Below are 70,316 nucleotides of genomic sequence, written 5' to 3' on the forward strand. Positions count from 1 at the left end.
CAGCTCAACCAGCGCCTCGTTACAAGTCCTCCTAACCACGTCCTAACACTTCCACACGTTCCCCTCATCAGCCGGTCCACGGGCGAGCAGATGAGTCTCACCTGCCCCGCGTTCCTGCTAAACCTGGTGGGGGCCCAATGCCCGACTTGGTGGGCAGATTCCCACTTGCAGAGGGATCCGATCGCCGAACACGGGGGTCCCCAGGACAAGGGGGGCGGGAGGTGAGGGTCTGAAGGAGGGCCGGGCCTGCCCTGGGGAAGGATAGCCTTCGTGCTAAGACCACCGCATGAGCAGAGGTCACGGAAAGAGGGCGCGAGTCGGGATCCGGCCAGTTGGAAAAACGAGAGCACACAGGGGTTTGAGAAGCCACCAGAAAGGTCACATGAGTGACCTTTATTTTTATTACATAGAAATATGTTTATTACATAGAAAAGAGGGAAAGGAAGAAAAAGTTTCTAAAGCCGTATTTTCAGGATTTAAAAAAACACAAACTTGGAATGCCAAAGAGATGCCATGCTTTGCATATTTATAATCGGAATATATAAATATGTACATGGAGATATGTACACAGGATTTGACAGTCATGCGCACTGCTTCCCATTACACGGACAGCAACGGTGCTTGAGCTGGGACTTCCGAAGCTGGCGGGGCGCTGGGGAGGTTGGGACCCTGCCTCCAGGGGCCCTGGGGACCCGGGCAGCAGCGGGGGCGGGCGAGATTGCTGGGGGCTCGGTCCTGAAGGTGCGGGGAAGGCCAAGCCGCAGGCCGGCCTGGGCCCCAGGCGGCAAGTCTAGAAGCTTCCCTAGGTCCCCAGCTGGAGAATTTCTTCCTCTCGTGGAACCAAAGAAGGCTCCAGTCACTGGCTTGGGCTGGAGACCCCCTTGGCTGGCTAGGATCACAGGGGAAGTGGCTGGGGGTGGGGGGTGGCCCCCGAGGATCTGGGCAGAAGTAAATTGAGGAAGCCCTGAGAGGTCGGGGAGAGGGTCTCAGCAGAGAACAACAGAAACGGACAGCGATTCCTTTAAGGGGAGGAAGACAGACCCAAACAAAGTCGCTCACATATCAAAAACTACAAATCACAGCACAACACTCATCCAAATATAAATTCAGCTAATATGCACAGAACCAGTGTTGTTTTTATGTACGTTGTTTTCAAAGATTTGGCACCATTTACAATGGCATGTGTACTTTAGCCCGTGCAAAGGGCCCACCAAGTGTGTCCACGGGGTGCCCCAGCCACTTACGGCGACCACGCCACCTCCCTGGCTGGGACACCCGGCCAGGTGCTCACCCAGAAAGCAGGGTGGGCGTGACCTCTGCCCCCTTCTCTCCTCACTGCTTCTCATCCTGGGGCCGGGGGACGGGGGGGATGGTGGGGATGACTGTAGCCCCAGAAGAGCCCAGAAAGGGCTCACGGTCCCCTCCTCTCTGGGAGACCCATGTCATCCCTCCCACAGAAGGCCAGCCAGGTTTGGTGGCCGGGGGTGTGGAGCCATGGACCCCGGTAGGAAGTGCTCCTGGCCCAGGGGCCCTTCGGATCAAGGGAACTGTGTGTGTCTGGGCCCTGGGTGGGGTGACAAGGACAAGTGCCGCCTGCCAGGGCGCACGCTGGAGGGATGGCTCCCAGGCAGTGTGAGGGCCTCTCTGCAGATGTTAAGGTCTCAATCCTGAGACCTGCCCTCACCCAGCAGCTGGAGGGGCTGTGAGCATGTGGCGCGGGGGGGGGGGGGGGGCGTGTGTGCACATGCGTGTGTGAGAGAGTGTGCATGTGTCTGTGCTTCTGCCGGCCTAGGGTGCCGGTGACCTGGTCTGGGGATGGCTGGCATGTTGGCAAATCCAGGCAGGCAGGGAGAAGGACTGGGGACTAAACCTAAAGAGACAACTTGTACAGGAAACTCAGGACACCTACAAGGACAGCCCTGTCATCAGCCTCCCGTGTGACTGGATCAGGAGGGGAGAGAGCGCCCATGTCTGTCACTAGAAAGAGTCCCTGCGTGCCAAGTCCATGAGGCCCACACAGGAGCGCGGCTGCAGGGCCCTGGGCCTGTCCTCCAAGGCCTCTGCTCTGACAGAAATGGGACCGGCATCAGCTTCCCAGTCCCTCCTGCCCCGCCTACGGATGGTCCAACTGAAGCACGAGACGGGAGGAGAGACAAACAGCACTGAGGCTTGAACTCGCCCCAGTGTTTGCGGCACGGGTTTCCCCACGCATCAGCACAGGGATTAGGGCAGATTCGCGAGTCCGGCCCGGCTTGCATGCCTCCGTGATCCCACAGACATTCTGAAGCTCTCAGAGCCCAAAAGGTGAAAAACGCGGACCCCGACCAGCGCCCACCTGCTCGGGAGGCCCCCAGTCCCCCTTCCCACAGCCTGGCCTCATGGCTGCCTGGCCTCGTGGCCTCCTGGCCACACGCAGCGGCCTCCTCCGCGGGGAGAAGCGCCCCTCCTGCCTCCGCTCGCCTTGCTGTTCCACCTGTGCGGGCAGGAAGGGCAGGTGCTGTGCCGCGGCGGCCAGGGTGCTGCTCTCTGGGAGCCCCCCTCAGGTGCATCGGTGCCCGCTGAGTGCTTGCTGGATGCACAACTGTGGAACACGGAGCCCCGCTTGGGAAAACTGCCTAATGGCAGCACAGGGGGGCCACTGAGAAGGTGGCACCCTGGCTCCCTTCAGCCTCGAGCAGGTTCGTGAGGAGCAGCTCACACGGCTCCCCCACCCCCTGCGAGGTCACGGTCTCCAGGAAGGGTCAGTGCAGCTGGGGGTGCTCTAAGCCTCCAATCCCTCTGTTGAAAGCCCTCCAAACAAACCAGCAAGAGGGGTCAACAAGGGCCTGTGACCACAGACTGGGGACTAACATTTAGATTATACATCCCCAAGCCATTTCCACAATGCCGAAGTGGTCAGCATCACCAACCAGAGAAAAACATCCAGGGTCGTGAATGCCTCCGGGCCCCGGGAGCAGGATGGGGCCCCACGCTGGCTCAGGCCCTAGGCCCAGCGGCTGGGGCCAGGCCCACACCCAAGTGACCCTTGCAAACTCACCCCATCTGCGTGAGGATGGGGTTCACCCCCCAAAAAATTGTAGATCTTTTGGGGGGATTTTAAAGAGCTGGGCTGGCGCAGGAGGACCACCTCAGTGGACCCCTCGCGTCCTCCTCCAGAGTCAGGCCTTCGGAAGGCATTCTCTTGGGCCTGGGGGCTCAGTGTTTGGCTTTTCTTTCTTAGGTCTAGGTCTTTCCGGGGGAAATTCTGACCGTGTGGCTTCCTCGACCTTCTAGAGTTCATGTGCTCCTCACTGTGGCTTGGGCCTCGTGACGTCTGCATGAGGCCCAAGCCCCAGCCAAGCCTCTGGGAAGTGGGGGGTCGGGGGCCTGGAGCAGGTCCCCTGCCCACTCCGGGCTGCAGGTTGGAGGGCCGCCCAGGACAGCATGTGGTGGAGCCAGCCCCCCAAGACCCCTTCCCGTCACCTGCTACTTCTGCACAGGCAAGGAGGTCCAGAGAACCCTCCAACCCCCAAGACCCCTTCCCCTCGGCTGCAAGACTTCGCTGCAGGCCGTGTCAGCTACGCCACGGTGTTCGGGGCCTTGCTCTGCCGGCGCCTCAGTCCTGACACCTGGAAGGTCCGCAAACTCACGGCCCCCCTGCCAGGATTGTTGGTAAGGGTCACCGCGGGTCAGATGCACCACACCGAGCCTAGCAAGGACCCAACATCTGGAGGCTGTCCTTGTCGTCCACGTCATGTGGACGTGGGGTCGCGGAGGGAAGCCATCCTGCCCCAGGTCCCTTCCTCACCTCCTATCCCTCATCTAAGCCGGTGACGCTTGGGCCATAGTCTCATGGAGAAAGTCGCTGTCTCGAGCTGCTCCTCCGCACGGCCATCCTCACAGACTGGGGGTTCAGAGGACCGGGGTGCCCCCATTCCTCGCACACATCAGCTACGCGGGAAGGGCTTCCTCCAGAGGCTGACGTCCTCTCAAGTTTGGAAGCAGCTGGGGCCGAGGGGAGCCTCAGGGGCCGAGGTGGAACTGTCCTTCTGAGCCCACAAACCCCTGTATGAGCCATCCTGTGCCGGGGTTCACTCAAGAAACCCCCACCTGTGTCTGGATCACCACCAAACATGCTGCACAAATTGCTGTCTCTTCTCTCCCCCTCAGCAGCCACCCCAGCCCGAGCCAGGAAAGCAAGATCCTCGGCTCCCACTGATGGGGGCTGTGCCCGAGGCCGGGCATCCCTCTGGGCGTGTGGGGTGAAGGGCCCGGCCCAGCCCTCAGCCCGAGCTGCTCTGGCCTGGCTATAGGGGTGGCTCCCTTCTCTGATGCAGCCTCCCGGGGCGCAGCCAGGAGCCACCTGCTGCTGTCTTCTCGGCCCATAGGATGCCGTCTTCACACACCAAAAGCTTCTGGCTTTCTGGATAAAACCAAAGCTGGTCCCACACCTTAAAAACGCACAGGATTCCAAACACGAGAGAAGCAGCAGACACCAGGCTGGGATCAGGAGGGAAGGGGGGCAGGATCGGGGAGTGGGGCAGGGGATTGTTTCTCCATGGGTGCCGAGAGCTGCCCAATCCACAGGGAGCCCAAGGCCCACTTCCCTGGCAGGACAATAATCAGAAAGCCCAGCGGGTGAGGTGACTGGGCTCGGGGAGCAAGGGGGCCTGTCCAGCTGCAGGCTCCCCAAGCACACCCATCCAGCCATGGGGAAGAGGCCACATTCTGAGTCTCTGACAGACAGGAAGAGCTCCCTCGGGGAGCCCAGTGGGGTTGCAAACAGCTTTGGGCCAGTCCCACAGTTTAGCAATTCCCATGTTAGGAAGCAAATGAAAACAGACGGTAGATGTCCACCATGACTTTGGATCGCCTTTCTCTTCATTTCAGAGCAATCCCTGACCCACAGTGGCCCCAACACCTCCTGTGAGTTCCTCCCCCACCAGGATCCAACTCCCGAACAATCACGCACCGAGCAGGTGCCCTGAAGCGTCACCGGCTTAGATGAGGGATAGGAGGTGAGGAAGGGACCTGGGGCAGGATGGCTTCCCTCCGCGACCCCACGTCCACATGACGTGGACGACAAGGACAGCCTCCAGATGTTGGCAACGGGAGGAATCCCTGTGTAACAACAGCGGGATCCCCAGGGCCTCACTGGCAAGAGGGATTTTTCAGATAAAAGTCTGCCACCCCACACAATTTTTTTTCTTTTGCAATTCTCAATCCCCAAAAGCCCTTGAATGCTAAGTTTTCTTCCATAACTTATTTAGGCCAAGATCTGACCTGAACCAAGCAAGGTGAGGCTATTTATGGTTTTTATTGATCCCAATTAGTCTGACTTTTCACAGGATTCTCTGCAAAAACAGTCATGCACTCAATGGTTGGGAGGTGCTCCAGATTGCGGGCGTGTTAGGAAATGCACGGTACATGGGTCTTATTCTGTCTCAAATCCACGTTTTCCGAATTTGGAGACCCGTCCGGCCCCAAGGATTTTAGGAGGACTACTGACCAGGAGTGGCGTTCAGTATAATGTGAAAGGCTGCTGGCCTGTGCTCGCTCACACCTGCACTGAAGATTCTGTGTATGAACACCTGTCAATTCTAGCCGTTTCGCCCAGGGATGGAGTCGCTGGCTGCCTTCTAGGGAAACAAAGGTCAAAACACACCCAGGCCCAGAGATTTCAGCGGCGAGGAGGGGGGTGGGTGAAGGGTAGGCTACAGTAAGGGAGCGCGGGCCCAGGAGAGACTTTCAGGGGTCCATCCCCAGGAAGGCACGGCAGGCCTTTCCACACCGGGCTGGGGACATGTGCATCCTCATTCCTGTCCTGGCGCGGCCCCCAGGAGACAGCAGCGCAAATAGACAGGGGCTGGGGACCCAGAGGAAGGGTCCACCGCACCCTGCCCCTCGGTGAGCCCCTGCTGCCTGACCCGGCAGCTCCAGGGTGCCCTCACAGTGGGCAGGGAGATGTGCAGGGCAGGGGAGAGCTGAGCATCCCAGTCTCGCTGTCCGCAACCCTGCCCCCACGCCCCCCCAGATGCTCTGGGGGCCTGTGTCTTTCTGGAGCGTGGGGGTGGGGGTGGGGGGGCTGGCAGCCTGGCAGCCTGCCAAGAAAACATATGCGTTTTCAAAATAAATACTGTTTTTTAAATACCCCTCTTCCACTCCGACCCCAGGAGATGGCAGAAAAGCGTGCGTAAAGGTCCTGGTGCCGCCTGCGGCCTGGTACGGCCCCCATGAGACCGCCCTGGAATTCTCAGCGGCTCCTTCGGGCTCACAGCTGCTGTGGGATGCCCTGCTCCTTGTAGCCTGTGGGGAAGAAGCAAAGGAGAGAGGGTTAGATGCCCGCTTCCTTCAGGATTTCTCTAGGAGGTGCCTGCGAACCGTGACATGGTCATGAGATCTTATTCACACTAAGGTGTGAATGACAGCTATACTCAAGGTCCACCTTTCCCCGAGGGCATGGACTTTTTCACCAGGAACGGAAAGAAGCAGGAAGAACTGTGGAACTTTGGGTTTAGTGGGGTTACAGGACAGGAGGGCATCTGGGGAGGGGGGGTGGTGGCACCGTGATCGACATGCCCTTGCTCAGAAGACTAGGGCGGGCCTCCATCCCCAAGCGCCAGGTACCTGGGATGTGTGGACGGAGAGGAAGACGGAAAGGAAAACAGCAAGACAGCACACAAAAGACTGTCACCATGTGTGTGTTCAATTAGCCAGACGTCTGGGACACAGACAAACATGACCGACGACTCCGAGCCTTTAAGACACAGCAGTGTCACAAGATCCCTGGGGAAATTGAGCCACTGAAATATTTAGGCATGAAGTTACGAGTTTGAATTTGCAAAATGCCCCCCACCTCACCATTAGCTGGCAACTTAGCCCCAGAGGAGTTTCTGAGGACCTAACGGTTGTTTTCTCTCATTATTTACCAAATTATTCACCAATTTTAAGTCTGAATAATGTGCAGAAATGCAGGAAATAGATAAGACGTCACAGATGACACAGGAGTGACTATGTGTTGTTGAAGCCTGTGGGCCCTTAGGGGCTCAGTGCACTAGGCCCTCGACTTTTGTCTACGCTTCTACGTTTTCCAAACTAAAAAGCTGGAAATCCAAACAAACAAAAAGAAAATACAAATAGAAGAAACAGAAGCACAACAATAAATGAAAATAGATAAAAACCAAAAACAAGATGAAAGCCCGGTGGCCAGCTTGGTGAGTGTGTGTGCAGAGGGTGCAGGGGGGCGGTGGGGGCGTGGGGGAAGCAGCCCAGGCAGGGGCCCCACACCCAGCAGCAGACTCACCTTGGGAAACTTGGGGGCAACACAGGGTTGTGAGGCCACAGGAGGGACAGGAGGAAAAGAGAAAGAGAAAACAGGGTGAAAACAGAGGTCGGAGGGACTGGCTGAAGTCTAAAAGGTGTCAGGACGCGTGAGCGCTGTGCCTGGGGTCCAGCGACCGGGAACCACAGGTGGGTGCTGGGCTGCAGGGGCGCATGGCCGGGGCTCCCCCCTCCCCAGGCTCACAGCCTGTAGCCCCGCCAAGAAGCTCCCTCGGGGGCCACCCCTGCTCTGGGCTCACCCCCACCCGGCCTAGAGACACCAGCTGGGTGCACCTGTGGAGGGATGGCTGTGGGACACTCTCAGGATTTTGAGGTGCCCCCTCCTGGCCCCAGTCAGGCTCCGCCTGAGCTGTCTGGTCACCCCATATAGGGACAGGAACCACATACATAGACTCTAATGCCTCGGGACAGACTGAGGCCGGGACATGGCAAACAGATTTCGTCCTGCAGACATCTCGGATGGAGATGCCGGAAGCCCTGTGTGGGGAACACGTGGATGGATGAGCAGACGGTGTCGTGATGAGGGGGGCAATGCCTGCCGTGGGCATGGGGCAGAGAGAGCGCGGAGAACTACGGCGTATTTCTCCATCCTCGACCAGGACAGTCTGTAGTTGGTTTGTGATTATTATCAACAGAGCCGCTTGCTTGTGTCTCTGGTTTTAACGTCTACTTAGATCTGGAATTCCCTGCTTGTCCTCTTAGCAGTTTTTCCGGACAGTGTATGTGCTGATGACACCTTGGCCAGTGCTGTGTGGAAGGTCATCCTTGGGATGCCTGGGTGGCTTCAGTCCGTCAAGCATCTGCCTTCTGCTCAGGTCATGATCCCAGGGTCCTGGGATTGAGCCCCGCATTGGGCTCCCTGCTCAGCTTCTCCCTCTGTTCCCCTCCCTGTTCCTTCTCTCTCTCTCCCTCTCAAATAAATAAAAATAAAATCTAAAACAAAACAAAAAACTCACCCTGTACTGTTCCAGCTGAGAAGTTTCCTTCATTTTTGCGGGAAGGGGCTGGAGTGAACCCAGAAAGAACGGCCCCCACCCAACTATCAATTAGGACAGATGAGTCACTCGTGGGACCTCCCCCCAAAGTCGCCATCCCGGGACATGCATGCTTTGCTGTTGCTCAGAGTCACCCTGGCCTGCAGCCGCATCTCGAGAGTGGCAATTACGCATCCTTCCAGGGTGGGTTTACTTTCTGGAACAAGGCACCCCTGCAGAGATGGGTGGCTGAGTCCGGAGGGCAGGCGCGGTTGGTGGGCCGCGGCGAGGTGTGGCGGGTTTTCTCATGCAGCTGTCTGAAAAGTCTGACGCAAAAAAACCAGCATCCCCGGGGCCAACGTGCAGACACCCAAGAAGCTGACTGGCCACAGCGAGAGCCCGGGGCCCTGGGGTGGGATGGGAACGGGACTCCTCGTACCGGGTATCCCGCCGCCCGACCACACCTGCCGCACCAGCCATAGGGCCAGGGTTTCTGGTTAGGCCCACGGTCTGGGGTGGTGCAAAGAGAGGAAGTAACCAGGTCCCCATCTTACTCCTCGGGGTCCACGCTTCCTTGTCTAGGACCTGATCAGGGGGCCCTTTCAGTTATCTCTAAGATATAGACCCCGTGGCTTTTAAACCCCTGGGTTTTAAGGGTGACCAAGATAAAAATAACCAGAAAGCTCTAGGGACTAGGCACTAATTCACTTTTATTGAGACGGGGCCCAGTGACGTAGGCGCATTCCACTTTGGTGGAAAGTTTCCATCCTCAAGTGCCCAAGTGCCTGGCCAGACACTGGGGTGACGCGGGAAGAAGCAGTCAAAGGGGTCAGGCTTTCTGACAGTGGCTGAGGACGTGTCCCAGAGCAGGCCTCCCAGGTTCCAACTGGGAAAGGGGTCAGGAGGCTGTGGGCCATCCCACAGGCCCCCTGGGGAAGCCTCGGGCTCTGCAGCGCTCCCCGCCTGCTGGCAAGTCTCACCAATCCCTGGTCAAGGGCGCAGGGCGAGGCGCCCAAGATGGGCCTGCCTCGGTCTCTGACTCCTCTGCCTGCTCCCCTCCCAGGGTCCCCGTCCTCCCTGACGTCCTGACGGGCTGCGCCTGCCCTGAGAGCAGCCCTCCCCAGCCTGCTGACCCTCCCCAGCCTAGCCCTCCCCGGGGCCAGCCCATTCCCCAGCGGCCAGCCAGGCCTGCTCTCCCCCTCCCATTTCTCTGGCTGCCCCCGCCTCCCAGGGTCTGCCTGGGATGTCCTGGCAACAGGCTCCCCACTTCCTTCCTGACCTCTGCTGCTAGATGACCTGCTCCCAGGCAGCCAGTCTGTCCAATCCACTGGCTCCGCTGGATCTCTCCGGCTCTGGGGCCTGCACTTTCTCTGGCCGGCGGCTTGACTGGTCACTGACCGGAGGCCTCTCCTGGCCCTGGCATCTGTGTGTGCCCTGCATCCTCCGAGGATCCTGAGCTCAGATAGAGTCAGCTACAGGTCATTCTAGATCATTCTAGGGCCCCCAAAAGCCTGTCCGGCCTCGGCTGTCCCTCCCTCTGACACTGAGAGTCCCGCCTAAGCGTGGCTTTGTTGTGTCAGACACCACGGGGCGCCTGGTGCCTGAGGGAGGCGGCCCATCGGCGGCAATTCGTGGTGGCGTGGACAGAACACGGGAAAACGCAGGCCACGCACGGGGCTGCTCCAAGGCACGTGCGGTATCTGTTCTAAGAGCTTGCTAGGTTATTTCATAGATGTTAAGTCATCTCGGTGACCTTTGTAACGTTAGGCACTTTCACAAAACAGTTTTGTGTCTGAATCAAGTTTGTGCTAGGTGAGTGGCGAAGGTCCCCTCAACAGGGAACAAATCTTGGGTCAAAGGAAAACCACGCTGTCCTGGCTATAAAAACAAAACAGAACAAAACAACCCATAGTTACAGGGCTTCCTGTGGGCACAGATGCCACGTGGGTTTCCCTTCTTTCTGGAAACTATGGCCACCAGGCCCAGGGGACATCACCTCACACAGGCCCCACCCCGGCTAACCAGGGTGGTCCGGGACAGTTCCCTCGACAAAGAGGATGCCCGATGCGTCTGAGCTGAAGAGAAGCTCGGCCCTGTCTTGTTCACACACTCAGGCTCAGGTCTCTGCCTGTCTGTGCTCAGAACTCCCTGCAGGCATTGGGCTGGGCGTGCGGGGGGGCCGGGGTGGGGGCGGCGGGGAGGGTCCCCTCTGCCAGGCGGCTGCGGACTCTAGTGACTGGCAAGGCGCCAACACCCTGCAGGACCACAACCACCCAGACTATCTGGCGCCTGACCTTCCTCCAGCCCTGCCCCCACATCCCGGCCCAGCCCCCGACCCAGAAGGCGTGGCATGGGCGGCTACTCACTGGCCAGGATGACCATGTCCATGCCCCAGAAGATGCTCATGATCCAGCCCACCATGACGATGGCCGTGAGGGTCTGGATGAGGGCTGCTGCGATGTTGAGCCAGAAGACACAGCATACGTGCCTGTCCGGGAGGTCGGTGCGGGCTCCACACAGCACAGCAAAGGCCGAGACAAACGTCCCTGTGAGAGGGGACAGGCTTCTGAGCGCACTGGGGGGCACAGCCACACGCGTGCTTCCGGATGGCCTGGGGCCCCGCTGCCCGCCCCCCCAGGGAAATAGGAGAGGGGCGGCCAGAGTCCAGCACCTTCCCACTCAGACCTGGCCCGCCTCTGATCCCCGTGCTGGGGGGCCGAGGCACCAGCCTGAGGACATGTGGATGGTTGGCCCCAGGCCCAGCACAGTCTTGGGGCCATGACAAGACGTCCCTGCCACAAGGGAGCCACAGTGCAGCCCCCTGCAAGGACAGTGAACAGCCCGGGGGAACGACATCAACCTCTCGTGGCAAAGGCTGTAAAGGCCTAGCAGTTCGGAAGTAGGAACCAGCATCCCTGGGGTGACACGGAAGTCGCCCACGGAGATAAATTCAGGAAGTGACCCCCAGCACACTCGCTAATTGCGAAGGGACAGGCGCGGAGGCCCCAAGTGCCTGCAGAGCGGAGAGCGCAGGCCAGTCCTGATGTTTCAGAGACCCTTCTCTGAGGGGTTCCCCCAGACACCCCAGACCTGCTGGGGGAGGGACAGAGTGCCCAAGATTTATTGAACACTCATGACGCACAAAGCGACGTAATGTGTGTGACCAGGTCCCTTAGCTGGTAGGACTTCCCAGATCCCCACAGGTACCAGCACTATACTTACTGGCATTTTCCTGGAGCCAGGCTCTTTTCCTCCGTGGGCTCTGAGCCTCAAGGCCACCCTGCAGGGCAGCTGGCCTGCTCCCCATCCGTGTCAGTCACCCCGTGGCCACTGGCCCGCTCCCCGTCCATGTCGGTCACCCCGTGGCCGCCGGCCCGCTCCCCCTCCGTGTCGGTCACCCCGTGGCCGCCGGCCCGCTCCCCGTCCATGTCGGTCACCCCGTGGCCGCTGTAACAAGTCACCACAACCTCAGTAGCTGAAAGCAACATAAATACACCCTCTTACAATTTGGGAGATGGAAAGTCGGAAATGTCCTCGGGGTCCTCCTGGAGGCTCTTTTCCTGCTTCCCAGGGCTGCTGCATGTATTGGCTCCCGCCCCTCCTCCACCACCCCTTCATCTTCTCTCCCTGACTCTGACCACCAGCCCCCCCGGGGAAGGACCATTTGAGCACATGGGCCCTCCAGATAATCCAGGTAAATCCCCCCATCTCAAGTCACGTGTGCAGAGCCCCCTCTACTGTGTAAAGGAACACTTGCACAGCCTCTGGGGTCAGGGTGTGGACACCTTTGGGGGGAAGCATTATTCTGCCCACCACACTAACATCCCATATTACCCAGGTGTTCCTCGTGCTTCCACACCTGGGGTCTTGCTGCCCCAGAGAGACTGTCCCTAGAGCTAGTACGTGACCCCCCAGTCCAGAGCCCACCCCCCAACCACCTCCTTTATGGGCTCTCACCCTCTGGGCCCTTAGCCCTCCACCCTAATCGTTCAGGGCCAGATACTAGACAACCAGGGACAGCCCACTGAAATTATTCAAACGAGCTAGCCATTAGCCGGCTTACCCTGCCTAGAGTGTTCCTTCCCTGGAAACCGCTATAAAGGCCCGCATTGCCCCCCGTGGCCTGCCCCCTGACCATCTCTGGCACCTCCTCATGTGGGGTCCTGCAGCGTGGGGCACCCCTCCTCTGAGGAACTGTAACCAACTGTCCTTTCAGTGGCTGCCATTTCTGATCTGCTTGCCCCTCCATACCTAAACAGTAAGAAAACCTACATTCTAAAGGACGCACACACTCGAGAATCGAGTATCCTGTCCAAGGTCACAATCACAGGCAGGCACGGACCCCACGGCCATGTGATGCCAGTGTTCTGTTCCTGCTGGTTCCCACTGCCTCCCAGGTGGGGACGAGCTGTGACAGCAGGTCCAGACGAGGGAGCAGTCCATTTGGGAAACCAGCCCGCAGACCAGCGACCATCCTCACGCTCCTCTTCCTGGGTAAGCTCCTCCCTGTCTGCACTCTGGCTTCTGGCCCTTCCCTGCTCAACCCTGGTGGCTCCCGCGGCCTCCCCAGGTGGCCGAGGCACCCATAAGCCTCAGATCCAAGGCTGACGCCGGGGTGCATGTGCTGATTCCCGATCCCAACCCTGCCCATCCTCGTCCTCTTAACAACTGCCTCCAACTGTGTGTGTTTCTGCCTCCCTAGGGGCTGACAGTCCCCCTGAGACCCCAGGTGGCATCCCGACCACCCTCTGCCCGAGCCCCAGCACAGTGCGGTATACAGTAGGCAGAGGGGCCCCCGGCACGGTGCCGTATACAGTAGGTAGAATGTGGGGGTCCAAAGAAACGCAACCAGTGTGAGGTGCCTCCTCAGACCACCTGCTGTCACCTGTGGTATTTGCTAAAACCACAGATGACTGGAGGGAGTGACGTCACCACGATGGCGACACAGGTCTTTGCTGACACCCCTCCCCTTCACAACAAGAACAGCTAACAACTGTTCATGAGCAAAACACCACTGAGAGGATCCCAGAAGCACCCCCTGCCCCACAGAGACCAAGACAGGCTGCACTGGGAGGGCCAGAGCCGTGGCTCCCTGCTGACCACCCTGCCCCTCCCCTACCCGCCCACCACCACCCAGAGGCCTCCCCTGAGCCTCTGGGGAAAGGGGAGGGGACAACCAGCCCCACCCCCCGGCATCGTGGGTCACTTCTAGGGACCCCTACTCTGATCTGGCTGCACAGGGAGATCAGCGGGGCCCGAGCACCGGAATCGGCTTGTGATGGGGGTGGGGCAATCCTCAACAATGGGCACAGATCTTGGGCACGGAGTTCACAGTGGCAAGGCCCAAGTCGTCATCCCAACAGTGGCCTCGCTCACCTGCGGAAGCACGTCAGTGACGCACTCTGACCAGGGGCCTAGGTGGGCCTTAGAGTCCGGCTTGCCCCCACACAGGCAGGGAGCTGTCACCTGTGTGGGGAGGGTCTCCCAGCCACATGCGACCAGAGGGCGGGAAGGAACATGTGCAAGGAACATGTGCCGAGAGGCAGGCAGGCAAGCTAACCACCCCCAGGGCAAAGCCAGTGCCCACTGTGGAGGGTGTCCCTGCTCTGCAGAGGCTGAACTCATGGCCGAGGCTGAGGGTAGCTCCCAGCTCCTCCCAAATGGAGAGTCTGGGAAAATGAAAGTTGCCCGGAGCAGCCCCCCTACCCCCACCCAGACAAGGTATGAGACACAACCCTATCTGCCCAGAAGAGCTCCTGTGCCCTCTCTCTCTTTCCCTCTCCAATAAATAAATAATTAAAAATATATATATATACACATAGAGCTACAATAAGCAAACCAATATGGTACTGGCAAAAAAACAAACAAACCAATGGAACAGAACTGAGAGCCCGGAAATAAACCCAGGCATATACAGTCAACTAATCTTTGACAAGGACACTGAACGTGAGAGAAGACAGTCTCTTCAATCAGTGGCGCCAGGATAACTGGATATTCACATAGAAAACAATGGAGTTGGGCCCCTACCTCACACCACTCACAAAAATTAACTCGAAATGGACCAAAGACTTAAATATAAGACCTGAAACCACAAAACTCCTGGAAGGAAACAGACACAAAGCTCTCCCGATGTGGGTCCTGGTGATGGTTTCTTGCATGTGACACCTAAAGCTCAAGCAACTGAAGCAAAAATAAACAAGTGGACAACATCAAACTAAAAACCTTCTGCACAGCAAAGACAACCTGGGGAACGGGAGAAAATATCTGCAAACCATACATTTGATAAGAGGTTAATCTCCAAAAAACAGAAAGAACTCATTGACTCAGTAGCAGAAAAACCACCCAATTAAAACATTGGCAAAGGACCTGAACAGACGCTTCTCCAGAGAAGACTTTCAGACGGCCAACAGACAAATGAAAGGATGCTCAACATCACTCATCCTCAGGCAAATGCAAATCGAAACCACAGGGAGATCCCACCTCACACCTGTCAGAATGGCCATGATCAAAAAGATAAAAACACAAGAGATACCCAGTGTTAGCAAGGATGTGGAGAAAAGGAAACCCTCTTACACTGTTGGTGGGAGTGCAAACTGGTGCAGCCACTCTGGAAAACAGTATAGAGGTTCCTCAAAAAATGAAAAACAGAACGACCATATGGTCCAGCAATTCCATTTTGGGGAATATATATATAAAAAAAGAAAACAATTCAAAAAGACATCTGCACCCCATGTTCACTGAAGCATTATTTACAGTAGCCAAGACACGTCTATGGATGGATGAACAGATCGAGACATTGTGGTATAAATGTGCACAATGGAATATTATTCAGCCATAAAAAAACGAGGAAGTCCTACCACTCGTGACAACATGACGCCTTCATTAAGCTAAGTGAAATAAGCCAGACAGAGAAAGGATCTCACTGATGTGTGGGATCTAAAACAACAAACAACAAACTCAGAAAAAGAGATCAGATGTGTGGTTACCAGAGGGGGGGTGGGGGGGCTGGAGGAAGGGGTCAGAGGGTCCAAACCCCAGGTGCATGGTAAGTAAGCACGGGGGGTGTTGCGTAGCCGACATGCTGTAGGGGAAGCTAAAATCCTGAGTTCTCGGGGCGCCTGGTTCGCTCAGTCATTGAGCGTCTGCCTTCGGCTCAGGTCATGATCCCAGGGTCCTGGGATTGAGCCCCACATCGGGCTCCCTGGTCAGCGGGAAGCCTGCTTCTCCCTCTCCCACTCCCCCTGATTGTGTTCCCTCTCTCACTGTGTCTCTCTCTGTCACATAAATAAAATCTTTAAAAAAAAAAAAAAGGAAAAGAAACTCTGTCCCTGAGCTCAGAGGTTCTCAGAGTTAGAAAGCCATCTCCTGTCTCCTGTCAAAAGATGGACCCTCACCAGAATCACCAAACTGATTAGAGGCCGCTGGGCATCTGCATGCACCTGTCCACCTGCCACTGGGAGAGCATGGCCTGACGCACCTGCCGCTCGGGGACACGTGGAGCTGTGACACATGGCGACACCAGCAAAGACCCAGGCTCTTCTGCTGGGAGGAGATGGGCTGGCCCACGTTTTGTGTGAAAGAGGAGGCAAACTCGGGGCGCCTGGGTGGCTCAGTCAGTTGAGCGTCCGACTCCTGGTTTCGGCTCAGGTCGTGATCTCGCTGTCGTGGGATCGAGTCCCACATCAGGCTCTAAGCTCAGTGCGGAGTCTGCTTCAGATTCTCTCTCCCTCTACCTCCTGCTCACTCTCTCTCTCTCAAATAAATAAATAAAATCTTTAAAAGGGAGGGAGAGAGGGAAGAAGGGAGAAAGAAAGCAAGAGAGAAAGAAAGGAAGAAGGGAACAAAGGAAGGAAGGAAGAAAGAAAGAGGGGGCACACTTACAGTGTGAGGTGTGGAGGGACTTCTGGTCACCCCTGTCTTTTACCCATGTGGACATGCTCGGGATTACTCTGGGACATGCAGAGAAACACAAGCACCTTGTACACTTGCTGATTTGCACAATATGTATATGTATAGATGTTACCAGCAGTTGTGCTCATTTGGATAAATTAATCATCAATTACTAATTAGGATCAATAATTTCACTAAGTAGGAAATGATGGTAATAGGTCCCTTTTGCCATATAAGGTTACATGTGCCATAGAAAATAAGGATTGAGTGAATGGATTTATAATATAAAAACATCACTTCAATCTTTTCAGCAGAAAATTTAAAGAATGGTTTTAGCACATTTTCCTATGAAGAAGTGTTAATTGTTTTAAATGAGTCCTACTCGCTAAATAAAGAGCCCTGCCCAACAGCGTGTTAGTTCTAATTTATCCCACTGAGTGCCAACCGTGTGCCAGTGCTGGGTCTGGGGATGGGGGGGGGGCTTGGCCCACCCCCAGCTCGGGAGTTCACACTCTGGTAGGCACCCCGGGTCACGAAATGAACAGTGACAAATTCTCTTTGGTTGTTTTGGGGAAGACTTCACAGAGGAGTACTTGATGGTGGGGAGAGGTCTGGAAGTGGATGGAGATGGTCCAGGGAAGAAAGAAAGGTAGAGCATCACAGACACAACCCAGCAAGTCCATCTGGGGGCTCAGAGGGTGGCACAGGGCAGCTGGGTACATAGAGGAGAGCAAGGAAAACAAGGCTGGCTCGTACTTTGGTAAAAAAATAATAATAATAAATTGGGGCATGTGGGTGGCTCAGTCGGTTAAGCATCTGACTTGATTTTGGCTCAGTTCATGATAACAGGGTCGTGAGATTGGGCCCCACATTGGGCTCCGCACGGCGCGTAGAGCCTGCTTAGGATTCTCTCTCTCCCTCTGCCCCTCCCCGTCTCTAAAAAAAAAATAAATAAATATGATAAATAAAAATAGACCACCTTCATAAAGTAAAAGAATGGGGCTAAAGTGGGCCATGGTCAGACCAGAAGGGCCCCGAGGGCCTTGCTGTGGAGTCAGGCTTCTCTCTCCTGGCGACGGCAGCTCCTGGGAAGGGACTCAATGGGGAATTATACAGCCAGGTTTTAATTTCAGGATAAACGCTGTGACCCCAATGGGAGGACGGGGCCGAAGGGCTGAGGCAGGAGGCTGGGAGGAGAGACATGGCCAAGATCCCCGTGACAGGTCAGAGGTGGAACACGAGGAGTGGCGGCGGGGACAAGGTGGGAAGGAGCCCAAGGAGGAAGAGCAGGTAACGTCCCCGGGGCTGGGCGACCGGCTGCAGGATGCGGAAGGTGGGGGTAGGGGGCCCAGACAGCTGTGGGCTCCCGGTTTCCACACGACACCATAAGGGTGGAGCCAAGAACCAGGCGGAGAGCCTGGGGGGGAACCTGGGGATCATCGGCCAGGAGAGCATGAACGGGGACTCAGGAGGGTGGACTGCAGGCCGTGGAAATCCCCCAGGAGTGCACGGAATTCAAGGAAGGAAGGTCAAGGCCAGAGCTGGGGGGACATCAAGATCTTCGGGTGAGCAAGGACAGAGAAGGCATAAGGGACGAGGGCGCAAAGGTGGAGGAGCAGGTCAGAGGGGTGAGGCTTGAGGTCCCAGACATGAGAGGCCGACTCAGGGAAGAGAAGCCAGGATGGGCTCCTTCTGCAGAGATGGCCTGTGGCAGGTACCAGGGATGGAAGCCTAGCCGCATCAGGCCAGGAGTGGCCTCAGTGGGGGGTCTGAGAGGGTGCCGAGGTTTGGGAGAGAATGAGGTGTGTGGATTCCAGGACAAGGCTGAGGACGACCTTCAAAAAGTACATTCAAGAAGCATAAGCCAGGGTACCTGCTGGGAAATCACTGTGTGGGGAGGGAGGCTGAAGCCATAACCAGATGAGGCAGGTGGGTATGAGCCTCCCAATATGATGAGGATCTAAAGGGTGGGGGAGGGGGTCTACTGCCGTTTTCCAAGCCAATTTGTGCATCAGGATAAACTGAGGTCTCTAAAAATGCAGGTCTCGGGCCCCACCTCCAGACCACCAAAGGCACAGGGATCAACCCAAGAATTCCTTGTTTAAAGAAATAAACCCTGCCCCATTGACTTTCATGTACCATCCGATTTAAGACCCCTTCTCTGAGGGGAGGAGAGATTGGCCTCAGAGATACAGAACCAAAAATTCACAGCCCCTCGTAGGAGACCCATGCACGATCCTGGCCCTTCGCCCTGCCCAACAGTGTCACCCCACAGCACAGGGCTGAGCTGGGGAGATCATCCTGTGCCCCCCGGGCACAGTGTTCCCGGGGGGGCTGAGGCCAGGCCACCACCACCTGGCACAAGGTGGGTGACACTAGTCAATAGTGCTGTCAAATCAACGTGATCTCCAACACTGTGACCTTCAGCATAGACATGAGCCTCGTGCACACATCATACCATGATGCCAAGGAAGAAGACCTGAGGAGGACTGCCCCACACACACACAGAGGGAAGGAAGGTGTGAGGAGGAGGACCCCCCCACACACACAGAGGGAAGGAAGGTGTGAGAAGGACCCCCCACACACAGAGGGAAGGAAGGCATGAGGAGGACCCCCCCCCCCACACACACACAGGGAAGGAAGGCGTGAGGAGGAGCCCCCACACACACAGGGGGAAGGAAGACCGGAGGAGGACCCCACACACACACGTAGGGAAGGAATGCGTGAGGAGGACCCCCCACAAACACACAGAGGGAAGGAAGACCTGAGGAGGACCCCCCCCACACACACAGAGGGAAGGAAGGCGTGAGGAGGATCCCCCCCACACACACAGAGGGAAGGAAGACCTGAGGAGGACCCCCCCCACACACACACACACACACTCGGAGACTTCTAGCAAACATGCCCATGGGCTTTGCAAAGCTCAGTCCCCTCTGGCCACCACTGCTCCCCCAAGGGGGCTGGGCCAACAGCTTCCCCAAGCAGTTCGGCGCTCGGGCCCCAGGGACAGGCACTGGGGAGGGCAGGGTTCGGTCCACCTCTGTCCCCCTGGAGCTCCTGCACTAGAGGAGAAGTAGCCCAGACGTGGCAAGCACATTCTCCCAGAAGGAGGGGCTGCCCTGCTCCCTCCAGACAGAGCACAGGGTTCTGGAAACCTCCTCCACAAGCCCCCCGCCTGTTCAGCTTCTCGCAAGATTCGGAGCTGTGGAAGGTGCTGGGTTTGAAGACGGGGTCTGGAGGAGTGTGACCCCTGGGCCCCAGGCAGTCTGTCCAGTCTGATCCCAGACGCCGCCGGTAGCGGGCTCTGCAGTCACTCAGATGAGCGGCTCCACACCTGCACACTCTCCATCACCCTCCAGGGAGAGCTGACGGTGCCCTTTTCAGGCAGACCCTGAACTTGAGCTTCGGGGAACTCAGGGGAGATGTAAAGGACAGCTCGGCCCCAACTTTACGGCCGATTTCGGAGGATGCGCCACACCCTAAGACAGAGGTCCCACTGCTGACGCTGTCTAGTCCCGGCCAGAACAAGACGAACGGAAGGTCACCCTCGGGGTCACACTTGGCCCTAAGAAGCTTCAACTCTCAGACCTTGGGAGGCCCCAGCCCCCCAAGACTCTAATGCAGCACATCTGGGGGCGGAAAGAGAAGGAGGACAAGTTCACAGATGATTCTGGAAGAAAGTTTAGAGTAGCCTGAACATACACATACCGGCCTCAGTGAGCCAGCGTGGGCTGCGCAAGACGAGGCCTCGGGCCTCCGCAGGGCTCGGCGCGTCCTTCCATCATGTACACACCTGGGGGCTGTTCTCAGGAAGGGGCAGGAGGGGGAGGACCTGGGCCCCCTGTGTTCGCGTGCGCCGTGAGAAGGTGCCGCCCATCTGCAGGCGTCCACTGGGTGAGCCCAGAGCAGAGTACAAGGACGAGGCGGGCGAAGCGGAGAGGAAGGGGCGCCCAGACCACGTCGAACGGGCCAGTGCGAGTCGTAGAAGGTAAAGAGAAAGACTGGGAGCCGAAGGACGGTTGCCCAGGATTCGAGGCTGTGGAGGTCAGTGGGGGCAGCTGTGTCCTGGGGCAGGAAGGGTTCCATGGACCCAGCAGCACTGGCCTGTGCCTCATGACCTGCCCCGCGGGGAACTTGCAAAGCAGAGACGCTGTAAAAGCGAGATAGGGGAGTGCAGGGCAAAACACAGACAGTTCTGCTCTCTTGTCATCCTGACTGCACTCAAATTTCCTGAGAACGAATCCGCCTGTGCCTTCAACCCGTCTATGCTGGACCAGTGGTAAAAGGGTGTGTGGACGATCTCCCACTTCCCGACAGCACACACACTCCTCAATGAGGTCACACCGGCCCATCGCACACTGGAAGCACATCATCACCCTGCAGTGACCGGGCTGTCCCCTGCGGTCCCCAGCTCCTACTGACCCTTCTATCCACCTCTGATCACTCAGAGAATTTACTATGACTTCAGTCTTTCCAAGCACAGGTTTCAAAGAAGACAAGTCAGGGAGGGTGGACAGGTGGGCCTTGCATCCCTCCACAGGGAGGAGGTGGAGGACAGCCGGAACAAGCCTCCTGGCCCTTAGCCTCAGCTGCTACTCCAAGTCCAGGGCCTTCCCCTCCCACCCCGGAGACAGAAAGCACCAGCTCGGGGCACACTCGCCTACTCTCCCCTGGGTCACAGCGAACTCTGAGGGGCTCGGAGAACAGAGGCAGGCAGAAGCCTTCAGACGGATCAGAGGCTTATAGGTGAGACCCGGCCGATGACAGTCCTTGGTGGCTACAGCAGCCAGAGTGGGCCCTGCATTCCCAACTGCAAAGGCCCCGTGACATAAAGGCAGTAGGACAGGGAGCTCCCTTGGCTGCCCTAAATCAATCTGTCGTCCTTCTTCTGGGGGACGGAGAATACGAGCCCAGCTCCCTCTGTCCTCCAAGCCTCCACCGCGACACCAGGCTGATTATCCTGCTGGAAGCTAGATTAACAGGAGCCGATCATTAATTTTTTTTTTAAGATTTTATTTATTTACTCATGAGAGACAGAGATAGTGGGGGGGGGGGGCAGAGATTTGGAAATGCAGGCTCCCAGCAGAGCACGGAGCCCAATGTGGGACTTGGTCCCAGGACCCTGAGGATCATGACCTGAGCCGAAGGCAGGCGCTTAACCCACTGAGCCATGCAGGCGTCCCGCTGATCATTAATTTTAATAGCGCTGGGTGTTGCATCAGCCTCCCTGTGCTTGTTTGCAAAGCTCCCCTGCCCTCCACCGTGGCTGACACCCCCAGATTGATGCAGAGCAGAACTGGACACCTCAGGTCTCTCTCAGGGTGCCCCAGGATGTTGTGCCTGAGCAGAAATCTAACCGCATGGAATTCTCGGTTCCCCATCTCTGAGCCGGGCGCAAATGCCAGAGGGTGAACTCAGGGGTGTGGGGAGGGGGTGGGGAAGGGGCTACGCAGGGACAAGGGCGCTGAGGCCCTTGGGGGCTGGGCTGTGGCCTCCCCACCTTCCAGCGGGACTGGTGTTACGGTTGGTCAGTCAGGTGGAAGGTGAGCAAGGGCAGCCCGAGGACAGGCGTTGGAGGGACGACACGTTCCTGTCTGCTCAGAATCTGCAGCCTGACAAAATGAAATTCCATGCATGGGCAGACACTGAGATTGAAACCAGAGAGGGGCTCGGCCCAAGGTCAAAGCCGCCCAGAGAACCCGCCACACCAAGAACCCACAGGCGGCTCTGAGAGCAGGGACCCCTGGGTCCTACAGCCACCTGTGGCCTTCGTGGGCGTCTTATCCCAAGGACTCGGCTAAGAATTGTGGGCTCATGGCTGAGCCTCGGTCAGTCGTTCAAGCCCCCAAGTCACATCTGTCTTTTATGACGTGCCTACATGTCCTCAGCACTGAGCTTGTACAAGGAGTCACTGTGTCCTTATCCACTCAAGCCACAGAGGGGAGATGCCCTGGGCCTCCAGCATCAAGTGTGTGTTAGGCTGGGCATGCCGGGCACCGGGGAGGCTCACAGCTGGGCGTGACAACCCCCGGGAGTGCAGGGCCAGGCTGTCCCCAGGCTCCCAGAGTTGTGCCGCACACCCCGGGGAATTGGGAGGACAGGGCAGCCAGCCCCGCATCCTGCCCCTGAGCCCGCGCAACGGAGGCCTCGTGAGCCTCCCACGGGCATCGGAGGCAGCAGGGAAATATCTGCAGTCAGGCTACCTAGGCCTGGAGGCCTGCCTTCCTGGGCACAAAGCTGCCTCTTCCTTACAATCACCTCCTGTTCATTCCGTCCATTCAGGTCCCCTTGTATTCAGGGGCATTTATGAAGCACCTGCTGGCTGCCAAGAACTGGGAACAGAAAGGCAGCGTCCTGGCCCTCAAGGATCTCACAGAGCAGCGAGGGACGAGTCAGAAATGGAACACAAGGCCGTGCGGGCAGTCCCCGAGAGAGGGGTGGAGGGGGGATGCTGCCGTGCTTACAAAGGTGGGCCCCAGGGTCGAAACGCCACAGGCCTGAAGCCCAGCTGCACCACCAACAGGTCACGCGGCCTTGCCCAGTGACAGGACTTGTCCAGACCTCAGTTTCCCCATCTGTAGCCTGCCTCCCGGGGGGGCTGAGGACCGACGTCGTGCGGGTAGCACTGAGAACACAGTGTGCCCTCAGTGAAGGCTATGTGAGCACACGAGGGGGGCCGCAGCCCCGGCCGGAAAGTCTTCCCCAGGGGGCAATGCCCAAGCAAAGCCTGGAAATAAGGGATGAGTCAGGGGGAATCTGACGACGAGCTGAAGATCCCAGCGAAGCCTGTCATCATCGTGGTTTGTGGCCGGTGATGCTGCTCTTCATTCTGTCGGCCTCATGAAGCCCGAGGCCCGGTGCTCGCCCATATGCCACGGCGTTACATGGCCAGAAAAATGGTAATAATGCGGGCCACATAGGAAGACAGGCAAATGCTTTAAATTATTATAAAATTATAAATTATAAAAGTATCATGTATGCTATTCCCGGGACTGTCGAGGTCCGTTCCCATTTGCGGACAAGCACCAGGGCGCGTGAGAATTGTTTTGCCGTGTAAAGTTGCAGGTGGCAGGTTCTTTTTCTTTCAAAGCAAGCTACTCTTTTCCATTAAAAAAGCTTCAGGCACCTGTCAAGTGCCAAGTCAGCAAGGCCGCCCAGCAAACGGCATCCCAGTGGCCATGGAGAAGGCCACGTGACGGGAGAGCAAGCTAGGGGATGGAAGCCACGCGGACACGGGAGCGAGGAAACAGACGATGCCGTGTGACCGTGCCAGGGCATGACAGAGGCCCCCGAACTTCCAGGAGGGCCTCTGGGACACAGCCCCCGGTCGGAAGGTGTCATGCCCAGGTAAGCAGAAAAGGCCAGGCTCTCGCTACACAGACGGTCTAGCTCACCCTGCCAGAGGTGGCACAACCGGGAGGACGCTGAGGGCTCTTGTGTGGAAGCCAGGAAAGAACTCCAGTCCCAAGAGCCCCCGAGGAGCCACTGTGCATCATCTAGGTGGCCACGTGACTGCAGTGGCAAAGGGGGTGGCCAGGCTGCGCCAGCGCCCCAGCCTCCCAGAGGAGGCCTGTGGGGCTCATGCTCAGCTGCTCCCTGTCTGGCCGGGGACGCCCCACACGCCCGGCAGACACACCTGCTCCTTCTCAGAGGTGCGCCGTGCAGGGGGGCAGGTGCTCCCGGGCCAGGGACAGCTTCCTGCAGCGGCTCGCAGGATCGGGCTCAGGATGGCCTCTCCAAGTGGGCCTTATGTGGCTGCTCATGCCACGGGAGCATGCCATGCTTGCTCAGAGGGGAGTGAGGCGACTGGAAGTATTGGACGTTCCCGACACGGGGCTGCCAGGCCATGCAGGATATGGCCTTTCACCCACACGACCACAGGCTGAAGCCCGGGATGGGAGACTGGGCCACTGTGACTTCTGGGCCTCCTGGACACAGAACCGGACGTCTTCTTGCCCCCCCAGCCCCCTTCCCTCGAGGGATGACAGGCTGGTCGGGGTGCAGAAGACTGCGTGGACTACAAGGCTGTGGGGAAGGAGAGGGGGGCTCCCTGAAGACCCTTCTAGAGGCATGGGGACTAATGAGCCACCGAGGAGGAACTGCTTTACGCTGTCCTTTGGGGTTGGGCACGCACCTCTCTGGACCATTGTGGTTTGAAGCCACAAAGTTTGGGGGAGCAATGCCAACTGACGCACCAACGGGGCCTGTTTTCCCAAACCTGTGGCCACCGGGAAGGGGGAAGGAGAGGCTGAGGACTGGGGCTTCTGCCGGTGCACCCACACTGGGCCTGGAGAACACCTTTCCAGAAAATAAGACCCAAACAAACGTGGTCCGGCTTCCCACAGGTTGTCCCTTCAAAAAGGCCACCCCTGGGGCAGCCCTTCAAGATTCACTTGCTGATTTCCTAACGGAGCAAACAACAGAATGGGTTTGATAAACCTACTTTTTAACAGGAAAGTTACATCAGGAAAGGACCCAGAATCACGACCAGCTGTCCTGACGAAGGACTTCAGTCCCCAGATCCAGGTGGTGTGGACCTGACCGCCACCAGGGCGGGGCCCCTGGGACCACAGCTCCAAGAGGAGGCTGGAGACATCGGGGCCAATGAGGCTGTGGGGGCACTAAGCCGAGGGCCATGGGAGGGGTGCGGGCACCGATGCCCAATGGGGAAGACTCGTGAGTGGGGAGAGAGGAGGAGAGAGGAGCTGGGTGGGCTGCAGTTAGAAATGGAAAACAGGAGGATTTCAGAGAAATCCTGGCAGCTTTGGAGGGGACGCACACAATGCCACTCTGCAAATCCAGGCAATGGCTCTAGGTCACCGTGGCCTCTCAGAGCCCCGAGGGACCAGGCCAGGCCGGCGCAGGAAGGAGCTCGTGTAGTGGGGTAGCTGGGTGGCGGGCTGGCGGGCCGGCGGATGGTCAGCACCAGCTCTTCCCCGAGGGCCCCGCTTCCTACCCCAGCCACCAACTCCCAGCTGACTTTGGTTTCCTATTCTTCTCCCCGCCCACTGGCTGGCTCCCCGTATTCCCCATCCTCCCTGCCGATACTCCCTCCCACTGCACAAGCTGTCCAGCGCTCCAGCTCAGAGCTCGGAGCCCAGAGCCCCGGGTGGTTTGCAAGCAGCCCACGCTCCACCCTAGCCCCGCAGCTCAGATCACCCCTTCACGCTATTTATGTGCAGATCTGCTCTCCCCACGGCACAAGCCTTGTCTGTTCCTCTTTGAGGCCCCCCTCACCGAGCTGCCTACAAGAAGAACTGGCATATCAAAGATACTCAAGCACCTAATGAATCTGAATTTCCTAGAATCACTTCGTGTGACCAGCATGAGGACAATTCCTGGGTGGAGGGTGGTTCCAAGAAGGCATGGCTTGTCCTGTGCACCAGCTACGAGCCCCTTGGGGTGGTACAGCCGAGAACAGACTCTGATCACAGCCTGCTTGGGTTTGAGCCCCAGCCCCGCCACGTATCAGTGCCCTGTGTGACCTTGGACAGGTCACTTAACCTCTCTGTGCCTTGGTTTTCTCAGCTGAGAATGACAGCAATAATCTCCACCTCTCTGTGTTGTCCTGAGCATTACAGGACGTGCAGGTGCTCAGAAGGGTACCGCGTACCCCGCGGGCGCTGCAGAAGTGTGCATGTTATCTGCTGCTGTGGGTTTGCAGTACCCACCCCCTCCAGCCCAGGCACCAGTGGGATGCAGGCCTCTAGTGAGGCTTCTTGAAGGACCAGATCACCACAGAGGCATCGGTTGAGGCCCGAACATACGTGCGTCTATGGGACAGGACAAGCTGTCCTCTTCTTGGCATCACGTGATGGCACTGGTGGACCGTGCACGCCCTGAGCTCCCACACCACCCTCCACCAGCCTCCCCTCCTATGGGCGGCACGCACAGGAACATGGTGCCCTCGTGGCCCATCCTCGATAAGAAGCTGACGGTTACTCAGGCCGAGGAGACTGAGCTGCCTTTCCTGGTCCCTGCAGCTGAGGGATGGGCTAAGGTCCCACCAAGACCAGCAGGCTGTCTGCACGCCATCTGACCTTGGGGCCGCGTGGTAGAGGAACATGGAGCTGCAGTCCTGGCTTGCGGCCCTCATCGGGCCCTTCCCATGGCCATCTCTCCCGCTCTGGGAGTGCCCCCTCCGCCCCCCAGCTCCCCTGCCCCTCGCCCCCGGGACAGTTGTTAGTGGTGTTACTACTCCTGGCGCCCCGCAGATTTCAGGGCACGGGAGGCTTGGGCTGGGCCCTGCTCTGCCTTCTGAACTTGGAAAGGACCCCTGCTTCTCTGGGATGGCACAGTTCGGCAAGTAGCCTCCTCCCCTCCCAGAGGCCTGGCTGGGTCTGGGAAGGGGACAGGGAAGGGACAGAAGCCCTCGGGGGACAGACAGCCTGACAACAAGACACCACAGCTCTATGCAGAGGGCTACTGAATAGCATAGGGACTGTGTGACCATCACAAACAGACCTGAGCACAAATCAGGGGAGAGTTCCCCGAGGGGGCTGGGGGCCAAACCACCCCCCCACAGTGAGATGCCAGAAACAACTGAAGCTACAGGAACCCCCTTCCCACAGACGGCAGCCCCACAGGAGGGGAACCCCCTCTCGGAGCGGCTCGTCCGGGCAGAACTCGAACCCCACACAGCTGCCCCAGGACCCACGTCAGGAAGCAGACTCAGGGTGGGGTCGCAGTCCCCTACCCCTGCCGACAGAAGTCCGATTGCTCGGCTTGATCGCCACTTTATGGCCATTTCCATAAATGAATTTCACCCTCTTTGGGTGCGTTTTTGGAACAATTTAGAATTTTCATTCTTATGAGCTGCTGACCAAGACAGCAGAGCCCTGGAGGGCGCTCAGTGTGTTCTGAGCTGTAGCAGCCCTGCTGGGACCGAGAGACTCGGGACGAGAGCATCTCCATAAATGTGCATCTCGTAAATGTGAACTGATTCCACTTCTGAGTCACCTCTTCAAGGGTGATGGTGTTCAAAGGCAGTTCTGTTCTCTCTTACGCTCCTTTCCTTGTGCATCGCCAGTGGGGATGGATGCCCAGGGGGTCTGGAGGCCGGGGAGCAGCTGAAACCTCCAGCACCACCAGCCTCCTCTCTAAAGGAAAGATCGGCAAGGAGTTAGGCCCTCCCTGCATTTCAGACTTGGCACGTCACCTGCTGACGAGCCCTGGGCCACCTCCACGGGGCTCGGAAAAGCAGGTGCAAGGGGTGAGAGGCATCTGTCATTCACAAATGCAGCACACCCACCGAGGTCCCGGGGATAGCAGCGTGTATATTCAGTGTAACTGGCTGATGAACCCAACAAAAATGGTCATTTGTGCCACATTATCTGTATTTACAATGAATGGCAGACGTATGACATTACTGTGACTGGTAAATTGCCCATTTCTATGCGTTGTTTCCAAAGAGGAGCAATTGAAGGACCCAGTAAAGGAATATTGCTACTCATAGATTTCTCTTTCTTAGGATACTTTGGGCTGGAAGAGACACAAAGCCAACCCAAACTAGCTGAACTGGTATGAAGCACTTATTAACTCCAGTGATGAGAAGTCCAAAGGGAGTTCGGAGGCAGGTTTGGGAAGCAGGTCACCAGGGTCACCAAGGGCCAGGGCACTTTCTGGCTCTCTGCACAGACATTCTGAGGCTTCAACCTCAGGCTAGTGCCCAGGTGGCTTCGGCAGTCCCGGGAGTCTTAATCTTGATGGGACAGGTCAGGAGGAGGACAGCGAGCCTCTTCCCGTGGCCCTGTCCTAGGCATGAATAATCACAGGGTCACCTGTCTGCATCTGCACCAGTCCCTCACAAGAGGAGCGTGGTTACGAGATACGGGGCCGAGCCAGCTTGGCAGAGAGGATGCCGAATTTCGACCTCGCTCTTGGCCCACGGGGTGCTTACCCAGAAGCAGGTCCCCTCTCTCTCCTCCTGCCTCTGGGCACCTCCTCTGGATGTGCCGAGTCACCCTGGTGACGGACGCAGGCAACTGGATGCTCCAAGTCACCCTGGTGATGGACGCACAGCGCTGTGCTCGACATCACGGAGTTGTACACTGAAAAAACGTCCACAATGGTACGTTTTATGTTAGTGTACTTTAGCACAGTAAGAAACATCCCCTGGGGACGTCCGCTGACTCAGCAGTCACCAGGAACCTTAGGGACAGGCGGGTCTGTACCCAGGACACTCACGCGCCAGAGAGCAGCCTGTGGGAGCCTCGCTCACGCGCCATCTCCCCACGACTGAACTCCATTCTTCCGTGGCCTCTGGAGTCGGGCAGAATCCCTTTTTCCTCCCTGGCTAGCATGCCAAACTGATTGAAGAGATCCAGTGCATAGGGACAGAGGGTGTGCATGCCAAATCAGGGCTCCTGGCCGCCTGGGGACACCCTGGCTGGGGACCCCAGGACATACCGCTCCAGCCATGTCCCTCCAGCTCTGCTCTGCAGCCACCTCGGCCAGCAGCTCCAGGAGACTGTGCCTCACCCCCTTTAACGAGGTCCTTCTGAGCCATAAGGACAAGCCATCCATCCACCTGCCAAGGAGCCGCTGGGAGGGGAGTGCTCCTCCTGCTGACCCTCGGATTGCTGAACCATGGAGGGAATGACAGGGCCAGACAGAGCCACCGCTGCAGCGGACGGATTTCTCAGAACAGGGCTCATTAGGTGGAGGAAGACTTATCTGGGGTTTTGCAACCCCAGGCAGTACATTCTAGAGCTGGGGCGGGCAGGACTTGGCCCGGGGCCAGATGCCAAGGCAGGCTCTGGGGAGAAGCTCACCAGCAGACATTTCCTATTAGGGCAAGAAAACTGCAGTGTGACAGGTTGAATTTGTGTTCAGAGCATGGTTCCCTTTGATATTCTGGTAGTGAAGACTAGCCACTGTGGGCTCCAATCCATCCAACATGGGGCTGAAAAATGGGTGGCTGGTTAGGGTGCACGGTTCACGTGGAAACAACTATTTCTTCCTCTTGGAGTTGGCACCGGGAAATCTTGTCCGCTGCTGGACTCCTGGGGCACCCCACAGCTTTCCCCAGCAGCCACAGTGCTGGCCGAAGCTGGCCTAGGCATCACCCCCCACCCTGCCCCACACTTCCCCACACTCACCTGGCCATTCCCACTGAGTGTTACCACTCCCACCGAGCTCCCCAGCACTAGACACTGGCCGGGCCTAGCCACCGGGCCTAGGGACTGGCTCACCTGCGTCCTGCCTGCCTCTCGCAACACCCACCTGGACAACCAGGCCAGGCCAGTCTTTGCGGGCGCTCTCTGTCCCCAGCCGGGGGTGGTTCTAACTGTGCTCCCCTCTGCTTTGTCTCCCATCCTACATGTGCAACGGCACGGAGTGGCAAAGCTCACTGTCCCTGTGCGCCTGGCCCATGCAGGTGCTCTGCCTGCAGAGCCTCACGTAGTCCTTATAAACCCCTGGAGGTGGATGCCGCTTGCAAGGGAGCAGGAGTTGGGGCAGGGGGCGGGCAGCCAGGTGGACGGCGGCTGCCAGGCTGTTGGAGTCCACTGGCTCCGCCCCCTCCTAACCTGAGGCAGGCGCATCAGGGGCTTAGCATCTCGGGTTCTCCTTTTGCACGACGGGACTGACGTCACCAGCACCTGCCTCCCAGGTGTCTGCTCGGGCTGCCAGACATTCAGAGCTCGCGGTTCTGGAAGCTGGAGGTCCGCGATCAGGGCGCCAACCAAGGTGGTTTCTGGTGAGAGCTCCCATCGGGCTTGTAGACACCTTCTGTGTTCTCATCTGGCAGAGCAGGAGACAGCAAGCTCTCTGGGGTCTCTTCTGTTTTTTTAAAGATGTATTTATTTGTGTGAGAGAGAGAGCATGTGGCTGGGGGGGGGGAGGGGGGAGAGGCAGAGGGAGACAATCTCAAGCAGACTCCGTGCTGAGCGTGGAGCCTGACTCTGGGCTCGATCTCATTACCGTGAGATCACGAATGAGCTGAAACCAAGAGGTGGACGCCCAACCGACTGTCCACCCAGGTGCCCCTGGTGTCTCTCCTGATAACGGCACAAATCCCATGACCTCAGAGCCCCATAGTTAGGACCTCATTTAACTTAGCCTCCAAAAAGCCCTATCTCCAAGTATAGTCCTCGAGGGTTAAGTGTGAATTTGCAGGGGGACAAAATTCAGTCATGGCAACAGGCCAGACATGATGAACACGTGAGTTAATACACACAGAGCTCCTGCAACAGAGCCAGGCACTCGGGAGTCATGGCATGCGATCCACACCCGTGCCCTTCACCCTGATATCGGGACACTCTCCGCCCATCTCGTAACTGGGGATGGGATGGGGGCAACGGTCCATACCCACTCTGTGTGCTTGCCGCCCGTGAGTATGGGACAAAACTTTCCCTGGGGGCTTGTGAGGCCCTTCACCCTGGGCCCCTGATCTCCAGCCCCCAGCCCCGTTCCATTTCCCTGGTTGGCTCAATGCCAGAACCTGACTCCCACCCCCTCTGGGGTGCAGGAATCCTATCACCACTGCAGGCCAGATCCAGCCCTGGGGACGGTTAGATTGCTCGAAAAGGAATTCCACAAGGGCCCACGCCTTCACCCTCAGAAAGGCGTCCGCTGCTCATGCCGTGCAGAGACTGGGGGATGGGAACCAGACTCATGGGCCAAAGTCTATTAAGTGACGTGAGTAACTCCCCAAGGAAACCCCTCAGGGCTGCCTTGGGACTGTGTCAGGGACAATGTCTCCAACACCATGTCCCCTCCTGGAAACAGTAAGCTCCCCACCCTTGGCTCCCCGAGACGTGTGTTTCCGTGAGGTCACCATGACCTATGCCCTGTCTGGTCACCTGTTCTTTTTGCCGACTCCACTCAGTCCCCCTTACTCTGGAAATAACACCTGTAGCTTCCTTTGGGGTCTGCCTGTGCCTCACTCTCCAGCCACGAAATCTGGGAGGAAACCGACTTTGGCCCCCAACTCCTAAGGTGAGCCCATGCCACAGGCCTGGTCAATCCAAGCACTCCGGTCCCCAGGCCACAGTGACTGGCTCGGAGATGGCACATAACTCAAGCCAGGTCAGTTCCAGAAGTTTCCCTGGACCAACTAGGGGGAAAACCCTCTTTCCATAGGAATTGCTAGTTTAAAGGACAGAGTCACCACAGAGCACCCAGGAGTCACCATGTGGAAACAGGCCACCTAGAATTCAAACCATACAGGGGAGTGGAAGTAGGGTCAAGAGCTGGGAAGAGAAACTGAGTCCTGAGGACATCCCTGAGTGCCTGGATCAAGCAAGGCCTGAAATCTACCAGGTCAGTGAAGCAATATATTCCCTCTTCTGTGTAAGCCGGTTGAGCTGGCTTCCTGATCTCCTAACGGAAAGATGATCGCCCACCACCATCTGTTCTCAGAGCTCTATGTGTATTAACCCTCGTGTGACGACAAGCCTGTGAAGCGGATACTGTTAACATCAGGTTCTGAGGCACAAAGAGCTTAACCGACCTGCCCAAGGGGAGACAGGGCGGAGCCAGTGATGGCGGGCTGGTGTCCCACTATGGGAAAGCGGTGGCACGCACTAACTAACCCGCACGGGCCTCTAGACCACCAGTATCAGTCCTGCCCAGATAACAGTTGTGGTTGTCAAACTGACTCAGCGGGTTGTGCACAAGGCAAACGGCATCACCCGCCACAGGCCCAGACACGGCACGACCTCCAGCCCGCCTCCCTGGGGGGGCGGAGCAGGGAAGGTGTGGTCACCTCCCACTGCGTGCTCTCGCCCAGGCTCTGACACTGCCCTGTGACGTGGGACAGTCCCTTTTGCCTCCGAGCCTTGGGGTCCACGTCTGCAAAATAAGACACCTAGATGGCATGTTCCCCAAGAACACTTCCAGCTCTAAGGTTTTGTGACCCTGGTCCTGCAAAACAGAAGAATGCCAGTCTGGCAGAAGCCACACCGTGGGGCCCACGACTTTCCCACTCAGCAAGGGGTGGAAGCACCTGGGGGACACTAAAGCTCAGAGGCTGTCTTTGGCTCAGAGGCTATCCCAGCAGCCTGCAGGTGGCCGTGCCCCGGGCCAGGCAGCCAGAGCACGTGGTTCGCAGGAACCCTGCGCCGCAGCAGACCCAGGGACTGTGGGAACGCCAGCGTGCTTGTCCCGGCTCCCCATGCCCCGCCTGCAGGCCTGCCCTCCAGAGGCAACCCCTGCACCCCTACACCATGTGCACAGCCTCCGAGGGGGCCTCTCGCCACTGCCCCTGACCTGCACTGCCTTCCGTCTCCCCATCTCCCCTGGCACCCGGCCGCACTGGACAGGTAACCTCCCCACCTCGGGTCTCCTGGCTTCCACTGAAGCCCAGCTTTGAGAGGACAGCACAGGAGGCTGGACTGTGCTGAGAGCCCGCTGCATCCGAAGCACTTCTTAAAATCCCTGCTGTACACTATTAAGTGAACATAGCGGACATTATTAGAAAAACAGATGGAAAAAAGCCCCTACTCCTGTTTCCCGAGAAATTCGTGTTTCCAAGATCAAATGCCATTTCGGTGACCTTGACCCTGGACACCCGTGCGGCGAATGTCTCTCTGTGGAGGAAGGTGACCTCAGGGGCTTCTCTGGGGAGCGGGCTGCTGGGTCCTCCCAGCGGCCCCAGCACCGCCATGCCCTGGAGCATCTCACTGCCTCTCTGTCCTGCCTGTCTGTCTGTCCTGCCCGCATAGCAACTCTGACAACACAGGGTTTGGGGTTTTTTTGTTTGTTTTAAGTAGGCTCCATGCCCAAAGTGGGGCTTGAACTCGCGGTCAAGATCTGAGAACAAGAGTTGGGCGCTCCCCCCACTGAGCCACCCAGGCACCCCCTAACAACGCAGGCCTCAGGGACACAGAAGTGGGGACCAGGAGGATGCATGAGGGAAGAGCTTCTTGGGGTAAACCCGGGGTCCGCACACCCCGCACCCTGGGATCAGCTGGGACTGAAGAGCATTATTTCTGTATTTACACTAACCTCCAACTCAGTGTTCGCATTTCCTTTCCTTAAAGATGCAGGCAATAGCCACGATAACGTTACTAGAGCCTGGTCTTCCTCATCAACAGAAATCACGGATATTTCTGTACCACAGTGCAGCTGGGAAGATTTCTCAATATACCATCAACACGAATCACTATTTCAAAGTTACAGCACATATTTGACCCATGGCTGGATCTTCCCATTTAATGTATTAAATACAGAAACACGGTGTTTCAGTATACAAATTTGGTGGGGTTTTTAAATAATTATTGGTAATTTTGAAAATTATTTTTCAGTATCTTTGGTTTTCTTTGTATTTGGCTTCTCTGTAGGCATTTAAATGCATTTTTAAGGGTTGGAACCTCTGGATTTGGGTCTTTTTTTAAGATTTTATTTATGTATTTATTTGAGAGCGAGAGAGCGAGTGAGCTGGGGAGGAGCAGAGGGAGCGGGACAAGCAGACTCTGAGCTGAGCATGCAGCCCAATACGGGGCTCGATCCCACAACCCTGAGATCATGACCTGAGCCGCAATCAAGAGTTGAACGTTTCACCGACTGAGCCACCCAGGCGTCCCTGGATTTGGGTCTTTCCGATATCTCCTCCGGGGCTCCAACCAGCCATTCTTCCAGTTCAGACTCTAGAAGGACATTTGGAGGCTCTGGGTGCCAGGGAAGGAGGGAGGCATGACCGCGAGATGCTGGTCAGAGGAAGGGAGCCCTGCGGAGGCACGTGGCTCAGCAGGTGGGTTAGGAACCTCCCCCACCCGCCCCTGAGGCCACTCCGGTCTACACCCCGTCTCTGGGCTACACCTGTTGTCTGCAACATCGGCTCAGGGTTCTGAGCTTTGTTCTCCTGCTGGAGGCACTCCGCTTAAATCTTCTCTCCTACTCTCCAGATTTTTATTGTATTTTCTACAGTGCTTGTGGGCACCGCTGGGTGTTCTGACACTGTCGGCGTGCTTGTGCTCCGGATGAGCCCCGTTGCTAAGAAACAAATCCGAGATGTATCTTTAAACACACAGCTCCATAAAAGCACATTCCTCCGCACTCAGCTCCATTCTGCCTGTTCTCGGGCCACTTAGGTTAAACTAGCCGCTGTTCTCCAAAGGTCTCATTTGGAGCCTCGAGGCAAACCCGATGAACTGCTCTAATTACCCAGAGAATCCACTGTCAGAGCTCAGGGCGACGGCCATGGGCAGAAAGGGGGGCACCATCCTGACCACAACAGCCTGCAGACTCCGAGCAGGGAGGGTGCTTGGGAAGGGGGGCCCCCAGAAGGCCCCGCTCAGGTGGAGGGGGCAAGAAAGGCCCTGACCTGGGCGCCTGGGTGGCTCAGTTGGTTAAGCGACTGCCTTCGGCTCGGGTCATGATCCTGGAGTCCCGGGATCGAGTCCCACGTCGGGCTCCCTGCTCAGCAGGGAGTCTGCCTCTCTCTCTGACCCTCCCCCCTCTCATGCTCTCTATCTCATTCTCTCTCTCAAATAAATAAATAAAATCTTTAAAAAAAAAAAAAAAGAAGGGCCCTGACTGGTGGACACAGCTCAAGGGACCAGCAAGCCACAGCCCTGTCCTTGGTTGTCCTGTCCTTTCGGCATTTCTAGGAATCATTGGGCTCACCATTCCCTGCAGAGCGGTTCCAAGTTAAACATGCTTTAGACCAAACCTGACCACAGCTTCTGTCCCTGGAGGGCCCCAGGCTTCCCCACCCCAACACATGTTCCCAGACGAGAATAGTGTTTAACCAGAAAAAAATAAAATAAAACATGGGCAGAGGACCTCAATGGACATTTCCCCAGAGAAGACACACGAGTGGCCAACAGGTACACGTAGATATCACAAATCACCAGGAAAACACAAATAAGCCTCAATGGGCTCTCCCCTCAGACCTTCAGAATGGCCATCATCGAAAAGACCAGACATGACAGGTGCTGACAGGTGCCGGCGAGGACATGCAGGAAGGGGACCCTCGTGCGCTGTCAGTGGGGATGCGAGCTGGTGCAGCTGCTCTGGGAAACAGCGTTCAGGGTCCTCAAGAAATAGAAGCACTAAATGATCCAGCAATTCCACTTCTGGGTATTTATCCACAGAGAATGAAATCACTATCTCACAGAGACAGCTGCCCCCATGTTCCATGCAGCCTTCTAGCCAAGCTAAATGTCCGTCGATGGACGAACAAAGAAAACGTAATATATACACAGCAGAATATTATCCCGCCTCAAAATCAGAATGAAACTCTGCCATTTGCGACGTGAATGAAGCTTGAGGGTTTGAGGCTCCATGAGGTAAGCCTGACACAGAAAGACACACACTGTGTGATCTCACGTGTGGAACCGAAAAAGCCCAGCTCACAGCGACAGAGAGTAGAATGTGGGTACTGGAGGCTGCACCACGGGGGAGAGGGGAGAAAAATCAGTGCCTTTGGAGCCTGGAAAAGACATGGAATCCTCACTGTGCTCCAGGCACTATTCCAAGCAGTTTCTGTGGAACAACCCATTTAATCTTCAAGAGGCCTGTGTGGTGGGTCCTGTGATTGCCCCCCTTTTGCGGATGAAGAAACTGAGGCACAGAGGACTTAAATAACTTGCCCAAGGTCACACAGCTCTCCCCTGGTAGAGTGGGATCCAGGAGGGATTCCCCCAGCAAAATAAATTAGTTCTACCCGGCAAGGGGTCACCAGGATTCAGGGAAGCACTCACCACAAAAATTCTGGATCCTTGGCTCCCCATCATCAAATGACCTTTGTGCTCGAGCACCTGACCCTCCTATGTCCCCTCCTCTGGGCAACGTGGCAGGTGGTGGTACTTCTGCTTACTGTTTCCTCCCAAAGGATGAAATCTTCCCACTCCTGGCGAGGGGAGCGGGGACCGGTCCTGACCTGCCTGCACCCAGAACACCACAGAGCATCTTGGAAGGCCATGCCCCGAGGGCCACACGCTGACTCAATGAGGAGGGAGGTGCTCCCCCACCCTGCTGCATCAGTCCCGGGATGCTGCTTCCCTCTCCCGCTCACCGCCCACCAGCCCCAGCCGAGAGCCAAGCTACCTGCCACTGAGGCATTATTTAAAACAAAAACAAAAACAAAAACCTTTGCATTAAATGTGTGTTACAAGAAGAGGCTGGTGCAGCGCGGGTGCTGAGCCCCACTCCGCCTGGGACAGTGAGCCACTTTCCGGCCGCGTGCCATGCCAAATTCCTCTGGGCAATTTCAGGGCAAACAAAAATGCCTGCAGAGCCCTCAGAGCACGTCACCACCCCCACCCCCCCGCCTTGCCAGCCAGGCACAACCCCGCAGCGAGCCCTGCCCCCAGCCCCACGACTCCAGAGGCACAGAATGTCAGCCCACACTCCGGGTTCGTCTTCCTCCTCTTCAAGAGACACACTCAACAAACCCCAAGTCGACAGCAGCTGTGTGGCCACAGACTTCTGTAGACGGGCCGGTCCGTGGGCCTTTTCCACTTCGCGGAGTGCTCCGTGCCCGTCTAGCACACTTCCGAACACGCCCTTGTTCAGTGCACATTCCAGGCATCCATCGGCGTGCCGCTGACATGCGCAACCTCTCCTGGACACCGCGGGTCGGCTCTCCAGAGATGGAGATGGGTAACTCCGCCACTCGGGGAGTCTGGGACGTTCTCCTCTGGGTGGCCGTGTTCGAATTTCTGGTACTACCTAAATAAAAACAGTCAACACAAAGCCTTTCTAGTAATTCGTACTTGCTTATGATTCATGATTCCGTATGAATCAAACCCCTCGGCTGAGCTAGGCAGCGCCTGGCGTGGAGCGTCTGGCCCGACACTGCTCTGCCATCTCAGGCTGACACTGCCTCCTGAAACTCCTTTTTCTGGCCGTTTCTCTCCCCAGACGTTCTTTGTTATTAGAAATCTCTCTCTTATTTGTTCTGCTTCTCCCTTGATCTCTCTGTATGTTCCATTCTCCGGGAAATAAAGCTTAACAGTGAAGTCTCTCCATGAGCCAAAGCAAATGTCTAGCATCACTGATAAGCGTGGTGCCACTGGGACCATCTAACTCTTCTTCTAATCAAATCTGCTTTTTCTCAACTACTGGCATTCTAGAGGACTATAAAATGCCTTCTTATTCAATGCCTTCTTGTCTTGTTTAACAGCTAGTATTTGTTACATTTTTATTTTCCATTGCAAACGTTCAGCATTTTAGCAGTATTGTGAATTAAAATAGAATTTTTTTTTTTTTTATGAATCTGGTTCAAAGGGAAAGAGTCTCCAGGCTCTCCACTGCCCCTCGGGCAGCTCCAAGGTTGGGTCCTCCAAGGCTTTGTGAAGCCAAGGTTTGGCGAGAGAGTGCAGGTCACTCTGACGTGGGCTGGACCACTGATGGGCCACGCAGGTACCCGTGATCCCCCACCCGGGGGCTGGCCCCCTTCTCCCCTGACCAGGCTCACTCCCCAGAAGCCTAGGGTGTCAGATGTGGTGATTAGGGGTCTAGGTCTCTGCCATGACGTGGATCCCTGGAACCAGATCTGCAGCATTTGAGGGAGGAAGCAATGGGGTGGCTGCCAAATTCACCACCTACTCTCCCCCAACACTGCTATCAGCCTCAGCCTTCAATGTGCAAAAAATCCCCACAAAAAAATCATGTTTATGGAAATTATATCACTATGGCAACTGTAAAGGTCTCACAAGTATTTTTAAAATAGCAAATTAACAAAACCCACTTATAAAAATCTAAAATCTGTTCCTTTACAAGCATTAGTGAACATACAGATTCTAACAAACACAAAACGTGTTTTGTGGCATGACAGCCAGAAGTCAGTAAAAAGGGCTCTCGACCCTGGATTCACTGGGGACGGAGGGTTGAACCTGTGAAAACAAAAGTTTTATTTTTCTAGTGAGAGCTCGCGCTTTGGATTTATTCTGGAAAATGACACCAAGCTCTCCAGGTGCAGAAAAATGTGGGTAAGAGACCTGCATTCCTGAAATACTAATTTTTTACTTTCTATTTTCACATCCCTGATGTTATTATTATTACCTTCTCCACTCTGCAAGACTATTCCATTTTTAACTCATAGGTTTTTAGCCATTGCATAAGGTTCTGCCGCTGTGATTTAGCCTGGCTGAATCTGTGTTATAAAACCTGCCTCTCGGAAGTCTGCATACAAATCACAAGGAGGGGGAGAAAACCAGATTCAGAAGAACCCAACTCGAACCCCTCTGCTTCTTAAAAACGTAATTGGTATGGCTAGCAAAGGGGCTCCTTGCAAGTAGATGATGCGCTAATCTTTGTTGTCTTTTGTGAAGACTTAATGCATAACGGGTATGTTTTGATGACTCTTCTCATAACGAGGAATCACTGGGGGCCTTAGCTACTCAAACACTGGGGGTTCTTTCTGTGCCAGGAGGAAGAAAAATCAAACCACGCAATGAGGACTTCATTCTTTCCCAGGTCCCAGGCTCCAAACAGTGGGGAGCAGAAGGGAATGGGGCGGGCGGCGAAAAGCAAAACACTGGGTCTTAGGGAGCGGAAAGTACATTGGACAGAGGTGGTGACTGGCTTGTGGTGCCTTCTGGCTATCTCAGGAAGCGAAAGAGGGGTGCCAGCAGTGGCCAGATGGTGCCTCTTCCAAAGTGACCATCGTGGTGGAGACGGGTCCCTAAGTATCACCAATGGATGGGGAGTGAGTTCTTCCAAGTTGGAGGTCTACAGCCCGTGGGGAAGGGGGGAGGCGGAGTAGGTGGTGGTCTGGAGGGAAAGGCAAGAGAAGGGGGGCCCCAGGCCGAGGAGGGCCCCAGGTGGAGGCGATGAGGGCACTCCCAGGATGGCAGAGCTTCCGAAGCCTGGCCTCCCTGCAAGGCGAGGTCAGCCCGGAGCTTCGGGAACCAAGCACCCAGCCCACAACCGCCCAGAGGAGCTGGGCTGAGGCTGGTCATGAGGCAAGAGCATGAACACCATACAGGATGCAGGGAGGAGGACCCCGGCTGGGACGCCGGGGCGTTGCGCTCAGCCTGGCCCCGGCCCCCCGGGAATGCAGCGAGTCACGAGCAAGAGAGCCATTTGGAAGCTGGACACCCACGCTCCCCAGCCAGCAGGAAGCTCTGGCTCGGTGTACGGGCTGTTCCAGAGCTTCCAGGAGGAAGACTGTGCTAGAACCAACTTCTGTAGGAAAATGAGGGGTGGGGGCGGTCGTGGTGCCAAGCTGGCGGGTTGGTATCCCCCAGCCCCGTGAAGGGGGCGCTGGCAACAACCAGCTCTGCACCCAGGGGGTCCCGGCAGGAATCGGGCTTGAGCCAGGCTCTTAACGAAGGGGCTATTGCTTTGACAAAGGTCTGGGGTGGGGGACCCACGGGGAGAGTGAAGTGCTGGGGGCCTGCAGCAGCAGGAGGCCGGTCCCAGGCCGGGCCTGAAGGCCCAGGGAGAGAGAAGGGGGTGTTGTCTGAGTCCGGAGAGGGCCGGAGGGCAGAAGCCACGGTCATAGGCAGGAAGCCGGAGGAGCCAACACCCGACCTCTCACCCCTTCCCCTCCCTCCCCTGCCAGGGCCTCCCATTGTCCAACACACCTGCAGCAGGTGAGGCAGGTCAGCATGCCGGAGCCCAGGGCAGGCCGGGGAAGAGATGCGGGGCCAGGGAGACAGGCGGTGGAAGGGTCCTCTCCTGCCCACCTCTGCAAGGGCAGGGCTCACTCCTTCAGAGCCTGAAAGCATGAAATCAGCCAGGACCAGCCAGACAAGCGACCAGCGGAGCCTCCATTCACCTCCTGACTTAAAGGTACAAGGTGCCTATGGCCCTGATCTGATATCTTTGAATCTCGGCAAAAAGAGGCAGGACTAGTAAGCACTCCTGCTTCGGACAGGTACGAAGTGGGGCCTAGACAAGGACGGTGAGCTCCATCAGCCCACGGCTGCCCTCGTGGCAGAGCTGGAAGGAGAAGCCGGGATATGGGCTCTCAGCTCTCCTTCCCAGCTCGTTATGGGTCAGCAGCTATGCTGGGATCCCGCTGTGCGCTCTGCACTGGACCAACAGTTGGGGAAGACACACAGAAAAGGTGTCATCAAAGAGACAAGACCAACCCACAGGATAAACGGGAAAGCCAGAAATGAGAGCAGCAGGTAGGCCAGATGATCCAAAAGATTAGATACTCGGTTTTAAAGCACACTTTACCCACTGCTCCACCTCCTACCCCCAGCCAGTGTTAATGATCTTCAGATTTGGGTTAAGAATCACGACTGGTGCTGATGCCAGTCCCCTGATGGCTGGGGGTGGTGTGTGGGGAACCCCAAACAGAATGTGAAATGATGGGATGCAAACAGCACTGGGGAGACCAAGGTGCTCACCCGCTGCCTTCCCCTGGTCTGCCTTCAAGGAGTGCTTTGGTCGGTCTCCAGGCATGCCTGAGAATCTACACAGGGAGATCGAGAACATCCCTCGGCATCAGTTTCATGGGGCTCAAGTGAGAGCTAGCAGGAAAGATAAAACACACAACAGTCCCATCCAAGAGTGGGCGCGAGCCATCCGGTATCTTGCCAAAGCCATGGCTTTTCTCTGCTTTCCTTCAGTTCAAACCAGTTCCCAAGCACTGAGGCCCCTCTTATCAGGATGTATCAAACTTGGAGCCCAGCCCCAGGCACGGAGGCCCAAGACCGGCCAAACCTGCCCTCACCCAACCTGCAACTTTGGTGCGTCCTCCACGGCCCCCTTTCTGCTCTGAACTTCTAAGAACCCCAGTTATTGGGGCCTAAGATGGTTATGATTTTGTTTGCTTTTTCCCACCTCTGAGTCAGCACAGAGTGATTTCTGGAAGGATTCCACTTGCATGTTCAACCACAGGACCCCTGAGAGCAGCCAAGGCTAAGGGGAGGCTCTCCCTCACTCTCCTGGCATGCTCATTGGCGGTTGGTTTGAGGTTGGTTTCTTTGAGGTCCATGAATGACTCTTGGACTCCATAGGGAGATGTCAAACAGGAATAACCAAGAAATGAGACTTCTCCAAAAGAGATCTGTGGCATTGGGATCTGCCCCAGCTCTGGCTGCAGTGTTTGGATTCCTGGTCGACCCCAGAGGCAGGCCGCACAAGCAGTGGGTTTAGTCCCAACCAGCCACTGCAAGGACAGCTCACTATGCACCCGCTGTATCTCCCAGCCTCCTGGGAAACTCGTTTCTGTTATACCCTGGCCTGCGCTGGTGGGGCAGAGGAAAAGCTCACACTCCCAAAGGGCTGCAATAAACTTTTGCGTGACCTTGGGATTTAAATGGTACGAGTCCTGGGGAAAATCTCTTCTGGGGGTCTGGGCCCTGCACGCCAATATGCCACTTCACCAGGACTCTGTCCCTGTGGCCCCAGATGGCCCCTGAGTTAGTGAGAACTGGCAGACCTTCGGTGATAAGAAAGAGCTTACAGTACTTAGGATTTAGCTGTAACTGCTACGTCTGAAATGTCTGAGTGTATTTGGCTTTTAACTATATAATTTTATAATTTTTCTTTTCAAATACTTCCACACTTGCAGAAAAGTTTCACGAATAATATGGGGAACTCCTGTCTACCCTTTACCCAGATTACCAATTCTTAATACTTTGCTACATTTGTCATTCTCTTTCTTCCATATTATTATTTATTTTTCCTGAACCCTTTGTAAATAGGCGGCATACATCATGGCTCTTCACCCCTTAAACCTCAGTGTGTTTCTAGCAACAAAGTTGTGTTTTTACATATCTGTAGCACAGTTACTGTCTTTTGGAAATCGCAACATGGATATGATATTTATCTAATTGACAGCCCATATTCCAGTTTTGCCAATTGTCTCAAAGACGTCTTTCTTGGGATTCTTTTTTCCTCCGGTACGGGATCTAATCCAAGATTATGCTTTACGTTTAGTTCTCAAGTTTGTTTAGTCTTCTTTAATCTTTCATGACAATGATGTTTTTGAAAAATACCAGCTAGGTATTTTGTTGAATGCCCCTCAGTTTGGGCTTCTCTGGTTCCTTCCTCAGAAGATTTGGGTCATGCACCCTGGGTTGGGATCCTGCACAGGAGATCCCACCAGGAGACATGCGATGTCCATCTGTCCCACCTCGGTAATGCTAATCTTTTAACCGCTTCATTGGGCTATAATTCACATATGATAACATTTGCCCATCTAATAATTCGGTGTGCAACCAAGCACAATCACTTTTAGGACATTTTTGCTACCCCAGAAAACCCCCGCTACGCCTTAACAGTCCCTCCCTTGTGCTCCCAGCCACACTCCTCAGCCAAGTTGCCCTCCACCTCTACGCATCAGTCAATTCTAGATTGTCCATATAAATGCAGTCGTACAGTGTGGGGTCTTTTGTGACTGCTTTCCTTCATCTGGTGTAATGTTTTCAAGGTCCAGGCGATGTTATTCTGTTCACTCAGTCAAGATGCTGTATCACTTTTCTCTTTACAAGTTAGAAGCATTCTGTGGAGGCACTTAAAGATCATGCAAATATCCTGTTTCCCATCAAAATTTCCCCCTAGATTTCATTTGATGGCTATTGCCCAAACCAATCTTTATTAAAACGGTTTACTGAGATTGATCATCTCCACTGCCCCCCTCCCCCCTTCTCAGCCATTGGGTATACCACTTGAAAGGATGGATGGTGGCCCGGCTCTTCTCAGTAAGCTCGTGACTGTCCCAGTGAACCCCCCACAGAGCAGGTGCTCTGACCCAGCAAAGGGGCAGGCAACATCCCTCCTCTGCCCCATGGCCCTCCCCTGAGTGGCTGGGACACCAAGGACCCCTCAGAGACAGCACCCCCCATCCTGCCTGCAGCCATGAGAACTCTGTCCCTCACTTCCCTCTGAGCTGGGAAGGCTGAGGAGTGACATGAAAGCCTGTGTCATGTTTGGGGTCACTAGATTCGAGGAACAAGGACCCGCTCTCTGCCCCACATTTACAGCCAGAAATCAGGATGCATTTAGTTCAGCTTGATTGCAACAGGGGTGCTAGGCGCCCGGCGAGGCAGAGGGTAAGTCACGCACAGCCCCAACCCTCAAGGAAACGATTCACGGAAGACTAAGACAACAGAGGGGTGCATGGCCGGCTCAGTCCGAGGAGCGCATGACTCTTGATCTCGGGATCGTGAGTTTGAGGCCCACGTGGGGTGTAGAGATGACTTAAATAAATAAAACTTAAAAAAAAAAAATATATATATATATATATATACATACACACAACCAGAATTTCCGGGGAGCAAGAGGAACATCCTAAGTGGCTTGACAGTCCTGGAAGGGGGAGCTCACTGCACAGAGGGGTCAGGAGGCCATCTGAGGTGGGCCTTGACGGCTGGGGCAGGCGCTGCCCTCGATGGGGGGTCGCGGTCCCAGGCACAGGAGCACCGTATGAAAGCAAGTGGCCCCGCTGGACTAAAGAAACCAGTGGGGGAGGGCGGGGACAGTTCACTGGGTCCCATGGGCCCCGTGCAGAGTAGGAACTGGGCCCGTGGACGGCAGGAGCTGTCGAAGGCTTCAGAGCAGAAGAGGAAGTGGTCAGAGCCGAGACGCGAGCAGAGATGGCATCTGGGGACACAGACCCTGTGTGCACAGCAACGTCGTGCCCCGGCCACACTGACCACCCTGTGACCCGGGAGGGCCCACATCCATCGAGTGGCTCCTGCAGCCAGGCCCAAGGAGGACACGTGTCCCTCGCACAGTGCGGCCACAGCTGGCCTGTCCCCACAGGGAGGGTGTCTGTGCACCTGGGACAGGCCCTGGGGCTCAGCTTCTTCTCTGGCGCCATGCTGTCACGTTTTCCTTCCTGGCTTCCAGATGCTTCTTGGGCTCGGGAGCCTCCAGGCTGGCTGCCTGCATGCGCCTGGCCGCCGCACTGACGTGCGCCCAGCCCACCCAGACGCAGGCTCCTGCCCCCACCACCCCCGGGCAGCAAGCCCCCACACAGAAGCTTCCTCGAAGCCACCTGTACTCATGTGTTCTTGTCACATCACGCGTCCTAGGATCTGAAAGAAGGCGGTCAGGGAGTAGGACTGGAAGACGGGGCAGGGGCAGGCACAAAAGACGAGGAACTGGCTGAAAACCACGGAATGGGACACTGGGTGACTGTTCCGGTGTGGGCAGGTGGCCCTGGGAGATCCGGCGGGGTGGGCGCCAGAACTCCACAACCAGGCGAGGGTCACAAAAAAGCAAGTCAAATGCGCTGCTCGGCTTCCAGGACACAGAGAAGTCATGTTCACACTCTACTGCAGCCTATTGGGTGTGCAACAGCATTGGGTCCAAAACAAAGCACATACCTTAATTTAGAAAGACTTTGTTACTGCCCAGTGCGAACCGTGTGAGCTTTCGGCGTCACCATCACGGATCACAGCCCGCTAGAGCCAATGTGGTAAGGAAAACTGACACAGCACGAGAATCACCGGAATGTGACACACAGACAGGAAGTGAGCAAATGCTGTCGGGGACGTGGCGCCCCTGGACTGGCTCCATCCATGGGTCCCGAGAAGGAGGTGCCAGGGACCCCCTGCACGGGCCATCATGAGGGAGGACGAGCAGGGACGGGAAACTGACGGGTCCCTGGCACGTTGTCCCTCCCCAGACTTTGGAAGGCCCATGCACACGTTTCATTTGAAAAGTGGCAATTACAGCAATTTGGCACCCACGACAAGCAGCCCTGAGGTGGCAGGAGGGCCTCTGCAGGTGTCAGCAAGGTGACACTGCGGTGTCAGGGCGCCAGGGATGGAGGGGCCCCCTCTTAGGTAAAATGCAGGGACTGGAGCCGCCTTAAGGCTGCCTGGTCCTGGGAATGTTGGGCCATTTCCTTTGTAGAGGTCTTTGGATGGGCTGTTCTCCACAAACACTAAATTATCTTGGCATGGCCGTCAGGCTTCCCAGTCAACAACGACCAAAGCCCATGGGATGCGTAGCTCCCCCAGAGCACCCCAGCCAGGCCTGCCCCACGTTCCCGGTTCCGGAACAGCCCTGTCTTGTGTCAGCTACTCCAGCCAAGAAAACAGTCTCTCTGATGAGTTTGAATAAATGCCCAATATATCCCTGTGTTCTGTTGTTTGAATAAGAAAATGCTGTCCTGGGCGCCTGGGTGGCTCAGTTGGTTGAGCGACTGCCTTCAGCTCAGGTCATGATCCCAGGGTCCTGGGATCGAGTCCCACATCGGGCTCCCGGCTCAGCGGCGAGCCTGCTTCTCCCTCTGACCCTCTCCTCTCTCATGCTGTTTCTCTCTCGCTCGCTCTCCAATAAATAAATAAAATCTTTAAAAAAAAAAAAAGAAAATGCTGTCCCCACACCATCGCTTCAGCATCCCCTTAGAAACTCCGTTCCTGGTTAGCATGGCTCAGCCTGGGGCATAGAGGCCCCGCACCCCATTCTCCCAGGAAGCTCCCACACTGAAGACACACCTGCCCGACGTACATCCTGCTGAGGCCTCCTCCACCTGGCCCAGGTGACGGGGTTTCAAGGCTCTGTGCCACCCACATGTGCCTCATATAAAGGTAAAGTCTGTGGTGGCCTTTGTGTGTGCAATGCACACGCACACACATGCGCACACTCATCACCAGTCATGCTCCTACAGCCTCTCACCCAACAGTAAAGTCAGCCTCGGGCCCTGGGTTTGGGGGACACCCCCAGCATGTTGGGTGTGTGAGGCAGGTCTCGGCTCTGAGGGACCAGGAAGCACTTACGGGGGGGTCCTTCCCACCCTGGGAGGGGGCCCAGAAATGACCTTGGGAACAAAGGACATTTGGCCGATGTTAACTAGTGGTTAACAGAACACAGTGACCTTGTGAGGTGGCCTAGCGGGAGTCCTGAGCCCCAGTCTACCAATAGGGATGTGGAGGCTCAGGGAGGTGAAGGGACCTGCTCAGGGTTCCATGCTTTTGAGAACCAGAGCCAACTCTGAGGTCTCCAGCTTCCAGGATGTTTGGGGCTTCAGGAATCGGACACACAGCTGGAAATGTTACTCTGTTCCCTGCCGTCCGGGTCATTCTGTTTCAGCCCATTGCTCACTTCCTGGCTAGCTAGCTGTGGCGGAAACCACTCCCTCACCGCCGTGACTGCATTCAGGTGGCCCGGCCTCCAGTAACTCGCACACCCATTCATGACAGCGCACCTCCCATCAGCCGGTCAGCTCCTTGAGGGAGGGGACCGCGTCTGCCTCGACTGTGGTTCTCAGCCCAAACACGGACCTGGCGCACAGTAGGGGCACGCTGCTCGCCTGGCCAGTGACACGCTGCTGGAGGCACTCGGAAGTCACTCTCCTCTGCACAGCACTCGGCGACACTTGATGGAAACACGGACTTCCTCAGTAGCATCTGCTGGCTCACCACTTCCAGCAGCTCAGTCCCTTGCAACACCTCAGAGGAAATAGGGACACTGTTGGCATTCCTGAACGTGACCCGGTCACCCTGACCCAAGCCACAGTGGGACACATCCCACAGGAGACTCACGGAGCACGTGTCCCTTGGCTCCCGAGAGTGACAGGGGGCCTCTGACCCACTGCCACACCTGACCCGGCGCCGCATGGACACTGATCATAAACGATCCTGCGGGGACCCCACTGTCCCAGGCATTTCCCAGCCCCTCACCGTTGTGAAAACAGTGCCGTACTTGCATTAGACCATCGTAACCTTACAGGAGGAGTTTGCTCAAGACAATGCTGAGTCAGTTTTTCTAATTACAAAAGTAATACATTTTGTGTTCGTTTTAGAAAATTTGGGAAATGTGTAAAAGTATGAAGAAGAAAATAGCCCCCAGGCGCTCCCCACCTGTTAACATCTCGGTGTCGTCTGGTTTTATCTACCCATCTGTCTTCTACCTTGTATGCTCTTGATTTTAAGATTCCACTGATCATGAAACACACCGTGAATTTAGCAACAACTTTTTAGGAAAGAAAGGAAGAAAAGAAAGAAACCATTTCTCTTGGTATCAGTCTCACGTTCAGAAACATCCACACCATGGGGAAAGGAGGTGCCTTAGAATCCACAAAATACCGAAGACTTGAGATCCTACGGATTGCACAATTTCAAACTATGTTTTTCCCATTTCCCCCTAAAACTTGCTGCCCCACCGTCAGAAACTCTTTGTAAACACCATTTCAAGGGGTAAATAATATTCTACCATCCTTCTATTGTTGTCATCTGGGTTTATTTATAATACCATTTTTATAAAGTCATTTTTACGTCCCACGCAGAGCTTGAACTCACAACCCTGAGATCAAGAGTCACCAGCTCCGCCCACCGAGCCAGCCAGGCACCCAGGTTTGTTTATAATTTTCAATGTTACAAATAAGGCTTCCTGGCACATCTTTATGCATAACTTTCTGTCCCTGTTTTTGACTTTTCTTAGGATGAGTTCCTGCAAGTGGGATTACTAACCTAATGGGTATGAACATTTGAAGACTCTTGATACCTAAGTGTCAAACTTGTTTCCAGAAAATATGTCCCAATTTACATTCCTATCAGTGACACATAAAAGCCCCTTCTCTTTCCGTGGCATTGATTCCTATCCAAAAAAAAAAAGGCAAGTAATACAGGTATACAGTTTTAAAAAAATCAAACAGAGAAAAAAGGGCTTTTAGGGGCCAGCAATACTCAGAGAGCTCTCGTTGCTGAGTCCAGCTTCCCAAAGGCAAGCACTTCTATTTATGGAGCCCCCATCATGAACGAGGCACTGTTCTAGGGTGCAGAGATACAGCAATGAACAGAACAGACCAAAACCAGCCAAACAAAAAACAGACAATAGAGAAAATAAGTTAAATATACAGCATGTTTGATAGCGAGAGTGTTCTCGAGGAAAAGGAAGTAGGGAAAGGTAGGGCCTGTGGGGAGGAGGGAGAGTGGGGAGGAGGGGGAGAGCTGCTGTCTTAAGTAAGATCATCTGGGAGGGTGTTTGGGCTGAACTGTGTCCCCTCAAAATCCACAGGTTGAAGTCCTCACCCCCAGCACCTCAGACTGTGACTGTATTTGGAGATAAGATCTTTTTTTTTTAAAGATTCTTTCATTTATTTGGCGGGGGGGAGAGGGGGGTAGGGAGGCAGAGGAAGAGAACCTCAAGCAGACTTCCCGCTGAGCAGGGAGCCCAACACGGGGCTCGATCCCACGACCCCGAGATCATGACCTGAGCTGAAGAAGCCAAGAGTCCGGCATCTCTGAAGATAAGATCTTTAAAGAGGTGATTAAGTTAAAATGAGGTCTTTGGGTGGACCCTAATCTAGTATGACTTGAGTCCTTAAAAGAAGGGGAAATTAGGACGCAGACACGAGCACACACAGAGCAAAGACAGCGTGAGGACAGCCGTCTACAAGCCAGGCAGAGAGGCCCCAGGAGAAACCAGCCCAGCCTCCAGGAGCGAGAAGATAAATTCCTGTTGCTTAAGCCACCCTGTCTTTGGTGCTGGTTGTGGGGGCCCCGGCACCCCCAACACAGGCGGCTTTGCTGAGTCCGTGACACTGGAGCAAAGCCCTCGGGACGTGAATGAGCGAGCCACATAGATATCTGTGGGACGAGTCTGCCAGGCAGAAGGAACAGCAAATGCAAACCCTCTGAAGTGCGAAGGTGCCTCTTCAAATAGCCGAGGAATGGCAAGGAGGCCAGTGGGGCTGGAACCGAGGGAGCGAGAGGGGGAGGAGTGGGAGGTGAATCCAAACGACAGCAGATGGCAGATGCTCTGCAGCTGCGGGCCCTGGAACGGGGCTAGTCCAAACTGAGACGTGCTGTAAGGCTTTGAAAACGTAGTATGTAAAAAAGAAATAGTAAACATTTCATTAATAATTTTGATTGACATGCACTGGATGATAAATATATTGGATATACTGAGTTAAATAAATATACTAGTAAAGGTAATTTCACCTCTTCCTTTTAGTGTTTTATGATATAGGTACTAGAAAATTTTAGATTACACCTGTGGCTCATGTCATATTTCTTTGGGAAAGTTCTGACCCAGGGCCTTGTGGGTTATGATAAAAGCTTGAGCTTTTGCTCTAAGTGACATGGAGACTTTGGAGGGTTTCCAGCTCAAACGATGACCTGATCCAACTCACTCGTGTTTTCAAAGGATTGCCCTGGTGGCCATGTTGAAGAGAGACCACGAGGAACATCAATAAAAGTGAGCAGACCAGTTACGGGCCCATGGCAACCATTTAGGAGGAGATGGGGCTTGGACCAGCAAGGCAGAAGCAGCGTGGTAAGAAGTGGTCAGATGCTGAATTGATTTTGAAAGCAGAGCCAGGAGCATTCCCAGACAGATTGGGCGTGGGGTGCGAGAAAAAGAGGAGTCAAGGATGAGTCCGGGTTTTTGGCCTGAGCTCCTGGAAGGATGCCATTTGCTTCGAGGGGGATAAAGAAGGGAGAAGCAGGCCTGGAGAAGAACATCAGGAGCTTGGCTTTAGGTGAGTTAAGTCTCGGATGCCTGGTGGGTTGCAAGTGTAGATGCTGGGAAGTCAGCTGGGTGTAAGACTCCGGAGTCCAGGGGGAGGTCTGAGCAGGAGATCTGACTTTAGGAGTGATCATCATAAAGATGCAAGAGAGGGCGCCTGGGTGGCTCAGTTGGTTAAGCGACTGCCTTCAGCTCAGGTCATGATCCTGGAGTGTCTGGATCGAGTCCCGCATCGGGCTCCCTACTCGGTGGGGAGTCTGCTTCTCCCTCTGACCCTCCTCCCTCTCATGTACTCTCTATCTCATTCTCTCAAATTAATAAATAAAATCTAAAAAAAAAAAAAAAAGATGCAAGAGAAAGCCAGGAGAAACCATCAAAGGGGCCAGTGTAGGCAGGAAGAAGAGCAAGGTCAAAGAGAAGGCCAAGATCAAGAGCCCCGAGTGCCCAGGGACTCCCAAGGTTGGAGGCTGCCAAGACAAGCAAGGGAGACAGAGAAGGCGCTGTGAGGCACAGAGAAAACCAGGAGAGGGGAGTGTTCCAGAAGCCAGAGGAAGACAGTGTTTCAAGGAGGGAACAGGTACTGTGTCCAATGCTACTGAGCGCTCCAGGAGAAGGAGACAGAGATCTGGCCACGGGATTTAGCAACCCCGAGGTGCTGGGGATCCTGAAAAGTACAATTCAGGTGAGTGGCGGACGCAGAATGACTACAGTGGGTTCAAGAGAAAGCGAGAGGAGAGGGATCAGTGACCGCCAATCCAGGTAACTCCTGCAGGGAACTATACTGTAAAGGGCAGTGGCAGGAGAGGGGTAGAAGATCAAAAGAGGCTATTTTTAAAAGGGGGGGGACAAGGTCAGCATGTATGTACACTGCTGGGAATGAGCCAGTTGGTAAAGAAACAATGGTGATATCAGAAAGAGTAGGAATTCTTCTGATGTTTTTCTAATCTCCAGAGTATACTTATATTGCTTTTTCATGTTTTATCAACATTAGACATTGACTTTCTGCTATGATATGTAAGATCAGCTAACTTACATCAGCCCTCATCTTCCTGTTGCTCCTGTCCCAATACTATCCCAGTATATCATTGACCCACTATTGTTCCACTGTCCCAACATAGCCTTATTTCGGTTCATCCACTGATCACCTTGGTAACCTTTATGTCTTGATCTGCAAATGACGGACAGCATCCCTTGATTCTCCCCTGCCCTTTGTACGAGGAGGGTATTCACACCTCTACCCTACCCTCTCCATGTCAGTCAGCTTTGGTAGGGTGCACTAGGACAGTAACAATGCTAATTACTACAAAATCTCGGCAACTCACGTTTATTTCTTATTCATGTGACATGCTGTGCTGTGCTTCTGATGTCCCTTTTTATTCTGGGAGGCAGACTGAAGAGCAGCCCCATCTGAGACCTGCCACTCTCATGAGAGAAAGAGAAGACCAATGCCAGAACCTCACAATGCCTCTTAAAGTGTCTGCTCAGTCATTGCATATGTCACTGCCACTCACATTCAATTGGCCAAAGCAAGTCACGTGGCCAAACCCGTTATCAGTGGGCAGGGAAGGAAATATTCCCCTCCCTCCCACAGGAAGCATGGCAAACCATATGGCATCAGGTGGGGATGTGCCATCCTCTTTTCAGGGAGGACAGTGAATAATTGGGAACAATAACCTATCACAACCCACCTGCCAACTTCTAGAAGCTATAGTTGTCATTTTATATTGTGAAGGTGGAGAAACTTTACATCTTCCTTTATAGCTATTATTAAGCAGGCTTCAGTGCCTTGTCTGTGGTTGCTTTTAAAAGCTGAAAACCACCGAGCAGCATTTATATTATTATGACTAAGCAAATATTCTTTGCTGCAGAATCAAAGAGGTGCTAAGAGCCCATATTGTGCACCACTGTTCCAATGGCACAGACCCTATGCACTTCGAAGAGCCTTTTTTATATATTCCATCATTTGCTCCATATCAGGCCACATTTTGATTTGCTTCATATTTGAGCTTTGCCTTTCATGAAAAATTTTTCGTCTCCCTGAAGTTGCTGATTACATCTCTTTTTTTATTGTTGGTGGAAGAAACATGTGCTTTCTACACTGTATCCCCAATATCCTCCAAATTCTTTCTCATTCCATTTGTTGTTTGGAATATTTTTCTTCTTCTTTTGTGAAGTCTGCTGACCTTCTGATCTAATTGGGCATTTTGCTTCATTTTTGGATCTTAATGCTTTTGCATAGCCTTTTGTCTTTACTGCTGTTACTAATTGCCTTCTGTTTTTCATCCAAGGTTTAATTTCTGGCAGTCCCAGTAATACTCTTAGCTCTATGGAATGTCCCCTTCTCATACCATTCTCGGAGAACTCTTTCCTGGGGCCTTCATCCTCCCACTCTAAAGAAGACTGCCTGGGCGCCTGGGTGGCTCAGTCAGTTAAGCGTCTGCCTTCGGCTCAGGTCATGATCCTGGAGTCCCTGGATTGAGTCCCGCATCGGGCTCCCTGCTCGGCAGGGAGTCTGCTTCGTCCTCTGACCCTATCCCCTCTCATGTGTTCTCTCTCTCTCATTCTCTCTCTCTCAAATAAATAAATAAAATCTTTAAAAAAAAATAAAGAAGACTGCCTGCTCTCAGGCCCGCTGAACAATTTTATCCTCGATTTTCATGGCTGCCCTGAATTGGATCCCTTGTTTCCTGGATCTCGTATCTTCTCTCTTGATTTTCTCTCTGGTTTTACTGAAATACATACTTAAATAACTGCCTTAAAAAGGTTGAATAGGATGTAAACTTCCTTGGTCCTTGCATCCTCAGGACCACCACACTTACATATAAAATAAAGGCATTGGACCGGATGACCTCTAATGCCTATTCCAGGAGTATAATTCTAGTCAATATTCATTCATATATAGCATACTATATCAAGGAGAAATTTAAAATGGTTGCTGCTTTCAAGGAACTTACATTTACAGAGGTAAAAAATAAACTCTTGAAAAACAATTTAAAAAGTCAGCAGTAGATGCCACAAGATAGGGCAATATTCATCATCAGTTTGAGCCTCGGGGCTGGAGGAAAGACAGAGAGAAGCTGAGCCAGCCTGTGGGGCTCTTACCAGGGAAGCAGACTTTCGCTGGGTGTCAAAGAGTAGGCAGTATATTAGAGATAGATTAAATATCTATGAGTATTCTCCAGTAGATTTGTGGCCAACATTAGTCTGAAGTCATGGTCAACGGTCAAGGGAAGCTCTCCCCACTACCACTTCCCTGTCACCATCTGAGTTATCAACAATTTCGTCTCACCGAGTCAGTCAATAGAGATAACATTTTTAAATATAAAAGTATAACTTTGCCCGTAACCAACAGACAAACTCTCTGTCCATTCTGGGACATAACAATGAACTTTCATTACATATATGAATACTTGCGTGTAAACTTATAAGTGCCCTATTTTTTGGACTATGAAGTTACTGACAACGGTCTGTATTAGTAGTGTGTCACTGAATAAGACGAGGTGGAGGGGCACTCTCTTTACCAGCATCCATGTTTTTAAAGATTTATTTATTTGTTTGTTTGAGAGAGTGTGTGTGCATGTGCACGAGCAGGGGGGGAGGGGGAGAGGGAGAGAGAAGCCCATCTCACAACCCTGAGATCATGACCTGAGCCAAGAAAACCAAGAGTCGAATGCTTAACTGACTGAGCCACCCAGGCGCCCCTACCATCATCTCTTTTTATCTGTTTTGTATTGTTCCAATGAGGAGTCAGAGTGACCATAAATCATAAATCCCAGGAGAGGAAGCATCCCTCTATGGAGTGACAGCACTGTTGCTTACATCGACAAGGCCCCAGGAACAGTAAGGACTGGGCTTCTCATGCTAGATGAACATGAGACACCCGCATCAGAGGAAAAACATGCCTTCATCCAGCCCCCCACCCCCTCCCCTCTGTCCCATTCGATTTGCCAATGAGGAGAATACTTGCAGAGAAGGAAGTTTCCAGAAAAAAGAAACGATCTTTGGGCCAAAGGTCTGACCAGTTTCCAAAGAGTGGAAGTGAAGTCAGGACAAGCAAGGGCTTGGGGCCTTGTGGCTGATTTCCTGGGCAGGGTCTCACCTCCTGCAACACCTCTCGGAAGCTTTCTCTGAACTCCACTTCCACCTAGGAAGAATTAACTGCGCTCAAACGTTCTGGTCTTGCTGCCATGACAGCATTTATCAAATTCAAACAAAGTTTGCATCCATTTTCCCCAACAGTCTATGACACCTCGACTGACTTCTTCATTGTCACACCCCAGAGCCCGGTATGTAGTGGTTGCTCTGTGTTGGTTGAATGAGTGAGAGCAAATGCATCGGAAAAAAGCTGCACTTCATAAAAGGGCAGAGCCCGACATCAATAGTCAGTTTTCACGGGAGCTTCAGATAAGCCGGAAGGACCTAGAGGAGGGGATCTAGGCCAAGGCGATGATTTCCAGGCGCTGGGGCCACTCACACCACTCATGGAGGACAAAAAAACAAAAACAAAAACAACACAAAACAAAAAATGCCTGCGAGTTTTGCATGGCCTGCCTTGTCACCCTGGGCTCCACTGAAGGTTGAGGGGAGCAGAGAGATCCACAAGGACTCAAAGCCAAGGTCCCGAAGAAGCACCCTGCACAGCCAGAGGTGGGGGGCAGTGCTCAGCTCTGCAGAAGGGCCAAGGGCAAGAGGAACCCACCCTCCCCGAAGCACTGCCTCTGCGCCCAACCCCTGAGCTTTCTAGAATTTCATTCTGTCCTCTCCACAGCCCAGAGTGACAAGCATCCTTGCCTTACAGGTGAGAAACACCACCCAGGATCAGGAGCTCCTCCTTGGGGGTGCAGAAGGGCGGGGGCCTGCGTGCCAGCAAAGTGGACAATGACAAGCAAAACAAAACGAAAAACATGCCTGGATTTGGTCCTTGAAAATTCAGAAACCTGTACACACTTGGCTCACCTGTTTTATTAACTTTTGCAGTTTGCTAATTTTCCCTTTATTTTCTTCTGGCTTCTCAGAAAGGTTTCTTAGAAAAATCCCATAGGGTTCTGATCTAACAAAGGGAGGTGCAAAGAGGGAAGAAAGAGCTGGATGCCCAGGGCAGGGGCATAACCCGCGGTGGGGAGGCCTGCACAGGTGCACAGGTGGGCACAGCTGGGGCCTCCTGCTGGTGGTCCGCCGCGGGGGGGGGGGGGTAGATACCCCCACCCATTAGCAGCTTGGGGCAGCCCCTCCCAAGGGGGAAACAGAATGCATTGGTTTCCTCAAAAGACCGTACAGGGTGCCATTTGCTTCACCACTTTTAAAAAAGTGTAACGAAGACCCATCCCCGCTCTCGATCTTCGCGTCCCCGTTTGTACTCCAGCAGGTGGGAATTTCTGACACAAACGAACAACGGCTAGCTGTCCCCGCGGCGTCCAAGTGTGCGGACAGCCGGCCTGGTGACACGGCCCCGGGGGCAGGCTGCTGGACGCGCCGCGAGGGGGGAGCATGGCTGCCGCCCACCTAACTTCCTGCTCAGACAGATCTGTGGTCCCGGCGCCCCGCAGCCGCCCAGGGAGCGCACAAGCACAAGCAAGCCCCGAGGGGAAAGTGAACGCATCCTGCGTAGATGGGTGTGACCTTCCCTACCACCGGCACGGCACGGGCCCCGGGGAGCTGGCTAAGCGCGAGGCCGTGAGAAAGGCCAAAGTAAAACAGCAAACGGCTTCGAGCTGACCTGTTCTTGGAAACTTGGAGCCATGCACTGGCAACTGGCTGGCGCAGGGGCAGGCTCTCTCCTGGAGAGGGCACAGAGGTGCCTGCCGCTCCAGTCCCGCACGCATTTGGCGGGGGGGCCTCCCGGCAAGAACAGCCGGTGCCAAGCAGGCGAGCCAGGAGTTGGGGGAGGGCACGCAGACAGAGATCTGGGGTGGGGTCAGGAGAGGGAGGGTCAGGGAAACTTGGGACACTGGGACCATCAGGGCGCCCTCCAGGCAGAGTCCCACACAGAATTACATCGGCGCGCTCCCCACTTTCTCAGGAACGGAAAGGACGGAAGAGAGCAAACCCACAGGCATTGAAACTAATGAGACCGCCCCCCGTCCACCCCACCCGAGCCCTGCGGGTGCTGGAGGAATCGCGGACACACCGGAAGGAGGCGGAGGACACTCGCCCCCGCACGGTCCGCACTCCGCAAAGACAGGCGGGCTCGCGCGGTGTCGCCGAAGCCCGGCTCGGCCGACCTCTCCAACGCCCGGGAGCTCGGTCGCCGCCGCGCTCCCCCGGCCCGGCCCCGCGCCCCTCGAAGGAAGGGGCTCGCGGGAGGGCGCGCGTGGCGGCGACGAGGAGCAGGATTTCGGGGCGTCTGGAGCGGAGCCTCGCCGGGGCCGGGAGGAGCCGTCCGCGCCGCCGCCCGCCGGCACCCCCCGCCCCGGGTCCCCGGCAAAGTTCCGGCTTTTGGGGCCGGACCACGACGCTCACAGTTGGGAGGAGGTGAAGGGCGGGTCAGGGAGCCTCGCGCCGCGCCTCCCCCCGGGCGCCTACTCCGCGCGCCTCGGCCACCCGCCCGGGGGCGCTGGGAGCGCGGGCGCCACCCGAGGGCGTCCCCCGTGCCCTCCGCGCCGGGGTCCGGGGCGCAGGGGTCGCGACCGCCGCGTCTTACCCAATCCCGGCACGAAGGTGTTGAGGAAGAGGCAGATGACGGCCACCGGGAAGGGCATGTAAGGGATGGCGGCGCGCAGGGGGCCCTTCTTCTCGCGGACCTGCACCACCACCCCGCTGGACGAAGACGCGGCGCGGGGGTCCCCCGCCGCCGCCGCCGCCGCCGCCGTCTCGGCGTCTTTGTGCGAAGGCTCCATGGCGCGGCGCGCGCAGGGGCGGGTGGCGGCGGCTCGCTCCGCGCCGAGCTCAGGCGGCCAGCGTGCTCCCGCGCCGCGCGGCTCACGGAGAAGCCCGCACTCCCGCGTCCCCACGCGCCCGGCCCTCTGCAGCGCGCTGCGCCGCGCCCACACCCCGGCGCGGGGCGGAGGGGGTGGTGCGGCGCTCGGCGACAGCGCTCCGACGCCCCTCCCCGCCGGGCCCCTTCCCCGCCCTTCTCTCCGCCTCCCCCCCCCCGCCCCCCCTACAAAATGCCACTTACGGATTCGGGCGGAGGCAGGAAAGTAGAAGAGGAACGCGGAGGGAGCCCGCGCCGTTCAGGTCCTGGGAGGGATGGACGCACCTCGCCTCCCCGGAACAGGTGAGCCGGGCGCCAGCCTCGGCCCGGGACACCGCGAACGGGGCTGGTGTGCTCGGCCGGCCCTGTCGCGAAAGCCGGGAGCTGAGTCCTTTCATCTGGAGGAAGCACACAACGCTGGGCGGATTGAGGCCAGGGGCGCACAGCGCCCGGTGCCTAGTAGGCCTTCAACGCATTCCCATTTAAGTGGATTTCGTTCCAGTCGATAATAGAGCTGAAAGCAGGAGACGCGGCTTTTCAAACAGGTTCAAAAGACTGGTTGAACAATGCTGGGAACCAACCCCTGAACTGTCCTGGACGCGAACCTAGCCTTTTGCGCTCGACGTGGTAGTTCAAAAGCCAGCGAGGACACAGCGCCGTCTGGTGTCGACAACGTGACAGTTAGTAGAAGCGAAAGGGTTCAGCCACAGTGTCCAAGCCCGCGGCGGGAGGCCCCACACTGAATTAGGGGTTTGGGGAAATTTTTTTTAAGTAGGCTCCCTGCCCAGCATTGGAGCCCAACACGGGCTCCAGCTTGGACCCTGAGATCAAGACCTGAGCCGAGATCAAGGGTCCGAGGCTTATCCCAGGCTCCCCTGAATTAGGGTTTTGAATAATGCTGCCCTCACCTCCACACCTGGAAAAAGATGAAAGCAACCACCTCCTACCTTAGGGAGATGTTCAATGCGGCAGAATTACCCAGATATTCAGAAAATCTTCTGAATAATCTGGAGAAGGTTTATCCATGTCCTTCTCTGTGACCCTCCTTCTCCAGGAATAGTAGTGATTGTACCACCCTAAATCAGCGCAGAGGCCAGAGGAAGGATGCTGAAAGACCACAGATTATTTTACGGGTATCTGAATAAAATAATTTTAAAAGCAAATGCTCACTAGTGATGATACTGTGGATGCACACTCACGTGCACGCTCGGGTGCATGCACACACAGTAACTAGCTTGGGCCTGGCAGTCGGAGTGAATGAGACTGAAAGTTTTAGTCACTACTCAGCCCCTAATTACCTGTATGACTTAGAAGAACTCGTTGAACCTTTTCTGGGCTCAGATTGTAACATCAAAGCAGGATTCAATACATATTTATTGAAGGCCTAATACCACTCCAGTTCTGGGGAGAGTTAGGAAGGAGTAAAACCCAGACTCTGTCTTCAAGGGTCTAATAGATTAACTGAGCCACAGTGATAGGGTCAGACAATGATAGATGTCCCCGCTTGGCAAGCTGAAGGTGCTGAGCGAAGCTGGGCCTGCCCCTGGAGCCCACAGTCACACTGTGGCTGTAGCAATGGCTAGAGCCAGCTGCTTGCAGGAGATGTGTTTTATTTTAAACAAACACTTCCAGGACGCCTGGGGGGCTCAGGCAGTTAAGCCTCGGCCTTCGGCTCAGGTCATGATCTGAGTGTCCTGGGATTGAGTCGCAGGTTGGGCTCCCTGCTCAGCGGGAGCCTGCTTCTCCCTCTGCCTGCCACTCCCTCTGCTTGTGCTCTCTCTCTCTCTCTCTCTCTGACAAATAAATAAAATCTTCTAAAAAATAAAATTAAAAATAAACACTTCTTTATTGGAGCACTCTCTGCCAGGCACCCTTTTAAGCACTTTACACATTTTCACTCAGGGAATCCTTATCAAACCTCTCTGGAGTATCATTTATTCTCTATTCTGCTGATGGGGGATAATCCTGGGAGCCCAGAAGGGTTGAGTAACTTGCACACAGTCACCCACTAGTAAGTGACAGAGCTGGGATTGGAATCAGGGTGATCTGGCCCCAGAATCCATACAGATAACTGTTATTTTATCAGAGACCCAGGAAATAACCCACATTCTTTGAATATTCTCTCGCAGAGCACTTGAACTATTTTAGGGCCATGCAAACACTAGTCTTCTTGGGGAAAAAAAAAGGATTTCAGGAAAGAAAGGAAGAAAGTGGGTTTACATCTCCCAATTTGCCAGATGATTCGCTTAATGTCTGGATGTCAGAAAGACATCCGGACAGAGCGACAGCACATACGAAAGCAGGGAACATCCCACGGATTGCGGTATGTCTGGGGCTCGGGCTCGTGTGGGAGGGACAGGAGTTGGCTGTGGGAGTGGGAAGGAACCTGGTGAGGAAGGGTAAAGGAATCTGGATTTTATCCCAGTGGCCATGTGGAACCCCTGGAACATTCCCAGCAGGGGTGTGGCATGGCATGAGTTTTCCAAGTCACTAGTACTCTGTACCAAACTACCCCAGAATTTGGTGGCTTGACCCAACCTTTTGGCAATGATCACAAATTCTGTGGGTCAGGAAATGTCTGGAGACTCAGCTGGGAAGACACAGACGGTGGCAGCTGGAGCAGCTGGGGCTGAGGATTCATGTCCAGAATGGTGCACAGGTCTGGTACTTGAGAGCTGGCTCAACCAGGACCATTCCCTAGACCTCTTTTTAGCAGAAAAATAATAACAATTCTGCTGAAATCTGCTTCCAAACTGCTCTCGGGCACTGTTTTAAGCACTTTACACGTTTTCACTCATTTCGCTCTAAGAAATTCGTACACCAACTGGGATGGCACCTTCTGGCCAAGACTGGCATTGTGGCATCGATGGTAGAAAGACAGATTGTGCTTGAAGCTCTGTGTCTTTGAACAATGTCTTGACCTCTCTCAGCCTCAGGCTCCAAAATTAGAAATACTACCTATCTCATTTGTCTATGTATAAGGATTAAGCGAGAGGATATGTGGAAGGCACTCGATAAATGGCAACCGAGTGAGGAGGTTTTTCATCCCAAGCGATCGAAAGTCAACATGGACGCACTTCGGTTGCGCAGTCAGTTGAGAGTCCAACTTGGTTTTGACTCATGTCCTGATCTCAGGGTCATGAGATTAAGCCCCACATCAGGCGCCGCGCTCAGCACGGAATCTGCTTGAGATCCTCTCTCCCTCTCCCTCTGCCCCTCCCACTCATACTCTTTCTCTCTGTAAGAAAGAAAGAAAGAAAGAAAGAAAGAAAGAAAGAAAGAAAGAAAGAAAGAAAGAAAGAAAGAAAGAAAGAAAGAAAGCCAACACACATTTAGGTTTCAGGATAAAAGAAAAGAATGTATGGATATGATGGCTTTTTGATGTATCAGCTTGGAGAGGCTGAATGTCAGTCTCCAGAATCCCCTTTCCGTTTGTTCCCATTCAGGCTGGGTTGCCGGTGATGATCTCTGTCAAGGGCTGGAGGACAGAAGGGAGGCTGCAGCCGGTCCCTAGCAGACTCGCACCTTCTCCAAGGCATTCAGCCAAACACTGATGTAGGTGCTGCGGTGAAGGAATTCCGCAGGTGTGGTGAAAGCCCCTAATCAGTTGCCTTTATGTTAGTCAGTGGGAGGTTGTCCTGGGTGGACCTGGCTTCATCAGCCAGAAGAGACAGCCCGAGCAGCTGCTGGGCCAACAGATGCTCTCCCTTCCCTCTGGATCTTCCTTCTTCACTGCAACCTGTGTACACCTAGCTTTGACCTTACCATGGGGTTCCAGCCTGCTTGTGATCTTCCCACCCCGAGCGCCTGCCTTGTGGCCCCCAGACTCGCTGAGCCAGCCCCTACAGTTAACAAATCCATACCTCTCTCTATCTACCGTCTGTCTATCATCTATATGATTCTGCTAGTTCTGCTTCTCTGGTTGAACCCCAACTGATACAATGGGCTCAAATTATGTCAGTGAGTCATCTAATCAGTTAATACCTCTCTGTCTGTCTCTTTCTGTGTTTCTCTCAAACTCCATCTCAGCTCTGCCGGCCTCTGTGTGTGGCTTCATTCTGTCGGCCGGTTCTCCCCAGGTGGGGAGGAAGATGGGCTCTGAACAGCCCAGAGTCACATCTTCCCAAGCGAGCCTGGCAGAAAGACACGTCTTTCTCTCCAAGGGTCCTCTTGGATCAGTAGTGACTGATCAAGGGTACTGTGGCTGGGTACTCAGTTTGACCAGGCCTGTGATGAGGGGGATTCTGGAACTGTTTGCTCCCTCCAGCCTCGACAATTGGGTAGAGGTGCAGCCAGACAGGAGCCTGGGGATGCATGCTAGACAAACGTCTGTAGTCACCACAGTCTACTCTGAATAACAGTGAGTGGGTTTCTGGATAATTAACCTTCTCAGTCACTGACCTTGACCTACAGGAGTCATGTGTTTGGACTTCCTTCCATGGGTTGCCTTTCCCAGAAGCAACATACTCCTATGAAATCGTAAAGACAGAGCCCAGCCTGGTTGATCCCCACATCTCACAGCACTTCTACCCAGCAGTGTGATCTTGGCGAGAGCACGTCATCTCCCTGTGCCTGCATTTACCCATGTGTGTAATGGGAATAGCCATGCCCGGCCTTCCCACTCCAGAAGACCGGGAGTGCAGACTTAGACCACAAGTTAGAACAGGAGCATGATTTCCTTACTCCCTCTGTGAATGGGACTTCTCACCCTTCTTCCCCAAACGACGTCTGCCCTCCCTACTGCTCCCCAAGAGCCCTAATGTTGTAATGTTTGCAGAGGAGCGTGATGAGGGAAAGAAAATTTGTAAGGCCAAGGGCAACCAGAGAAATAAAGGTCCGTGCTCCCAACGACCCAACGAGAGGCACACTGGGGCCAGGGTGCTCTGCTGGGCTCAGAGTGGGCTGCTGTTCTCCCCTCTGTGGGTGTCCTTTTGTAACTTTAATAGGGTGGGCATGATGGTAATGGTGGCAGCGGAGAAATAATCAGACCAGGCTGTCTCGATTTGGACACCAGCTGTTTACCGAAGTATTTGGAAAGTTAGTGCTCTCAGGAAGTCACCCCCGTGGGGACAGGTGATGGTGGCAGAGCCAACCATCCTGCAGGAAGCTGAGCTTGGGCATAGCACCTATCTGTGGGGGAAGGACCTGGGACCCCAGTGAGTGCCAGGCCCACTCTGAAACCATCTTGCTCCTTGCCCCACCCGGACTTTAAGGACCGAGGGGCGAACCATTAGCACACTGAATTCAGAGTCTCGATGACCTGAGAAAAACATCAGTCACGATGAGCTCCCGCGGGGACAGGGAGAAGGAGACCACTGTCTCAGTCCCAGGACAGACACTCAGAGCAGGAGCTTACCGTGCAAGTCCTGCTTCTTACGCAAACAGTTTCACATTTTTCTAAAGTTGGTAAGGCTGCAGCTACAGACCAGGTCACCAAGAAAAATGTGAAATGCTATTAAGAGAGAGAAGAGGAGAGCCAGCAAAAGCCTTTGTGATCTGAAAGCTGCTAAAATTGGGCTGATTTACATTCTCTGAAGAACCCAGGACTCCCAGACCCCTGCACACTGAAGCATCAGCCAAATTCTGAACCTCACCGGGAAGCGAGGAGGGCTGCCCGACAGCCTTCTCCCTACACGGGCAGTACCAGCGTGCAGGGTAAAGGGCTTGTATGTATTAATAGTATGTGGTGGTAGCAGTACATAGCAGTAGTATGCGGTAGTATATAAGGGTAGTATCTTGTAGCAGTATGCAGTGCTAGTATGTAGTAGTTGTCATATGTAGTGGTACTAGTACTATGTAGTACTACTACGTGGTAGTAGTATGTAGTAGTCATAGTACCTAATACTACTAGTAGTATATACCAGTAGTATGTAGTGGTAGAAGTAGTATGTAGTGGTCATCCTACGTAATACCAGTAGTGGTATGTAGTAGTGGTTCGCAGTAGTAATCGTTGCAGTGGCCATAGTATGTAGTATCGGTGGTGGTATGCTGTAGTAACGTACTGCTCAGTACGGTACCCATCAGCCACCTGTGTCCACGGAAATTTAAATTAATTAGAATTCAGTGAATTTCCCATTCAGGGCCCCAGCTGCACCGGCCACATTTCAAGGGCTCCATGGCCACACTGGCCTGGTGGCTACCATATTGGATGGCTCAGATAGAAACCATTTTCACCTGCTCAGGAAGTTTGCATGGACACTGCTGAGGTAGGAATGATTGGGCTGCAGGTTCATGATGGAACATCAGACTTGCCTCAGCCAGACATTGGTCTCTTTCTCTATTCCATCAAATTCTAGGTCAGTATAGTGGCTCCGTGCCCCCAAGTCACCAGGACTGGCGAGGCTTACACGGTGCCCACTGAGTCGGGCAGCCAGGTTCCTTCCGTCTCGGCACTCTGCCATTCCTGGGGTGTTCTCTTATCTACGGGGCCCAGAAAGAGTGCACCTGCTCCATTGTTAGGTACCACCTGGCTCTGCACCCATCAGTTCCACTGGTGTCCACTGGGCAGAAGCAGTCACATGGCCTCGCCCAATGCCGAGGGAGGCTGGGAACCTTTATACTGGTAGGAAATGGTGAGCCCATCACTGTGGGTGAGGAGGAGCCCATGGCTTCCTTCCATCCCTTGCCCCACTGCACCTCTTCACTCTCACTTTACCTTCTCAGCCTCCCTGTGAGCAAGGTGTTCGCTGTGCCCATTTCACAGATGGACACCTTGTGCCTCAGCAAAGTAAAATAGCGAGCGGGGGCCAGATAGGTCCCAGAGTTCTCTCCCCTGTTCACCTGCGTCCCCTGGCGCTTCCTTCCTACCTGCCCCAGGCCCACCCCTCCTTGCCTGGGATCCCTGCTGCCCCCCTCTCCTGCACCCCAGGCCCCCCCCGCCAGCCTTCTGGGGCTCGTTCTGTCCTGCCTCCAAACGCAGCAGGCCCACCTCACTTGGCCTGCTAATAAATCTTTTAAGGTGTAATCAATCTGTAAATCAGCTCTCCTGATTACATCTGGTGAGGATGAGGTTTGTGTTTCCTATAATTACAGCTGAAGATTCAGGCATTAAAGCAAAGTGATGACAGGGAAAATGAGGTAACCTCAAAAGACCCTACCTCTTCTCCACTGGGGGCTCTCTGGCCAGGTCCTGGCCACAGATGACCGGCTCCCTGCTCTCCTCCTCACCACCTGTCCCCAGGGCTGAGGCTGTGGGGGGCCAGAATGGACCTCTGGCCTCAAGCCGGAGGTCCATACCCTGAAGGTCACAGAGAAGAAGGCCTCCCAGGGGGATGGGACTCCTGCAGAGCACTCCTCCTCCCACTCAGGAGAACCCGTCCTCCTCCAGGTCTCAGGTAATAATTCTCTCCCTCTACTTGGGTACAGAGGCAGGAGAGGACAGGGCTTTCCGAGAGCTGTCCATCCCCTAACTAGTCTGGAAACTGCATTTGGTCTGGGCTATTCCCAACGAAACAGAAGGGGACTGCAAGCAGCAGGGTGGGGACCCGAGGTGGGGGAGGGGCTACAAGGACCAATGAAAAAATGCTCTGGAGAGGGCGCCTGGGTGGCTCAGTTGGTTGAGCGACTGCCTTCGGCTCAGGTCATGATCCTGGAGTCCCTGGATCGAGTCCCGCATCGGGCTCCCTGCTCGGCGGGGAGTCTGCTTCTCCCTCTGACCCTCCCCCCTCTCATGTGCTCTCTCTCATTCTCTCTCTCTCAAATAAATAAATAAAATCTTAAAAAAAAAATGCTCTGGAGGCTGAAAATCAGCCTCCCTCCCTTCTCCCTCCCCAGAAGCCCAAGGAGGGTTGGAGCAAGGCCATTTGGTTGAGGCAGGTCATGCTGACCATTCGTCCCGCCCTCCTGTGAGGCTCCTTGCGGTCCAGCTTGGGCTTCTAGAGCCTTCTGCCCCACCCCACCCTCTTCCCTGCAACACCCCCACACCCAGGCTGCGCACAGAGGTGGCACATCCTGGGTGTTCAATCAATGTGAATTGCCTTCGCCCACTCGTGCGGGCACCGATCAATTCATACATCTCCAAATGCAATTTTCTTGTTCAGCTTCCTGGCGTCCCTAAAGCCACTGATGTCTTCTTGGAAGCAGTGGGTGTCCTAGATGAGTCGCTAGAGGAGGAGAGAAGCCAGGGAGAGGTGGGTTTGGGAGAGGGAAGGAGAGAGACAGAGACAGAGACAGAGACAGAGACAGAGACAGAGAGAGCTTGCCTTTTACCCTAAAGGTAATCCATGCCAGGGTGTGAGGCAGCTCTTGCTCCATTAGGCTCAGGATGCTGGCTTTGAACTCAGAAAGCAGCAGGTGGGCCAGGTGCTGGGCATGAAGGAGTGCACCTGTTGTGATGAGCACCACGTAAGGGAGAGACTTGTGGAATCCTGTATTGTATACCTGAGGCTAATATAATGCTGTCTGTTAACTATCCTGGATTCAATAGAAGGAAAGGAAGGAAGGAAAGAACTGGAAAAACAACGAAGAGCAATCAATCACAAAGCCCCCCCCCCCCCGCCGCCGGCCCGGCAGGCAGGTGCCAGCGGTCCCGGACATCCTCACGTCACTGAAGATGGGTCGTGCAGAGATCCCGTGGCTTCTTCCTGACCTGTTTCCAAGTCTGTCAGCTGAACTCCCTCCGGCCCTAAAATTGGGCAGCATGGCCAGGCGACCCCCCACCACCGAGCCTTCTAGCTGGGCTCCCAGTGCCCCGAGGGGCAGCGGGCAGGGCCGGGGGCGCTCTGCACCGTTGTGTGGTCTCATGATTCCTGTGGTGACACACAGGGACACGAAGCGCTGTTATTCCGGTAGCCACCACAGACTGGTCTCTCTTGGCGGTTAGCTCCTGGGCATGGGTTGGTTTGTTTCCCTCCTAAGCAGTCAGCTCTTATGTCAGTGCCTCCCAAGTCTCCTGGGGGGCCGCGGAGCTGCCGTGCCACAAACAGCAGCTCCTCCCTCCCCGTGCTACCCCCCACCCTCCCAGGGCCCCCAGAGAGCCCGTGTGGCTGCACCCCAGGGAGGCATGCTGGGCACGCGTACATTCGAAAGCAAGGACAGCAGGGGCTCAGGCCCATGATGAGCAGTGTCTGTGGGGGGGCAATCCTACGTCTGCCTCTCACCAACTACGTGACACTGAGCAAGAGACTGAGACTCTCAGGGACTCAGTTTCCACACCTGTAAAATGGGACAACAACAGTACCTACCTTATAACATCTGTGTGAGGATGTCCAGGAGAGAACTCAGCACAGGGCCTGGCATACAGTAAGTGCTCAATAAAATGGTACTGTTTCGTCATAGAAAGTATATGTACATTGGTCTCTGTCCCCAGTTCCTGGAACAGAACTCCTGTGATAGGAACACTAGGAACGGTGACCTCCATTCCTGACACAGGGCTCCTGAAACCCTTGTCAACTTCCTGGGTGACAGGACTGTCTCTTGTTCGAATGAGGTGACTCTGTGTGGGCTCCTGGATGGGGGGGTCACGGGAAAGATCAAGCCATGATTAGGAGATTGGAATTTTCAGCCCCCCTCATTCTCTGGAGAAGGGAGAGGGGCTGGAAATAAAGGTAAAGATCGATCACACCCACAGGGTGAGGCCTCCATAAAACACCAATAGTTCAGGGTTCGGAGAGTTTCCAGGTAGGGGAACATGTCCACAGGGGAGGGGACACACCCCAACGCCACCGGGCACAAGTTCCTGTGTTCGGGACCCTCCCAGATCCCACCCTACGTATCCCTGCGTCTGGCTATTCCTCCGTAACTTTTACATCCTTTGATACACTGGTAAATGTAAGTGTTTCCCAAGTTCTGTGAGCTTGTCTAGCAAAGAGAGGGTCCTTGGAACCTCTGATCTATAGAGGGTTGACCAAAAGCCCAGGGGACAGCCAGGACTGCAACGTGTCCGAAGTGGGGGGGATATGGGGGCGGGAGCCGTCTCATGGGGCTGAGTGCGGTGGGGTCTGACATGATCTCCGTGTCGACAGCGTCAGAACGGGGCCAAATTGTAGGACACGCAGCTGGCATCACAGAACTGCTGGGTGGCGGGGGGGGAACCTGCACACATCCACTGACCAGAGTGTCTGAAGTAGGTGTTCTGTGTGAGTAGAAAAGGAGACCCACAGGGAAGAAACAGGGAGGGGAGGACTGGGCTTTTCCATACACAGGAAGGTAGAAAACCGAGTTGTTCCTTTTAGGTGCATATCTACCACTGTCATCACTAACACGTCATGGAGCATGTTGGCACAGTTCCCCTGGTCCCAGCTTGTCATCTCATTCTCGAAGCACAAACACACAAAGTATGGATGGTTTATCAGCCAGTCATCCTCTGGGGTGGCGGTGGGAGGGAGACATGCCCCCAGAACCTTCCAGAAGATGACCCCACAGAGTAACAAAGTAGGTGGTCATCTAAGCAGAGTGATTCAGAGCGAGCTTCTCAGCATCCAAACGAACCATTTTTACAACTCACAAGTCACAGATCCCTAAAATGTGCACCACTGGGGGCACCCGGGCTGGCTCAGTCCATGGAGCATGCAACTCTCGATCTCAGGTCGTGAGTTCGAGCCCCACTTTGGGTGTAGAGATGACTTAAAAATAAAATCTCAGGGGCACCTGGGTGGCTTAGTTGGCTGAACGTCCAACTCTTAGTTTCGGCTCAAGTGGTGATCTCTGGGTTGTGGGATCAAGCCCCGTGTCGGGCTCTGCTCTCCGCGCAGAGTCTGCTTGGGATTCTCTCCCCCTCCCTGCCAGCCTCTCTTTCTCTCTAAAAGAAATAACTAAAAATCTTTAAAATAAATAAATAAATAAATAATAAAATCTTAAAATGTACACCACTGATCACTTCTTTGGAATAAGGCAGAGGCCCCAAAGAGGAGGCAGAGTCCCCTTTGGAGGGCATCTTCAATCTGGACATTTCCACCTTGTCAGACAGAGGGGAGGAAGACTGAGTTGGGCATGACGGAAAAAGGTCTTTGATTACCAGCTGAGAAGAGCAATCTGGAGGGGCTGGGCATGGGGAGGAAGGTGGGGATCACAGGGCCCAGCAAGCTGGGAGAGGGACTAGGGGACTGGAGCCTGGGGTTTCCCAAAGAGGGTGCGAGGGACACGGCCTGGATGGCCTCCACGATTTCTATCCCTGGCTAGTCACACCCCTTCCTCTGAGCCTGGGTGGGACATGTGACTATTTCTAGCCAATGGAATACGGCAACCTTAGAGTGATTTTGCAGATGTAATTAAGGTCCCAAATCCGTTGATTTTGAGTTAAAGGGAGGTTGTCCTGGGTGGGCCTGAACCAATCAGGTGAAAGCCCTTGCAGGAGGACTACGCCCTCCCTGAGGTGAGAAGCTCTCCCTGCAGGCTTGATGAAGCCCCAGGCCATGTCGAGGAGGCCCATGTGGCAGGACCTTCGGTCATAAGGCCTCCAGGAGAGAAACTCCTTACGGCTCCAGAGAGAAGAAGAGCGGCTAACATGGGGATTGCAGCCTGTCTTGAGGTGGAAAGGGGCCGTGTTGGTGGGATCTGCTCCCCTAAAAGCTTTTGCCTGAAGCTGCCATGAGGAGGGTGGCATCCCTGCCTCACGCTGGGCTGTAGGGGGAGGCCCCCTCAGATCTGGCCTGCCGCCCTGCCTCTCCCTCGGTGCTCCAGGGACATCCATGGCATGGGCTCTGTCCCCCGCAGGCCTCACACCACCTTTAGGTAGACCACAGGCCACTCCTGGGTAGGTAGGCCGAACCCCCCAAGATGGTACCCTCAGACTCCAGGCACAGATCCGTGGGTGTGGCTGGAGCTGATGCAGAACCCTGCCCCACCGCCCCCCCCAACCTCGGCTGGCCCTCCCTCAATGGCAAACCCTCCTGGGCCTGCCCCCACCCCCAGCAGCCCCCACGGTCTGTTTTCAGACACCCCTGCCTGTCTCCCTCAGGGCTGGCCAGGACAGCAAGGGGCACCCACTCACCCCGACGTGGCTGTCAGTCAGTGAGAACATGGTCCACAGTCATGAGTCCCTAAGATTTCGGCCCCTGAGCTGTTTTCCACCCGAAGACTAGGATCCTTGCTGCCCCCCACTCCCCTGGTGGGCAGCCCCGACTTGGGGACCCGCTATCTGGGAGGCAAGGCACCTGGCCTGCCACAAAGGGATTCACTAGACAGAGTTGAAAGGAGCTTATCGTTACTTAGTCCAGCTCCCCTACTCAGTCCATCCCCACCAAGAAGAAGTAGTCCAGGCTCTCTGTGGATGCTTCCCAAGATGAGGAACCCACTATCTTACAAAGCAGACGTCTCCTTGCTGAGCAGCTCCTGTGGAAGTTCTCGGTCACCCACTGGCCCTGCCTCTGGGTCTCAGGAGGGAGCCGTGTGTGGCCTGCCCTAAGGCAAGTCGCTCCCTGCCCCCCCGGCCACTGTCCTCAGAGGCCACTCATGTAAACTGTCACGTTGGTGGCCCAAGGACCCATGCCTCCCAGGAACCGTGGCCTGTGTGTTCCCACCTCGAGACTCCCAGACTGGCCACATGGCTTGCTTGGGCCAGTAGGATATTGGACAAGCCCTTGCCAACTGGGACTTGCTCCCTTAGAAAGTCCCTTCTTGCAAGCCAGCTGCCTTGCTGGAGAAAACTCAAGGGAGGTGCTGAATGGTGCAAGGCCATGTGGGGGTGGAGGGATGAGAGGCCACCGCGGACATGTCAGCCACAGGTGGACCCCAGGGGAACGCAAGCCTATGAATGACCTAAGCAACGGCCCACGGAATTGGGAGAAGTAATAAATTGTTATTTTAAGCCCCTGCATTTTGGAATGGGTTGTTATGCTGTGATAGATATTATTGAAAACCACTGATAGACTTCTTCTGGGAGCAAGTTTCTGGGATCGAAAGGCCAAGAATTTTCATCCCAGGTCAGCCTCTTGCAAAGACAATGGACCCACGGGCTCGGCTGAGGGAGAAAACGTCTTTACTGGGGACACTGGGAGCCTGGATGGCTGCCACTTAGAATTGAATTAGAAGCAGCCAGGGAGAGACGGGGAGGAGGTGGGAGCCATTGGCTTGAGCAAAGTCAGGGAGGCCTGGCTGGTTGACAAATTATGCAGAACAGCTTGGCTCTCTGCACCAAATGGAATTATGCTTCAGTTCAAGTTCTTTGCTGCTTCTAAATTACTTCTTATTTTATTATCCTACAAACTGCCAGCCAGACAGGCATGAATTCTGTTTGGATACGCCCATTGTTTCCCAGAGCTGTGAGGGTACAAATCATGCGCCATCCCCAGTGGTTTGGGAAGAGATGCTTTTTCTTTCAGAAAAAAAAGGGGGTGGGGGGTTTGGGTACATGTTTGTGGTAATGACTCAGAAGTGAAAACACAGCAAGATCAATTGGGGGCTGTGCCAGCATCCTGAACAGGGTAATTAGTGTGAAATGTTCCAGAAAGAACGTTGCCCCAGCCTCCAGAAGCATGAGTGGAGCACCTAGGGCCCCTGCCTTCCTGGAGCTCACTGTTGACGAGGAGAGTGGGACAGGTAAGTCAGCAGGTGCCAGATGGTGTGATAACCAGTGAGTCTTGGGCCAGGGAAGCACCTGGAAGAAACGATATCTAAGGTGAGAGCTAATGGGTCAGTAGAGCATTCTAGAAAGAGAGAAAGGACACTGAGTGGCAGAGGTTACTCATTCCTGCCTCGTATGCGTCCATCTCTTCATCCTTAAAATTAGAGTACCATTTTATTCACGCTGGGCAGCGTCCAGCTAAGTGATGGCACTTCCCAGACCCCCTCGTAGCTAATAGTGAATAATGAGATGTGAATGGAAATGTATAGGGTTTCTTGGAAGGAGTCCTATCTCACCTAGGAGATGCAGCCTGGTTCCTCCGTTTACCCGCCTAGAACGTGGACCCGATGGCCGGAATTTCAGCAGCCATTTTGTACCAGGAAGCAAACCTCTGGAGGGAAGCTAACTGCTAAGAACAGTGGGGCCGAAAGTTGAAAGGAGC

The 70,316-nt window shown here is 55.0% G+C and overlaps 1 protein-coding gene across 5 annotated transcripts; it reads right to left on the bottom strand.

Moving 5' to 3' along the window:
• Window positions 1-357: 357 nt before the first annotated feature.
• Window positions 358-56,512, bottom strand: STUM (stum, mechanosensory transduction mediator homolog). Of its 5 annotated transcripts, none has more exons than XM_064594457.1 (4): window positions 46,274-48,068; window positions 36,527-36,803; window positions 10,661-10,840; window positions 358-6,285 (listed from the first exon to the last, which is right to left on the bottom strand). In XM_064594457.1, exons 1-4 carry the CDS (start codon window positions 46,607-46,609, stop codon window positions 6,251-6,253), a joined length of 828 nt encoding a protein of 275 aa, XP_064450527.1. In that variant the 5' UTR covers window positions 46,610-48,068; the 3' UTR covers window positions 358-6,250. The 5 variants fall into 5 exon arrangements, 4 of the variants coding, with proteins under 4 accessions (XP_064450527.1, XP_045733579.2, XP_064450528.1 ...); XR_010412383.1 differs by lacking the exons at window positions 358-6,285; window positions 46,274-48,068 and adding exons at window positions 11,517-11,769; window positions 56,101-56,508 and having other exon boundaries at window positions 10,702-10,840; XM_064594458.1 differs by lacking the exons at window positions 358-6,285; window positions 46,274-48,068 and adding exons at window positions 11,517-11,741; window positions 56,101-56,512 and having other exon boundaries at window positions 10,702-10,840.
• Between the last annotated feature and the right edge of the window lie 13,804 nt (window positions 56,513-70,316).

The sequence above is a fragment of the Mirounga angustirostris genome, unplaced genomic scaffold (genome assembly GCF_029215605.1).
Source record: "Mirounga angustirostris isolate CCGP_5_RB_7025 unplaced genomic scaffold, mMirAng1.0.hap1 SCAF_6, whole genome shotgun sequence".
NCBI classification, from domain to species: domain Eukaryota; kingdom Metazoa; phylum Chordata; class Mammalia; order Carnivora; family Phocidae; genus Mirounga; species Mirounga angustirostris.

Bases quoted from the DNA above. Each gene is read 5' to 3' on its own strand.
- STUM (XM_064594457.1), bottom strand. From the start codon at position 46,609: ATGCGGCGCCGGGTCAGGTGTGGCAGTGGGTCAGAGGCCCCCTGTCAC. The intron at 10,841-36,526 runs GTTTGTTGAGTG...CCCCTCTCACAG, and splicing joins ACAGCTGCTGTCGACTTGGG to GGACGTTTGTCTCGGCCTTT. The intron at 6,286-10,660 runs GTGAGTAGCCGC...TCTTCCCCACAG, and splicing joins GGACATGGTCATCCTGGCCA to GCTACAAGGAGCAGGGCATC.